The sequence below is a fragment of the Zingiber officinale genome, chromosome 2A, assembly GCF_018446385.1.
Source record: "Zingiber officinale cultivar Zhangliang chromosome 2A, Zo_v1.1, whole genome shotgun sequence".
Classification (NCBI taxonomy): Eukaryota; Viridiplantae; Streptophyta; class Magnoliopsida; order Zingiberales; family Zingiberaceae; genus Zingiber; species Zingiber officinale.
The window spans coordinates 2,810,589-2,882,677 of record NC_055988.1 but is presented as its reverse complement, the minus strand read 5'-3'; the positions used below and the strand labels follow the sequence as shown (position 1 = coordinate 2,882,677).

At 40.2% G+C, this 72,089-nt stretch overlaps 3 protein-coding genes across 3 annotated transcripts; 2 read left to right on the top strand and 1 right to left on the bottom strand.

Moving 5' to 3' along the window:
* The first annotated feature begins 15,336 nt into the window (after positions 1–15,336).
* On the top strand, positions 15,337–18,208 carry LOC122040384 (beta-glucosidase 26-like). Its single transcript, XM_042599699.1, has 11 exons — positions 15,337–15,568; positions 15,690–15,748; positions 16,153–16,228; positions 16,318–16,389; positions 16,469–16,556; positions 16,652–16,895; positions 16,990–17,105; positions 17,224–17,441; positions 17,535–17,566; positions 17,757–17,859; positions 17,931–18,208. Exons 1-11 carry the CDS (start codon positions 15,337–15,339, stop codon positions 18,206–18,208), a joined length of 1,518 nt encoding a protein of 505 aa, XP_042455633.1.
* A 44,608-nt stretch (positions 18,209–62,816) lies between these two features.
* On the bottom strand, positions 62,817–64,536 carry LOC122040383 (zinc finger MYM-type protein 1-like). Its single transcript, XM_042599698.1, has 2 exons — positions 63,826–64,536; positions 62,817–63,335 (listed from the first exon to the last, which is right to left on the bottom strand). The coding sequence occupies exons 1-2, from the start codon at positions 64,534–64,536 to the stop codon at positions 62,817–62,819; spliced, it is 1,230 nt and encodes a 409-aa protein (XP_042455632.1).
* A 3,484-nt stretch (positions 64,537–68,020) lies between these two features.
* LOC122040382 (brassinosteroid-responsive RING protein 1-like) lies at positions 68,021–68,470 on the top strand. Its single transcript, XM_042599696.1, has one exon. It carries the CDS (start codon positions 68,021–68,023, stop codon positions 68,468–68,470), a length of 450 nt encoding a protein of 149 aa, XP_042455630.1.
* The last annotated feature ends 3,619 nt before the right edge of the window (positions 68,471–72,089 follow it).

Genomic DNA, 72,089 nt, shown 5'->3' with positions numbered 1-72,089 from the left:
GCGATACTGGGTTTCCATGGAGTGCAGGGCAGCCAGCTGACGAGCTCGATCCCTGGACATGCGCTCTAGTTCACGTTCTTTCTCGGCAAGTTGCGAGGTGAGTTGATCTATCCACATTTGCGAGGATGGTTGATCAACCTCATCAGAAGAAGAAGAATACATCGCGTGGGGAAGAAGCCGGTGGAACGCGGGTTAGCAAAAAAAGTAGGAAGGTGTGAAAGAAGAAGGATAGAATAAAGAAGTGGTCGTGAGACTCTTTATAAAGAGGGTGGGTAGCCAAGTCAGAGCAACTACGTGCACACAGTACCCCAAGCGACTGGCAAAGCAATTAAGGAGGCATGGTATCCCAGGAGATGCGACACAAAGGTTGGCGCATGAGGCAGGAAGCAGAGCGCGCGGAGGTATGGTGAGACACAGAGATAGGCAGAAGACACAGAGATAGGCTGAAGACACAGAGATAGGTTGAGGTCACAGAGATATGCTGAGGTCACAAAGATATGCTGAGATCTTAGGGGTGTGCTGAGGTCTAGTCAGTCAGACTGTCGTCCTCCTTCGATTAGACTTGTGGGGGAGGCTTGTGATACGGTTGGCAATGGAGGGGCCCCAAAAGGAAAGGGTGAGAAAGGTCAAGGCCGCATAGCGGTCAAAAGTCAAAAAGATGTGGCAGTCAATAGTCAAGGTGACATGGCAGTCAATAGTCAAGCTGACGGGGCAGTCAGAGTCAAGCATATGGGATAGTCAGAGGCCAGGTAGACTTGTCGATCGAAGGGGCAAAGCAGTAGAAAGACGAAGGGGGACACAGGCGAAATACAAATCACAGGTCGGGATCGGCAAAGCTGGGTAGAGGCAGCTCGATCTACAAGCCTACGGTCGAGGGTCAGGAAATACTTACAGGTCAGGATCGGCAGAATTGGGTGGAGGCAGCTCGATCTACAGGCCTGCGATTCGAAGGCCCGGAAGTACGAGCCACCGCTCATAGACCGGGATCGACAGAGCTGTTCAGAGGCCGCGCGACTGGCAGGTGACGCTTAGAGGCTGGATCTGATCGGAGGATGCAAAGCAGAGGCAGACTACAAGAGGTCGGATGAACTGAGCCGCGCGGAGGTCGGAGAATCACAATTGTCCGTCAAGGGGTAATCATTACATACCAGCGATATATGCGAAGGCGGAGGTTCCTAAAACAAGAAGATGCTTCCAAAAACAATAGCAACTTGATAGATGTCCTTCAATACAAGACAAAACCCATGTGCAAAGGTGGAGGTTCCTAAACAAGAAGATGCTTTCACATCCAATAGCAGCACGACAGGTGTCCGGGACTACACGATAAAGCCCAGCGCCTAACGCTTTCTGACATAGTTGCAGGTTCTAGAAGCGAGGCGGGGGTATAAAAAGGGGAGGATTCTTCGTACGCGGGTACACTCTCTCGTCACTTTTTTCCACAACTTTTCACTTTCAGTCAGTTTTTCCTTCTCTTTGCGTTTTCTGGGGAAAAAGGACCTGACTTGAGCGTCGAAGGGCCTGACCCAGGGACTTTTTCCCTGGGTTTTGGTCTCTAACGTGAGGGGGGGATCGTCTGAGTGTGTGCAGGGTCCTGCAGCATCGTCAGCCGCCCGTGGAAGCCAGATCACCCACGACTTTCCATCAACAACCAGGTCACCACGACCAGCCTTCGTCCGACTCAGCCTTCGGACAGGATCAGAAACAATATCAAAGTGTTGTCAGAAGTAAGGATATGATTGTCCAAGAAATTCGATATGAAGGACTTGGGAGAATGTGCACATATTCTAGGGATCAAAGTAATAAGGGATCACAAGAAAAGAATGTTGTGCTTATCCCAAGCTTCATATATCAATATGATCCTAGCTCGTTTTAGCATACAAGACTCCATGAAAGGTTTTCTAGCTTTTGAGCATGGAGTATCTTTATCTAAAGAGATGTCTCCGAAGACATCAAAAGAGATAGAAGAAATGAAGGCAGTTCCTTATGCTTCAATTGTAGGAAGCCTAATGTATGCTATGTGTTGGTGCAGCGGAGGCCGGCAAGAGGGGGATGAATTGCCTGAAAAATAAAAAACTATACCCTCCTCGTGCTTTCAATTCAAAGATGCAATAGCAATAATAAAATAACTGAAATAAAGAAATAGAAATAAAACAGAGACTCAGCAGTTAACTTGGTTACAACCAAGAAGGTTATTAATCCAGGGCAATGAAAAGCGCACTAGAAAAAGTCTCCTTTACTAAAGGCGGAGAAGCCTTTTATACTCTAACAGCTCAGAACTATTGCTAGGAAATGATTATAGAGTTGATTGAACAATTGATGAATAATTTCTAGGTCCAGGGGTCCTTTTATAGTCCCTGGAAATTCTATCTCGGATGTCCAAGGCGCCTCCAACAGAGGTCTAAGGCTCCTCTATCGAGTAGGCGGATAAAACTTTATCCGAAACGTAAACGGTCACATTTGACCTGTTGAAGGCGCCTTCATCAAGTCATGAAGGCGCCTTCATGTTGAGGGCACCTTCATGCTTTATGAAGGCGCCTTCAAGCTAGTTTTCCAGCTTTTGCTTCTTTTCCAGTTCCTTTACTTTGGCTTCTGATGCTCCGATAGCTTGGGTGATTCGGCCAACCGAAGTAGGGCTCACCCGAACCCAATTTTTGGCCTTCTCCTCGAGCAGCCTTCCTCCCCGACTTAACGTCCCTCGAACGCCGCGCACGTTCTTCTCACCCACCGGTGTACTCTTCCGCAGCTCTCTTATCCTTCGGACGCACTGAGCCCGTCGGCTCCCTTCTCGTGTCGTCCTTCTCGCCAACTGCGTCTTCTGCTCGACTTCCTGCGGTCCTAAGCTCCTACACACTCAGACACAGGGATCAAACACAAAGCAGGACCTAACCAACTTAGTTGATCACATCAAAACAACCACGGGTCTAACACTATGTTATGCACGAGACCGGATATCTATTTTACCGTGGGCATGGTTAGCAGATATTAAAGTAATCCAGGACTGGGACACTAGACTGCGGTAAAGCATATATTAAAGTACCTGAGAGGGACTAGAGATTATATGCTAGCTTACAAGGCAGATGATTCGCTCCCTGTGGGTTACATGGATTCAGATTTCCAATCTGATAGAGACAATAGTATGTAAACCTCGGGGTTTTTGTGTTTACTTTAGGAGGTGAAGCCATAACTATGGAGGAGTGTTAAGCATAGGTATTTTTCGGACTCCACTATGGAAGCTGAGTATATGACAGCTTTTGAGGCAGCCATAGAACCTATATGGCTCAGAAACTTCATGATGGACTTAGATGTGATTCCTGGTTTGCCCAAAATTATTACAGTTTATTGTAATGATAAATGATGCAGTAGCAAACTCGAAGGAACCACGAGCCCATAAGGCAAGTAAACACATAGAGCGCAAGTACCACCCAATACGAGACATCGTATAATGAGGAAAAGTTGTTGTCGCCTAGATTGCATCAAATGATAACCTGGAAGATGGGCATGTTGAGAGGTTGGGAATCAGATGTATGGCATGGTATGTGGCAGCATAGTCTTTTAGTATAAGTGGGAGATTGTTGGAATGTATACTAAAAGCCTAGCTTTTTGTATAAATATTTATTTAAAAATAAGAATCACATTGGTCAAATGTCTACATTTATCATAAGTGCATTTGTCCGTTTAATTTATATTGTAGATAACCTGGTGTGAGGAGACACACAGAAGTTCATATTATCAGTTTCTTATAAATTATAAACAGTTGCTCACAACCATGATGGAATGGGACAAACCATTAGAGTGGTTGTAGTGTAATTAGGTATTAGTTTATCTTGACTAATAAATTACACTAGTACACTATGAGTGTATTGAGCAGGACCATTTGAGGTAGTTTCTTTTTATACTGATTATATAAAAGAATAAAACCTCTGTTATTATGAAAGTGTGTACTCTTAATCATGATATAATAACAAGCACGTATATTTAATATTTATTTCTTTAATTTATCAAAGGGTGTGATTTAGCTCGTTAAATCAATAGGCCCGATAATTTGGGAAATGATATTATTTATATGGTGTGTTGTTGATTATAGAATGAAACTGTGTCCTAGTAATCTAGGTTGATGATGTCCACTCATAATAAGAAGGAGCCCATATTGTAATATGGGGTTGGTGTGATAGTGCAATAATAATTTTTTAGTGGTGTGAGTTATTATTGATGAACTTGAGTTGAGTGTTCGGGGCGAACACGGGAAGCTCAAGCTCATCAGGAGACCAAAGTCAATTCCTCCTCTAGGTCCCTATTATAGCCTCTTATATAAAGCCTTATATCCACCCAAAGCCTAGCTTCTTAAGGTCCAAGTTAGGGCTGACCAAGCCTTGCTTGGAGACTAAGCAAGGGGCCGGCCAAGCTAAGCTTGGAGCCCAAGCTAGGGCCGGCCAAGCCTTGCTTGGTGCCCAAGCAAGTGGCTGGCCACATCATGAAGAGAAGGAGTTTTATTTTGTAAAATATTTCCTTTTATAGAGATCCATAAAAAGGATTTAAAAGGATAATTTTAATATAAAACTTTCCTTTTTTTAGATTGGTCATAAAAGGAAATAAAAGGAAGTTTTTATTTTGTTAAAAACTTTCCTTTTATGTTGGTTTTAAAAGAGAGTTTTAAATTTTAAAATCATTCCTTTTATAAATTTCGACAAAGGAATAAAAGAGATATTTGAAATCTTTCCTTATTTGTAGTTATCTATAATGTGAAAGAAAGATTTTAATTTTTGTTAACAATTTCCTTTTGTAACCATGTTTTATTTTAAATCTTATCTTTTATAGATATCCATAAAAGGATTTAAAAGAGAGATATTTTAATTTATAAAACATTCCTTTTATAACTATTCACAAAAGGGATTTTAAAAGAAAGATTTTAATTTTGTTTAAAATCTTTCCTTGCTTGGAGAATAAGCAAATGACCGGCCATGTCATGGGAGAAAAGGAAGTTTTATTTTTTGTTATAAAACTTTCCTTTTTTGACAAGACCAAGGAATATAAAAGAGAAGGGGGGGTGCCTCACCTAATAACACATCTTCTATTCCTCTCCTCTCTTCCTTGGTGGTGGCCGACCCTTTGCTCTTCCTCTTCTCTTCATCTTTGTGGCCGGCGGCATCAAGACTTGAAGGTTGGATTGGTGGTCGGTTCATGCTTGGAGAAGAAGGAGAAGAAGGAGACATTGTTTCTTAGCATCCCTTGGAGCTTGGTTGGTGGTCGAACTTCATCATCTCTTGGAGAAAGTTGGTGGCCGAAACTTGGAAGGAAGAAGAAGGCTTGGGTGGATTATCGTCTTGGTAGATCGTCGCCCACATGACGTCCGAGATAAGAAGAGGAATACAATAGAAGATCAAGAGTTCTATAATTTACAAGAGGTATAACTAGTTATTAGTTTCCGCATCATAACTAGTTCATCTTTTGTATAGATCTTGAAAAACCAAGCACAAGAGGTTATCAGTTTTAGTTATCATTTTTGTTATCGATTTCATGTTTTGATATTGTGCTTCTATTGAGGTCTCTATAGTTAAACCTAGTTTACTGTAAGAAGTTAAATATCCAATTTCTCTGTGAGGCTTTGTCTAGGAAGTGGTGGATGATCTCATACCCAAGAAGGCCTAGTGCCTCACCATGTTTAACTTGGAAGTCGATCTTAGAAATAGATATTTGATAACTTCTGTAATATGGTTTAACTTAGGAAGATCTCATCGGTTGAACTTGGAGTAAGAATGTTAAGTTTCATTCCCAATCCAAGTTTAACTTCTAAAGAAAAATTTTAGATTAATAATGTTAAGCATTATTTGCAATCCAAATTTAACTTTAGTAGAGCACATGGGTAGCTAGGATAGTTTTATGTTTGTATAAATTTTTGTACAGGGGAACTAGGATGGTATCCCGAGTAGCAACCAACAAATGCTAGGCATGTGGGAGTCCCAACAAGTCAAGATTGACCAAATGTTGGACGTGGGAACCATAGACTTGAGTGGAGTAAGTTTAGATTGGTCAATCAATCAGGTGATCAATTGAGCTAGAGGTAAATCAATAAGTGGATTGACTGGGCAATGCTTTTTGACGTGATTCCTCTCAATCGATCAGGTGATAGATTGAGAGGAAATCGCGTGAGAACAGAATGTCTCCCAACTGATTGATTGGGCTACTCTAATCGATCAACCGATCAATTAGACTTGGTTTTTTCGTAATAACACAAGGCAGCCGGAATTGATTCATCAATGGATTCCGGGGTCTTCTACAAGAGCACAGAAGTCATCTGGATCGATCAATTGATCGATCCAGCTGTCCCAATCGATCAGTCGATCGATTGGGATATGACTGTTACATAGGTTGCGAGCCTTGGATGGCTGGGATCGGTTGGATCTAACATGGCAATCGATTGGTGAGTAAGCTCAATCAATTGGAAGCCCTAAATCATGAAGTATAAAAGTGACGATGAGGTTCAAACGCAAAAATGCTTACACGATACTTCTCCACTACTATTCGTTGGACTTTGAGCTTGGAAAACAAGTGATGTTGCACTTCCCAACTGGTCCTCTACAAGATACAAGAGATCAAGCAAGAAGGTTTTCATTTGTATTCTTGTGCATTTACTTCTTGTTTTGAGTTGTATGCTTGTGTGAGTTTATATGAGGTTTCTTCACCTCCGGATTATCTCGAGAGGAAGTGTTTTTGATAGTGGAGAGTGTGCTCGTGTGTGGATCCTTGGATTAGTCACCTCATCTTGAGGTGGATACCAAGTAATTCCTTTGTAACGCATTGTGGGGTTCGGAGTGCATCATAAGGCATATAATAAATCATGGATCTTTCGTGGTACATATAGTTTTACAAATAATAACATAAAAACTGTACCTCAAGTCCTCGATAGGCGTGAATGATATCATAGACAAATAAGAGCTCTACATGTAACTCCTCTAGCGGTATCCACAAGCACTAGATCATGAACTTGATACGATCCGTTAGGTGCTAGCCTCTTAGATCTACAAAGCCTTCGAAGAACTACGATCTCTTCTGAGCGAAGAAGAAGTTGACGAAGGAGAAATGGAGAGAAGGAATTCCCTTTGAATCTTTCCAAGGATGGCTACTTATAGCCTCCAAGGAATAGGAAGAGTTAAAGTCATAATTAATTCATTATTTATGATCTTCATTAATTAGGAAAATGAAGAGTTATAGCCTCCATAAATTCTTTATTTATGACCTTCATTATGATGACTCTTCACATTCTCCATTAATCATCATTATGATGACTCTTTGAATTCTTCATTAATCATGATGATTATGGCTATTCGAATTCTCTCTTCTTTGTATCAAATAAATCCATATTTGATCTTGATCTCGACTAGCTTTCGATACCACTGTTTATGTCTATGTGCTATGCGTGCGACCCTCTAGGTTTTATACACGAAAGTAGTGTAAATCCATACATAGACTAAGGTAACCATCTAACAACAGTTTTTAGTCACCCAACGCGATAAAATTAATATCAGTCATAAACTGTAAACCACTATGAACCGATTACTGTGTCATTCAATCTCTTCATCTAAGTCTACATCCCAATTAATTTGATACATTATGCATCATTATCAAATTAATTATTTTACTTGATTTTCAAGATATAATACTCCTCTTGAATGATAAATCATTTCTCCCATGGCCATGGATTTCGAGTCACTAATATCTCTATCAAACGGTCAGGATGTCAACTCCTAATCCAAGAGAGCGATGAATCCTCTATTAACTCAATACTATTCTCTCTACGCTTTGTCATATACCCAACTATCGTATTAATCACAATCCGATTAAAGACTGCTTTTAACGGTGTCAAAGCACATAACTCCACGCATAGAATAAATGAAGGTCTCAAGTCAAAAGATCAGTTACACTTGTTCATAAGAGGAATGACCAATAATGCTTAATATGTGATTTCCTCTTAAGTGGGTCGTGCCCAGTGTACTTCTAAACTCAAAGAACCCTTAAGTACAACTTAGATATCCATCCCTCGGTCTATGTCGACCTAGTCATACTCGGCGTTGATCTAGATATCCATATCCCCTCTAGATATCTATCCGATCAAGGACTGTTTTCAGATTAAAAAAAGAAAATTTTGTTAGAGAAGTTTTAAATTTTAAAACATGATTTTAATTTTTAGAACTTTCCTTTTTTAACTCTTACTTTAGGAAAAAGAGCTTGTAAATTTTATAAAAGGATTTCTTCTTGTAAAATTTTTAAAAATTATATTTCCTTTATTCCCTTGATGAGGTGGCCGACCACCTTGCTTGGTGCCCAAGCAATGGGCCGGCCATAATAAAATAAATTTTTAAAATAATTTTTAAATAATTTTTAAAATGATTTGGGGGCCGAGCAGCTCACGACGACTGACCGGAGCAGTATTCTATTTGGGGACAAAATAGACTGTCGACCGAAACGCATGGAGAAGCTCCAGCCGTGCCTATTCCATTCCACCAGGCTCTGTTCCAAACACCCTCATAGATTGCGCAAGCAAATCAAGAGAGGGGATCTTCTTCAAATGAAGCGCCCGTTCGGGACGCAAGGAAAGGCAAGGCGCCCCGAGCTGACACGTCTCCCGAGCGGATCAACCGCCAGTTCTCCGATGCAATACTTCAAGACTCATTGCCGAGGCACTACGCTCCATTGGCAATCGGAGAATACAACGGATCGACCTATCCGGATGATCATCTGGGAAAGTTTGACAATGCTGCTACACTTCACCAATACACAAATGAGGTAAAGTGTCAAGTCTTTCTCACAACGTTGTTCGGCTCGGCCCAACGATGGCTCAGGAGGCTGCCGGACGGATCAATACAAAGCTTCAAGGATTTCCGAACGACCTTCCTCCATCATTTTGCAAGCAGCAGGCGCTACCAAAAGACGAGGGTTAGTCTATTCTCTTTGAAGCAAGGGCCAAGAGAAACCCGCCGAGTATACATCCAATGCTTCAACCAGGTAACTATGGATCCTCGATCTCATCTGAGACCATGATGAATGTCTTCACCCAAGGGCTCGTAGAGGGAGACTTCTTTCCGTCACTCATCAAGAAGCCGCCCCGCGACTAATACCATATGCTCAAGAAGGCTAATGTGTATATAAACGTAGAGGAGGCCCAGACAGCCAGAAGGAAGGAGGCACCATCCGAGCCCTCGGCGCCAACTGAACGACGACCGTCGAGCAGCCACCAATAGCCAAGGGAGCCGAGAGCTGAAGGTCGATCGCACCAAGAAACGAGGGCACAGGCCATGCAGCATGTGGCTTCCCATCGGCCAAAAACATCTAAGGGTAAGGTATGGACACCTATGTTCTGTTTCTTCCACCAATCGGTGTCCCATAACACCCGCGACTATTGTGGGTTGACGTCGGTCGCCCAACTGACACCTAGGGGTTATTGTCGCCGATCGCCTCCACCCGATCGATGACGCAGGCATCAAACCACCGGGCGACGAGAAGACGCTAGGCGGTCACCCGAGCGGCAGCACCACCATCAACAGAGGAGCAATGACCATCCCTGAGCTTTACACGAGCAACACAGGCCATCCGCTCGGGAGGAAGAAAACAAAAGCAATACCGCTCGGGGAAAAATAAGCATCATCACTAACGGGCCAACCAGTGGTGACTCTAACCGAGCCCGGAAGTCATACGCTCGACGCTTAGAAATTCACGCCGTGGGTTGTAGTCAGGAGAAGGCAAGCGAGCCCGAAACAGCTTCGGACCCCGGGACCTTGAAGGAGTGGAAGTCCCTCACGATGATGCCCTCATCATCCGAGCGGTAATCGCCAACTATACAATTCACCGAATTTTTGTTGACACAGAGAGCTCGGTGAATATAATTTTCAAGAAGGCTTTCGATTAGCTCCAGATCGACCGAGGAGAGCTACTACCGATGACGACCCCACTATATGGGTTCACCGACAATGAAGTTCTGCCGATTGGCCAAGCCAAGTTGGTCATATCGCTCGGAGAGGAGCCGCTCAGAAGGACAAGGACCACAAACTTCATTATGGTGGATGCCCCCTTAGCTTAAAACGTCATTCTAGGTCAACCGGCCTTCAACGAATTCCGAGCGGTAGTCTCAACGTACTGCCAGAAGATCAAGTTCCCGGTAGAAGACCGGGTAGGAGAGGTCAAAGGCGACCAATTGGCTGCTCGGCGTTGTTATTTCGAGATGGTCAAAACCGAAGCCAAGTCCGCTCGGAAGACGCCCCGACTATAGGTAAGTGCCATCACCGAAAAGACTCCTACCCTAGTCTATGAAGAAAAGGAAGAAGCACAGATCCACCCTTACCGAGCGGAGGCAACAACTTTCATCGCGTCCGACCTGGGAGCTGAGCAGAAGGCGGAGCTGGTCGCCTGTCTCCAACAAAACCATGATGTAATCGCATGGTCGACGCACGAGCTCCCCGGGATCTAGCCAAATGTCGCGCAGCATGAGCTTCACGTCGAACCAGACGCTCAGCCGGTGAAACAGAGAAAAAGGGACTTCAGCGTCGAACAAAATTTGATCATCTGAGCAGAAATAGAGAAGCTCTTGGAAGCCAGCCACATCCGTGAGGTTCAATTCCCGAGCTGGCTCGCGAATGTAGTGCTGGTCTCAAAGTCGGGTAACAAGTGGCGAGTCTGCATTGATTTCCTGGACGTCAACAAGGCATGCCCGAAGGACTTCTACCCGCTACCTCGGATCGATCAGATGGTAGACTCCACTGCCAGGTGCGAGCTAATATGCATGTTGGATGCGTATCAAGGGTACCACCAAATGTCGCTCGCCTGAGAAGATCAAGAGAATGTCAGTTTCATCATGACCGATGGAACCTACTGCTACAATGTCATGCCGTTTGAGCTAAAGAACATTGGCGCTACTTATCAAAGGTTGATGAATAAGGTGTTCCGGCGGCAGATCGACCGCAACCTGGAGGTATATGTCAACGACATACTAATTAAATCCCTTCGAGCCGCTGACCTAGTTGCAGATATCAAGGAGACCTGCTACACACTCAAGACGTACGAAATCAAGCTGAATCCAAGCAAGTGTCTATTCGGCGCAAAGAGCGGGTGATTCTTGAGTTACATTGTCACCGAGCGGGGCATCGAGGCGAATCCTAGCAAAGTGAAAGCACTACAAGATATGCCACTGCCAAGGAATCTTAAGGAAGCCCAACGTCTCACCGGACGGATAACTGCACTATCTCAGTTCATCTCCAAGTCAGCCGACCGAAGCTTGTCATTCTTCAAGATACTACACCGAGCCACCAAATTTCAATGGGATGAAGAGTGTGACCGGGCGTTTGAAGAATTGAAGGAGTACCTCAATTCATTGCCAGTATTGGCTAAGCCAACTATCGGCGAGTCACTCAAAATTTATTTATCCTCGACCGAGTATGCGGTTGGCTCGGCACTAGTTAGGTCGAACTGTGAGGAACAACCGGTGTACTTCCTGAGTCATATATTGAAAGATGTTGAATCCCGCTACACCGGTCTCGAGAAATTGGCTTTTGCATTGGTGCTCGCCGCTCGGAGGCTTCGCCCCTACTTCCTCGCGCATTCCATCATCGTGATGACCAACGGTCCTTTGGGGAAGGTTCTTCTCAATCCAGAAGCGTCTGGGCGGCTGATCAAATGGACGACGGAGCTCAGCAAATTCGATGTAATGCCCTGACCTTCTAACCTTAACTTACAAGGCAGACGTTACTCTTTTCATATCTAAATTTTGACATTCTTACTTATTATATACTGCTCAGTCTAGAGATCTACTTTAAACTTGTTCCGACAGATAGGACGTGACTTGGAGCCAAGCAGAGCTAGAAGGGAGTCTAGAGCTTCGAGCGGGTCTGGGCCGTGTGGCTCTGACCGACCGTGCAGCCTTGCCCGAGAAGGAGCAAGACCTGGTCGTGTGGCGATGTTCGGCCGTGTCACCTTAGCAATGCACAGCCGTGTGAGGGTCACATGGCTGTGCCACCTTGGTCTAGAGGGAGGGGTGCACAGCCGTGTGAATCTACACGGCCGTGTCACCTTGGCCAAGAGAAAGAGGTGCACGGCCGTGTGAATCCACATGGCCGTGTCACCTTGGCCGAGAGGGAGAGATGCACAGCCGTGTGAATCCACACGGCCATGTCACCTTGGCCGAGAGAGAGAGGTGCACGGTCGTGTGAATCCACACGGTCGTGTCACCCCGGCCGAGAGGGAGAGGTGCATGGCCGTGTGAATCCACACGGCCGTGTCACCTTGGCCGAGAGGGAGAGGTATGAGGCTGTGTGAATCCACACGACCGTGTCACGAGTCGTGTGAGGGTCACACCCTGCCCTATAAAAAGGGTTGTTCTCCCCTTTGTACTTATCTTTGCCACTCTAATTACTTCCAAATTGATAAATTCATCCTAAGCAACTAGTGATAGTATTTAATGTAGAGCGGAGAAAAGAAAATACTTTAGCATCAAGTTCTAATATATTCCAAACAGTAACAAGTTCCTAGATCTCCTTCCACTGTTCCGTCACACATACACAAAACACCGCTCCTGCTGCCTCCTCCTACTCGAGCTTTTCTTTACCTTTATCTGTAGTATAAGGAAATGTAAATCTATAAGTGAATGCTTAGTAAGTACCATCTACTCACAAAACAAGCATAAAAGAAGGAATATGCTTTCAAAACTGCTTGGGTAAAACACAAAACTCGCACTTGACCATAATTCACGCTAAAACGCATAATTCGGAAATCTGTACATGACATGCATTTTTAAATAGGTTTATCATGCAAAACATCAACTTAAAACCATTCTAGCAATGGAAACATAAATCTTGCCTTACTATAGAGTTCATACATGCTACACTTCATAACTCAAGTTCTCAAACTTAAGAAGGCTTCTACTGAGGCAAACAACGAAGTTTGAAAACTTTATTACATAACTAATGAAAATAATAATAAACTTACTTGGGCCCGGCATTGTACCACTTTGCGCACATTCTTAATAAGATCCGAGGTAGCTAATCCCGTACATATTAAGGTACTACTAGGCGATCTAGGGGCCCAGGGGCGATCTAGGAGTCCACCCATGGACCTTGTGCCCAGTACATGTCACTTTAAAGTAAAATACTTTCTTTTACATATTGCTTTCGTATACTTGCACTTACTTGTCATTTAAACAAGCACCTTATGTGCGCTAAATCCCCCACAACTTATAGGAAAGCACTCTAGGACACTTAAATATGCTTCTTAGCCCCAAAACTAAATGGGAAGCAATTCAAGATACTCTAAACATGCCCTTAATCCCAAAACTTCAGAGGCATCTTACATATCATAACATGTATCTTCTTAATATGCATAAAAACATATTAACAACTTGTATCTTCTTTAATATGCATAAAAACATTTCACAACATGTATCAACGAAGCAACTCAAACTGCAGGTGAGTAATACTTACCTCCTTTCGCTAGATCTTACTATTATAGGATGTCGGGAAGACAATCCTCTCTTGTACGCCTTAATCTCCAAGTCACCCTTCCTGCTCGTACTAATCCTTGTGAAAATTCTCCTCTTGAAGAACTTAGAATCTCGGAACCCTAGGGTTCTTGGCCGAAAACTAAGAAGAGGGAAGAGGAAATTTCGGCTAGGGAAGAGAAGAGGAAATGAAAAGTTAGGTTTTTTTCTCTTCCCTTGCCCTTTTTATACTAAGTGGAAGTTGAAGCATCTCTTCACCCATAATCAACATATAATGAATAGTTTCCTATTTCCAATGTGATTCTTTACCACCACCCTAATGGCTACTTAAATTAATCTTAAGTCAAGGGTCTAGGGTTCAAATCCTAGCCCAGGTTAGTTCTCGAACTTAGAACAATTGTGGATACTTCCGTCTCATATCATCCTTGCGTTCCCATATTGCCTCTTCATTCTGTTGACTTTGCCACAGCACTTTCAATAACGATATCCCTTTGTTCCTCGGCTTCTTAATTTCTCGATCTATTATCTGTATACTCCGAGCACCCAGACCTCCCTATAAAAGAGGGGGGGCCTACTCTTGCACATCACCTTTTCATCTCTTGCAAAAGGCCTTTTTCGAGCCTTAACAAGAGAGGAATTGCTAATTAAAACTTTTCTTCGTTTCTTCGATTATTACGCTACTGCGAGTCAATCGAGGTCGTCATTTCTAAAAATCTTATTCACGATGCCTCGGTAAAATTCTTCTTCCCCCCTAAGTTTTCAAATATTTCATAATTTATGCTTAGTATGTTTTTTTTATAATTTAGGAAACGTTCTAGATCTGGTGCTGGGCCCTCTACTGCTAGTGCTGACCCTAGGTTTCCTACTGACGAACTTAGGATTAGGTTTGAGTCTACCATCTATATGTCTATCAGGACTAGGTGCTTAGATAGACAATTTTTCTTGCGCTTATGTATCCCAGCTGTATAGGTTATTAACCACTATAATTTACAAAACCTTGTTTACTGTACCAGTTCAATAAACATAAGTTTATGTATTGAATTTTATAATAACTTAGTTAGAATAGATGGTCTTACTTATACTACTAGGGTAGCTGGTACTGATATCACGCTATCCCCTACCATTATTCAGACTTTTTTAGAGCTACGACCATCTACGTGCACTTTTCAGTGCTACCCTCCTAGGGATCTACCATTTGGTGATCTTTATTGACATATTACTCTGGATACGATTTACTTGATCCGTTGGATCTATTTATTTGATTAATCCATCATTATCCAACCTAATTGTAGCCTTAGGTCTATGAGAAATAGATAAGTGGGAAATTTTTATGAAATTAAATCGGTCGTTATAGGTTTAATATTACCTGACCCGGTTAATCATTTTTCTTTTTAGATATGCAAGAAATAGATTTTATATTTTTCATCCTGGTGGCCTCTACGGCTGTCTCATACCATTTTTTTATCTAAAATTTTTATAAAAACCCAAAATAAATCAGTTTTAAAATTAATTATTTTTAAATGATTTTTATGATAAATCTTTATAACTTTTTATTTTTTTTAACTTTTTAGCGTTAAAATTAATTATTTTTTTCTCGTTAATTAATTCAAATCTTTGTGATTCAAAACAAGTTTAGCGTATGACACTAATATTTTTTCATTAGATAAAAATATCAAAAAATTTTATCCTATGATTCTTATCTTTACCATAGGCGACTTATTTTATCTATAACTTCTTTTTACTAATGAATTTTTTTTATGATTTAATTATAATCCTTATCTCTACTTACTCACGCTCCACTATATAAACGCACTCCCACCTCCTCTTTGTTCCATTGTCTCTTCATCCGCCTCTTAGAGATGGATTTTCAGAGATCCTCATTACTCTTCCGCTTCTCTTCCTTCATCGTCTTCTTCCTTTTACTCACTTTCGAGCCAAGTCAGGCCTCCAATGCTAGCCATAGTCTCAGCCGCGAAGCCTTCCCAGAGGGATTCGTGTTTGGGACAGCAGCATCTGCTTACCAAGTGGAAGGGATGGCGCTCAAAGGAGGAAGAGGACCCAGTATTTGGGACGCATTCGTTAGTATCCCAAGTAATATTTTTCGATCGTGATCTGTTTCTGTTTCTATGCTTCGTATCCTCTTCAGATTATGTGGGTTAATGTTGAGGTATTGCGTAATGTTTAAAGAGGGCTTTTTCTCGAGTGAATGCAGATACAATCGCCGGCAATGCTACTGCTGATGTTACAGTTGATGAGTACCATCATTATAAGGTTATCCTTTCTCTAACATTTTGTTCATATTCCCTCTTTGTTTTTTCTGTCAATTGTAATTACAAGAACAAAATAGAAACTGATTTAGTGCAGGTCGAATTTGAAAACAGCATCAAACCATAAATCTGCTTTAATTACATTATGTATCCATTATAAAAAAGCATGACATTAGAGAAAAGATCATAAAAAGGATTGCAAGGCTTGGTTGCATTATAAAAAAGCATACACGTTCTATCTTTACTTGTGTCCCTTTTTATTGTCTGATATGTCATAATTGAGCTGAAGCTTGTAAGATATATGCATTTTTAATATATTGACATCGTGAAGGAATTCAATTTGTACGATATATGCATTTTAAAGTTGTTTTTTTTTTCTCTTCAATTTATGACCAAATGATCATGCAGGAAGATGTTGATATCATGAAAGATTTCAATTTTGATGCGTATCGATTCTCAATTTCTTGGAGTCGAATATTTCCAAGTAATGAATATATCTGTGTTTTTTATTTTGTTATATTCAATTTGAACTTTCAGTTTAAGTACATTTTTCATAAAAAATTTCTCATCTAGATGGAACGGGTAAAGTCAATTGGGAAGGTGTAGATTATTACGATAGACTAATTGATTATTTGATACAACAAGGTATGTTAAATTTTCAATTTAGCAATGAGCAATATATTTCTCATATATATATGTTTTAAAAAATTTTGGTTTGAAATAGGCATTACTCCATATGCAAATCTTTATCACTACGATCTTCCTTTGGCTCTTAACGAGGAGTACTTGGGTTGGTTAAGCCCAAAGATAGTGTAAGTTTTAAAGGTTATGAACCATGTTTTTTTTATATTCATTAGTAGTTGAACCTATTTGATAATTTTTTTATATTATTTGATATGTGTTTTAGGGATGCATTTGCGAACTATGCTGATTTTTGTTTTGAGAGATTTGGTGATAGAGTCAAGAATTGGTTCACCTTTAATGAACCTAGGTGTATAGCAGCTCTTGGGTATGATGATGGTCTTCATGCCCCAGGGAGATGTACTGGTTGTACAGCTGGGGGAAACTCGACCATTGAGCCTTATATTGCAGCACATAATCTTATCCTATCTCATGCAGCTGCAGTGAAAAGATATCGTGAAAAATATCAAGTAAGTGGTACTTTGTTCATTGAGTTATATTTGGTGAATCAAATGAAATATGATTCCTCATCCAAGATGTGTTTCTTGTATATACTCGATTCAGAAAGAACAACAAGGCATGATTGGAATCCTTTTGGATTTTGTATGGTATGAACCTTATACTTACACAGTGCAAGACAAAGCCGCAGCTCAAAGAGCTAGGGATTTCCACATTGGATGGTGAGACCGTATTGCAGTTCATTTGAGATTTTTTTATTTTAAACTTAATGAGAAATTAAATTTAAATTACAGTAAACGATGATTTATTCATTCAATTATTTGTTTCTTTTTTTTGTAGGTTCCTTCACCCTCTAACATATGGACACTATCCAGAATCAATGCAAGTCATTGTCAAAGAAAGACTTCCTAAATTCACTGAAGAACAAGCAAAAATGGTGAAAGGTTCATACGATTATGTAGGGGTCAATCAATATACATCTTACTATATGAAGGATGTCGGAGTGGTTGATCTGAAACCAGTTAGCTATCAAGCTGACTGGCATGTCGAATTCAAATGTTAGATTTTCTCAAACTTTTTCGATAATGACTCAATCAATGATACTTTATGTTAGTTATACTAATATTATATATTTTTTGATTATCTTTTAGACGACCGAGATGGTGTGCCTATTGGTCCCCTGGTAAATTTATTTTGTTTTTTTTCAAAGATTGTCATTTCTTCAATTTTTTTTCTATAATACTCAACTAGAGCTTCGCACAAAAAGAGTAGCATTTCATGGATATTGTTCTATAGATTTGTCTTTTGGTGATAAAATTTGTGCATTCTAGTATGATCGATCAAACTAACATTGAATTTAAATGTTCTTTTAGGCTAATTCGTATTGGCTCTACATAGTTCCATGGGGACTCTACAAAGCCGTAACCTATGTGAAGGAAACTTATCGCAATCCCGTCATCATTTTAGCCGAGAATGGTAAACCTTATTCAATTTGTTTGCCAAAATATCCAAACATTCATCCATCTTAACAAAGTTGTTCATCACAGGAATGGATCAACCAGGAAATGCCACTCTTCCAGAAGTCTTGCAAGATACAACGAGAGTTAACTACTTCAAGAGCTACATTACTAACTTAAAGAGGGCTATGGATGACGGCGCTACGGTGATAGGATATTTTGCATGGTCTCTTCTTGACAACTTTGAATGGAGGTTGGGTTACACAGCGAGATTTGGTATAGTATATGTAGATTTCAAAAATGAGAAGCGATTCCCCAAGAATTCAGCTTATTGGTTCAAAAAAATTCTACAAAGGAAGTCAAATTGAGCGATCAAGTTAGATTTAGATTAAGTTGTTTGGACTTTCTTGTTAGGGTTTGTTTAATAAAAGCACAATTTAAGTGAAATCTTTGAGTGCATATTAATTCAATTTTTGGTCTTTCGCAATCTTTGTACTATCCTATCGAGTAAACATCGAAGAGCATCGAGTAAGGCAAGTTGTTGGATGAGCATCAAGTAAGGCAAGTCGTTGGATGAGCATCGAACGTGAGCGATTATCTAGCCGGCATTGGCGATCCGCCTCCATTTAATATCCTTTGAGGTAAACTCATGCTAAAATTATGTGGCACACCAAATCAAATGACAATTTCAACTGAATTGTACAAGTTAAAAAATCCTTACAAAATTTTAAGTTTTTTAAAAATACATATCAAAATATTACGATATGAAAATTTTGTTAAGGAAATCATTTTTCAGTTTTATTTTTTTTAAAAAATTGTTATTTAAAAAAGTGAAAACATTTTCCCCCTCAAACTTGAACTCCTGTAAATATGGCGGCACCTTTCTTCCACCACCTCTATCCTCTACCTAACTGAGAGATCGAGAGAAAGAGGAATTGGTTCATATTAGAGCACCCTATGCTATTCTTAGGCTGCGGCCAAGAGAGTTGCTTCTGCTGCCTCCGCCATCGGCACCCCTTCCCTAGCCGGCTGCACATGGGACATGGAAAAAGGTGAAGCACTCACCCTTGCCGAATTCCGTCTCCTCTCCAGTACCACCTCCTAGCTCCCCGTCCCTCGTTTCAAGGGCAAGGCAAAGGCCAATAAGAAGGCAAAGCTCCACCTGATGGATTTCACTAATGAAATCACTCTGTGCGAAGATCCCCATATGTGTACATCCTACGCATTGGATATATGGGAGTATTTGAGATCTATGGAGGTTTGTGGTTCAATGTTACTTTTTTGTTGGATCAACCTCATCATCTGGTTGATTTTTAGGCGGTTGTTTTTTTTTCACTGACTAAAGAAATAATGAAAATCATCGGCTACAAAAATGATATAAACAAATACACGGTTCACTCTTCGGAACAAAGCTATTCACATACCTACGCTATCAATAAGTTCATAATATTCCTTTGAACTCTAGAAAAAAAAACACTTAAGAAAAGGATGGATCTCACTTGGGGCATTGAAAAAGGTGAAGTGCTTACCCCCAGCTGTCACGCTATCTCACTCTAGGACTAGTACAGAGGAGATAAATCACGATGAATGAAGAGGTAAGCAAATGAGAGGGTATTACATGAGGTGCAGAGATTTACGCCCTGACAACCCCTAGATTCGACCCTAAGATCTCATATGGTAAACAATCATCCACTTATCACCTCAATTATGCATGTGGGAGTAGAATGGATTTCACCTTCGTTGACACGGGTGGTGGACAATGTTAGCAAAAAAAGAAAGACACAGCTCAATAGTTCCCAAGGGTCTGAGATTCAAAATTACCTAGCGTGAATTAATACAATAAATTAATTAATTTAAAAATATAAATAAAAAATATGTAAATATTAATTTTTAAAAAATATAGAATAAAAGTATTTAATAGTTAACACATTCAAAAGTATAGAAATAAAATAATATTAAAATGGTGTTTTTTCAAAATTATTAATTATTATATCATTATCAATTATTTAACCAATTCATTCGATCAGCCAGGGTGTTTACACTTCTCTCCTCCTGCACGGTATTTCGTCAGTTCTACATTACCTTTTGTCAGTATAGCATGCTACTTAAAGGAGAGTAGCATTATTTGGTGGATAACCAAGTCTAATTTGACAAAAGACTCAATCAATTATTTACCAAACATTGCTACTTTTCCTTAGGCAGCGTACTATACCGAGATAATTGAAGGCGCTAGAATTCTGTTCTGTTTCAATTTCCCTGTACAAAAATTGTACAAGTACAGAACTTTTCCTAACAACCTGCATGTTCGACCGGACATGTGTTTGATCAATCAAGCAAGTTCTTGACGGATCAAAGCAAACCTTGATCGACGTATAAGATCGCTGGCCTCTTGTGTTGGTATTCAAAATCGATACAAAGAAAACTAAACTAATTACGCAACGGAATTAAATAACTAGTTGTACCTTTCCTTTGTAGCTAAAGACCTCTTGATCTTCTGCTATTTTCCTCTCCTCTTCTTGGACGTCGTGTGGGTAACGATCTACCAAGACAACAACCACCCTTCCCCTCTTTAGATCCAAACCGCCGGCCACCAAGGAAGCTCTAGGATGGGGTGTCTTCTAATCTTCTTCCTTCTCCTCTTCTTCCTTTTCTCCAATCCGCCGCCCACCAAGAGATCCTAGCAAGGAGGGGCCCCGGCCCTAGCAAGGAGGGGCCCCGGCCCTAGCAAGGAGGAGGGGGCGTCGTCCCTTGGCAATGAGGAAGGAGCGCCAGCCCTAAGCAAGGAAGAGGGGAAGGGCGTCGGCCCTAGCAAGGGAAGAAGGGGCGCCGACCACAAGGAGAAGAAGGGAATTGTGGAAAATTAGGTTTTAGGAGGCACCACCTACTCCTTTTATAACCTTGCCACTGGCCCTAGGTAAGGAAGAGAAAACCAAAATGGATGGGTGGATTCGAAGCTTTATATAGAGGCTACAACAGGGACCTAGAGGAAGAATTGGTTTAGGCCTCTTGATGGGCTTGGGCTTCCTGTGTTCGGCCAGAACACCCAACTCAAGTCCATCAATAATAACTCATACCACTAAAGGGCTATTATTGAACTACCACACCAATCTCATATTACAATATGGGCTCCTTCTTATCATGAGTGTGTTAATCTCCCCGTGTTTAAGATATCGTATGTCCATTAATTAATTGAGTTACTGACAATCCAATTAATTAACATCTGATTCCAAGAGTAGTACCACTCAACTTTATTATCATGTCGGACTAAGTCCACCTACAGAATTTACAAGATAATCCTTATGAGCTCCTCAAGGGGACATCATCAGCCTAAATAATTAGGACGCAGATTCCTTCTATAATTAACAATACACCATATAAATAGTACTATTTTTCAACTCATCGGGCCTCTTGATTTAACGAATAAATCTTACCTATTGATAATTTAAAGAAATAAATACTAAGTATGCGTGCTTGTTATTATATAGGGATTAAGAGGACGCACATCCATAATAACAGAGATTCTGTTCTTTTATGCAGTCAGTATAAATCAAACAACCTCAAACGGTCCTGCTCAATACACACATAGTGTACTAGTGTAATTTTATAGTCAAGACAGACTAATACCAAATTACACTACAACCGTTCCAATGGTTTGTCCCAATCCATCTTGGTTGTGAGCTACTATTTATAATTTATAAGGAACCGATAACATGATCTTCTATGTGGCACCACATACCATGTTATCTACAATATAAATTAAATGGGCAACTGCATTGACATATATATAAATATAAAATGAAAACATTTGACCATGGTGATTCTCATTTCAGAATATTTCAAAACAGATGTTCATACTAAAGCTAGGCTTATAGTATACATCCAAATAATCTCCCACTTATACTAAAAGACTATATTGCCATAAAGGTTGTCATACATCTGATTCTCATCCCCTCAACATGCCTATCAAAAGCTCTCGTCTGAAGGGCCTTAGTGAAAGGATCTGCTAGGCTATTTGCTGATGTAATCTTGGCGACATAACCTCTCCTTATTTTACGATGTCTTGTATCAGGTGGTAATTACGCTCAATGTGTTTACTTGCCTTATGGGCTCGTGGTTCCTTCAAGTTGGTGTAACACCCCACCCTCCTCACTACTGGTCTGTGAGGGCGGGGCGCTACTGTCACGCCCCGAGAGTAAGGTTGTCCGACAAAAATCGGACAGCACCTCCCCTGTAGCAGTGACAAATGGAACCGGTATACATCACCAACAGATAATACATATGCAAATAAAATCACAACCACGCAGATAACATGCAGCCTACACGGCTGTAAAATCAAACACAGCGGAAAGCAAGAATAACAAGTATAAAGTAACGAAAACTCACCGCGGGCCGGCCCGGCTTGACTCCTCGACAAAACAACCAAATACAAAACAACAAGTCCACAACCCAATTATTACAATGCTAAATTCAAAGGTTTAACTCAGAATAAAATGAAAATCAAAATCATAAAACCGTCCTCGAAAGCGATGTGGGACCAACAGTCGAGAACCTCCTCCGGTGTACTGGTATCATCTATCGACTACCTGGTGAAATTACCAAAATACGGGGTGGTGAGTATAAAGACTCAGCGGGTAATGGAATAGACAGTGCATGAGTATCATAAACAGCTAAGAGTACAACAAGATACAGTCTCGGGAAAGATAAATAGCAGATACTACTGGGTAAACAAAGTATATATTCATACCTGAAACCATATCCTAGGCTAACAGTGTAAGGTCTGAGATAACATAACTGCTACAGTACTGCTCATAACTACATGATATCGTGTGAGGTATATACATGTCAACAGTAAGTAAGTCAGTGTCTAAACACATATCACAGGTATAAATCTCAACCTATGTAAGCATAACAGCATAAATAAACGACAGCGGAATAATCTAGTAACAGCAGCATAGATAAGCAACAACAACATAAGTAAACAACCAACAGATATAAACAACAGCGTATGTACGGATGGTCGCCCCGCCCACCTCTCTGCACCACGACCCATGTATGGTCGAGAGGCCGGATCGATGACAAACTGTACCACCCAAAGGCCGCCACTACTCTCAAGTGACCGGATGGACAGGTGTATAGTAGCTGAATAGCTACGTCTGCGACGGGGGTCCCTGCTGCCGCAACTCTAGCCGCCACTACCCATGAGTGGCCGAGTGTGGTACGACAGGACAAGCAGCACGCTCCAGCTACCACTACCCATGAGCGGCCGAGCGTGCGGCTCTAGCCAACGACCCTCTCAACCACAAGGGAGACATGGTCGACGGCATGCATGCAATGACATGATGCGAATAATGCAACTGTCATCATATATATATAAACAGAAACAGGTATGCTACATGAAGCCAGCATGCTCAACAAGGTGTGTAAATAAACAGCAATCAAAGCAGGTAAACATGGTATCAGGTGTCCATATATCCAATACCTTCTATCTAATGTCTGGTATCTGGTATCCAATACCTAGTACTATAGTATCTGCTAAATATCATCGATAACAACAAGAGACTGTATAGAAACTGACATGAGTAGCTCAAAGATTGAGTGGAAGTGTCAAGCGCAGGAAAAATAAGAGTGGAGTCAAGATAGATACAGCAACTATCTGAACATAAAGCTCATGCACTAGGATCAAAATACTAAAGAGATAAAGCAAGAAGTACCCGCCTCTAAGTGTAGACTGAATCCAACGCCAATCTCGTCGCAACGCTCGTCCTGATCAATGTCCTGCATCAACGTATCGATTTTAACCATATACGTATAGAACCAAATAGTTAAACCAATACTCAAAACTGGCATGCTAATCTGGGCTCCTTCATTATCTAAATAAACCCTATACTGATCTACTCCAAAACAATTCCCAAACCCTAATTTATGTCTTCACACCACAAGGATTCTAGCAGGACCTTAACACTAAACCCAAACCTCAATCTGTCTGTGCCCTCAGATCCCACAATTCTAGCTGAGACCAATCAACAAGAGGAATTCTAAACATGCATAGATTCCATATGAACTGATACAGTACAAGAAATGGTCACATTCTTTAACCACATCTACCGCTATCAATCTTCTGAGAACAATACTAACATAATTCCAAACTTCTAATAGGATCACTATAATTATTACCTGAACAAAACATACCTTAATCACCTCCCACAATCTCAGATCTGATCCCCACTCTCAACGTAGGATTCGTTATCAAACCTGCAATCCAACGTTTCCACAAGGCTACAATTGATACAATCACATTAATCAACACCCAATTCTCACCGAATTCATCACCTAGATCTACAAATCGAACTTCTAGAGTGGTGCAGACCTTACCTGATGTTTACCGGGTGAAGAACAGCTGTTGAGAGTTGTGGCCGAGCCCCTCACAGCAAGCCACTGCCCAAAACCAACCCACAAAATCCGTTCACCCTCTCATCTGGCAACAAATCGCAACTTCTATAGCTAATATAAAAACCCTAATCAAACAAACCATACCTCAATACCTTGCTGCCGAAAACCTCCACAATCGACGGAGAGAAACCCGACCCGATCCACTCGGCTCCAGCCTCGGGAAGATGAGGAAACTGCCTGAGGTATACATTCTCGTCCCTATCAAGCTCTGGAACAGGCGTTACCACCCTCGGAGTCACCGGAGCTCAGATTTGCTCCTCTCGACTGAAGATTCCCCGTGTGCAGCTGAAATCCGAGGAGAGGAAGAAACTCTGGTGACGCTGTCGTCGAGGGTTAGAGGCCTAGGAGGTTTTGCCGACCGCCGGATTCATCGTCGCCACGAGCTCGGGTGTGGAGGCGTCGTCGCGAAGCTGGGTCGGCGGTTTCGGGAGAAGAAGATACGAAGAAAAGAGGGTCGGCGTTTTTAGGGCTTTGGTAGGGGGTACTGTAGCTTCGTATAAATGTAGGGTTTAAGTTCTTCCCAACCCTTAATTAGCCCTCCTCTAATGATGATTTCCAATACCATCTTAAGCCCAATAATTTATCCCCTTAAATACAGTCATACGTCCTCCAAATAAATGCAAAAAAATATCTAAATATTCCCAATAATCATTATAGGCTATTTTATTTTGCCGTATCTCACATTCTCCCCCTCTAATAAAAATTTGGTCCCCAAATTTACAACCTAAATGCGTTAAACACAAATGACACGTTTCCCGGCCATCCATTCAAAGCCCAAGGAAATGTCAAGTCCCACCACTTCCAACACTTATAGATCCACCACCAGTGTCTAACCATCGAAATCCACATAACAACCTCTGACTTCTTGACGTACAACAAGTACCTCTCCAGACAGTAAAGATACCACTATGTCACGTGTCTAGCGTATAGATAACACCCCTCGAAAAGATGCTTGAGAGATGAACAAATGGGTTCCACTAGCATTTATTAATAGTCCTATAATAAATGTATAAAGTAAAATAATACCTCGGAAGACCGATCTCTCAGCTCCCTGTGCCTCCTCTCGTGTGACAGCATAAACGCGACCCTCCTCTAAGCTCAGCTGAGGCATGCCTGGGGTGGTCTGTGCTGGAATCGAAGGTGCAGGAACCGACTGCTGATACTGAGACTGAGGTTGCTGCTGGAACGCTTAGTAGGGCTGAGGTGGATGAAAATCCTGATGTACAGGAAATGCCTGATGAGAAGCTACCGCGGCAGAATACGGTGTAGTCGCTGGTTCCTGACCCTGCACATGATATATCTGTCCCTGAGAAGGCTGGGGTCTCTGCTGACGTGACACACCCTGAGTCGTTTGAGATCCCCTCTGCTGCCATGGCTGAGTGGGTCGATCTTCCTGAACGATAACTTTAGTAGTCTCCAACTGAGCCTTCAGGGAACATTCCCGACTCTCATGGCCCGGAAGCTTACAGTAGAAACATATCGAATGATCCAACGGACAATCGGGTTTGAGGTGACTTTTCGAACCGCACTGGAAACACCTAATTCCACCACTGTCCTTCTTCCGATCTCTCTTAGGGAAACCAGTAGACTCGTCCGTGGTTCGCCCTGATTTCTGTGGCCGTGAAGATCCTTCGGAGGTAACTTGCAAGTCTTGACTCTTATTCCCTCTCTTCTGTGACAGCTGCTTGTCCTTACTTTTCTCCTGATTTACCTGCTGCTGAGTCATCTCGATAAATAATGCACGATCCAAAACTTCTCGGTAGGAGCTACCTGGAAATCCTGACATTCTGAGCCGAATATATGCTGCTAAACCCTGGGCGAACTGTTGCATCCGGTCATAATCCTGTGCCACCAAATGAGGGCAAAACTCAGCCAATCTACAGAATTCAGCGTTGTACTCCATCACCGATCAATCGCCCTGCTTGAGATTCAGAAATTCCTGGCGTCGAGCTAAACAGAATGTGGCTGGAAAATACTGGTGCTCAAAAGCATCCCGGAACATCACCCATGTGATGCGTTGTTCCCCAAAGATTGTCTTCTGCATCTCCCACCATGTGACTGCCTGATCCCGGAGATGATACGCAGCCAATTCCACTTTCTCTTCATCCGAACAACTCATGTATCCGAAAGTGCTTTCCAAATTCTTCAACCAGCTACGAGCAGCCCAAGGATCTGTTCCACCCTGGTATAGAGTAACCCTGTCCTTGACGGACTTTGCCAACAGTGGTATACGCGCTCTATCCCTCATCCAGTCAGTAGTAGCAGGAGTAGGAACTGTTGATGGTATCCCGGAGGGAATCCCCTGAGGCTGAAATTCCCGATTTCTACCAGATGGTATGACTGAAGGGATCTCCTGAGGCTGACGTCCCTGATCTCTAGGAGTCTGATGGGTCTGTCCTCGACTAACCGTCTCAACATCAGTTGGATCCCTAGAAGAATCTGCCTCCGGAGTCACTGGTTCTGGTTCCTCAGCCTCAATGGGTTGTTTCCGTGGTCGTCCCGGACCACGACGAGAACCGACTGCTGACCGACCTCGTCTCATACCTTATGGCAAACACTAATAAGTACTACAAACAATATAAATTCATACTTATAAAACTTACAGCCTATAACTTGGAGGTGTCCTGCCGCCGCCTGGTCCCAAATCCCAAAAAGTCACCTCGAGGAATAAAACCACGAAAAATCCAAAATGTACGAATCTCGCATCGTAAACCTGTAGCTCTGATACCAATAAATTGTCACGCCCCGAGAGTAAGGTTGTCCGACAAAAATCGGACAGCACCTCCCCTGTAGTAGTGACAAATGGAACCGGTATACATCACCAACAGATAATACATATGCAAATAAAATCACAACCACGCAGATAATATGCAGCCTACACGGCTGTAAAATCAAACACAGCGGAAAGCAAGAATAACAAGTATAAAGTAACGAAAACTCACCGCGGGCCGGCCCGGCTTGACTCCTCGACAAAACAACCAAATACAAAACAACAAGTCCACAACCCAATTATTACAATGCTAAATTCAAAGGTTTAACTCAGAATAAAATGAAAATCAAAATCATAAAACCGTCCTCGAAAGCGACGTGGGACCGGCAGTCGAGAACCTCCTCCGGTGTACTGGTATCATCTATCGACTACCTGGTGAAATTACCAAAATACGGGGTGGTGAGTATAAAGACTCAGCGGGTAATGGAATAGACAGTGCATGAGTATCATAAACAGCTAAGAGTACAACAAGATACAGTCTCGGGAAAGATAAATAGCAGATACTACTGGGTAAACAAAGTATATATTCATACCTGAAACCATATCCTAGGCTAACAGTGTAAGGTCTGAGATAACATAACTGCTGCAGTACTGCTCATAACTACATGATATCGTGTGAGGTATATACATGTCAACAGTAAGTAAGTCAGTGTCTAAACACATATCACAGGTATAAATCTCAACCTATGTAAGCATAACAGCATAAATAAACGACAGCGGAATAATCTAGTAACAGCAGCATAGATAAGCAACAACAACATAAGTAAACAACCAGCAGATATAAACAACAGTGTATGTACGGATGGTCACCCCGCCCACCTCTCTGCACCACGACCCCTGTATGGTCGAGAGGCCGGATCGATGACAAACTGTACCACCCAAAGGCCGCCATTACTCTCAAGTGACCGGATGGACAGGTGCATAGTAGCTGAATAGCTACGTCTGCGACGGGGGTCCCTGCTGCCGCAACTCCAGCCGCCACTACCCATGAGTGGCCGAGTGTGGCACGACAGGACAAGCGGCACGCTCCAGCTACCACTACCCATGAGCGGCCGAGCGTGCGACTCTAGCCATCGACCCTCTCAACCACAAGGGAGACATGGTCGACGGCATGCATGCAATGACATGATGCGAATAATGCAACAGTCATCATATATATATAAACAGAAACAGGTATGCTACATGAAGCCAGCATGCTCAGCAAGGTGTGTAAATAAACAGCAATCAAAGCAGGTAAACATGGTATCAGGTGTCCATATATCCAATACCTTCTATCTAATGTCTGGTATCTAGTATCCAATACCTAGTACTATAGTATCTGCTAAATATCATCGATAGCAACAAGTGACTGTATAGAAACCGACATGAGTAGCTCAAAGATTGAGTGGAAGTGTCAAGCGCAGGAAAAATAAGAGTGGAGTCAAGATAGATACAGCAACTATCTGAACATAAAGCTCATGCACTAGGATCAAAATACTAAAGAGATAAAGCAAGAAGTACCCGCCTCTAAGTATAGACTGAATCCAACGCCAATCTCGTCGCAACGCTCGTCCTGATCAATGTCCTGCATCAACATATCGATTTTAACCATATACGTATAGAACCAAATAGTTAAACCAATACTCAAAACCGGCATGCTAATCTGGGCTCCTTCATTATCTAAATAAACCCTATACTGATCTACTCCAAAACAATTCCCAAACCCTAATTTATGTCTTCACACCACAAGGATTCCAGCAGGACCTTAACACTAAACCCAAACCTCAATCTGTCTGTGCCCTCAGATCCCACAATTCTAGCTGAGACCGATCAACAAGAGGAATTCTAAACATGCATGGATTCCATATGAACTGATACAGTACAAGAAATGGTCACATTCTTTAACCACATCTACCGCTATCAATCTTCTGAGAACAATACTAACATAATTCCAAACTTCTAATAGGATCACTATAATTATTACCTGAACAAAACATACCTTAATCACCTCCCACAATCTCAGATCTGATCCCCACTCTCAATGTAGGATTCGTTATCAAACCTGCAATCCAACGTTTCCACAAGGCTACAATTGATACAATCACATTAATCAACACCCAATTCTCACCGAATTCATCACCTAGATCTACAAATCGAACTTCTGGAGTGGTGCAGACCTTACCTGATGTTTACCGGGTGAAGAACTGTTGGTTGCTACTCGGAAAACCTAGAGGTTCCACTGTACAAAAATTTTGTACAAAGGTCTGAACCTTTTCCTAGCTATCATGTGTTCTTTTAAATTAAATTTTGGATCGCCTGCGGAACTTAACACGTTTGATCCAAAACTTAATCTATTCGTTCTTTTAGGTTTTGACTTGGGTCTCCTGCGGAACTTAACACGTTCAACCCAAATCACCTTAAGTTATTAATTCCATTAAATATTAATTTCCATAATTGGTTCCCAGTACTGACGTGGCGAGGCACATGGTTTTCTTGGATATGGGAGCAACCACCACCGACTAGACAAAACCTTTTATGGAAAGCTAATATTTAATTTCCTCAAATAACTTTAGGTTAACCGAAAAGAACAATCAAATCACAAAGGGAAAAAAAACAAAAGAACACTATATCGAAAACAAATTCGAAACTCTAGAATCGTATGCCTCTTGTATTTAGTATTATTTCCAAAAATAACTAGTATGATGCGGAAACAAAAATTACTAGTTATACCTTTTAGAAAGACCTCTTGATCTTCTACCGTATTCCTCTTCTAACCTCGGACGTTGTGTGGGCAACGATCTTCCGAGATGAGAACCACCAAGCACCTTCTTCTTCCTTACAAGTTTCGGCCATCAAAACTTCTCATAGGATGAAGAGGTTCGGCCACCACCACCATGCTCCAAGGGATGCTAGAAAAGAGGCTTCTTTTCTCTCCTTCTTCTCCTTCTTAGATCCGGCCACCAAAGCTATCTCCACCATGAGAAGGTTTCGGCCACACAAAGGAGAGGAGAGGAAAGAAAGGGCCGGCCACACCCAAGGAGAAAAGAAAGGAAAAATAGAATAGAGTCGTTAGCATTGAAGCCTCCTCTACCCCCTCTTTTATAATCCTTGATCTTGGCAAATAAGGAAATTTTAATAAAAACTTCCTTAATTCTTTTGCCATTGAAAAGGAAAATTTATTTAATTTAAAATAATTTTCTCTTTTCAAATTTTAATGGCCGGGCACTCTTCTCCCCAAAACAAGGAGAGTTTTAATTAAAACAAAAATTAAAACTTCCTAATTTGTTTCTAGAAGTTTATAAAAATTTCTCCAATAATTTTAATCCCTTCATGATTGGTTAATAAAAAGAAATTTTATAAATTAAAATCTTTCTTTTAAACATGTGGATAATTTCCAAAAAGGAAAGTTATCTCTAAAAATTAAAATCTCCTTTCAATCTACAAATAAGAAAAGATATTAAATCTTTTCTTAATCTTTTGTAGAAACTAATAAAAGAGAATTTTTAATTTTTAAACTTTCTTTTAAATCATGAATATAATTAAAAGGAAAGTTTTTACCAAAATTAAAATCAACCTTTTAATCTACAAATAAGGAAAGAGATTTTAACTCTTCTCTTAATCTTTTGTAGAATCTTATAAAAGGAAGGATTTAAATTTTTAAACTCTCTTTTAAATTATATTATCCACATAAGAAAAATTTTAAAATTAAAATTCCTTTTTATTTTAATAGGGACAGCCACATGAATTCACCCATGAACATACCCATGGCCGGCCCTAGCTTGGTCTCCAAGCTAGCCTGGCCGACCCCTATAGGATGGGTAAGAAGGTGGGTATAGGTGGGTATAGTACTCTATAATTAAGAGGCTACGATAGGGACCGAGAGGAGGAATTGGTTTTGGTCTCCCGATAAAATTAAGCATCCCGTGTTCGCCCCGAACACACAACTTAATTTCATCAATAATAATTCATTCCACTAAAGAACTATTATTGAACTACCGCACCAATCCCAAATTACATTTTGGGCTCCTTCTTATTATGAGTGTGTTAGTCTCCCTGTGTTTAAGATAACAAATGTCCACTAATTAAGTAAGTTACTGACAACTCACTTAATTAATATCTAGCTCCAAGAGTAGTACCACTCAACTTCATCGTCATGTCGGACTAAGTCCACCTGCAGGGTTTAACATGACAATCCTTATGAGCTCCTCTTGGGGACATTCTCAACCTAAATCACTAGGTCACAGTTTCCTTCTATAATCAACAACACACACTATAAGTGATATCATTTCCCAACTTATCGGGCTTATTGATTCATCGAACTAAATCTCACCCATTGATAAATTAAAGAAATAAATATCAAATATATGTGCTTGTTATTATATTAGAATTAAGAGCACACACTTCCATAATAACTGAGGTCTTTGTTCCTTCATAAAGTCAGTATAAAAGGAACGACCTCAAATGGTCCTACTCAATACACTCTAAGTGTACTAGTGTAATTATATAGTTAAGATAAACTAATACCTAATTACATTACGACCTTCCAATGGTTTGTTCCTTTCCATCTTGGTCGTGAGCTACTGTTTATAATTTATAAGGAACCGATAACATGATCTTCTGTGTGTGACACCACACACCATATTATCTACAATATAAATTAATTGAACAACTACATTTATCATAAATGTAGACATTTGACCAATGTGATTCTTATTTCTAGATAAATGTTTATACCAAAAGCTAGGCTTTTAGTATACATCCTAACAAGAACAGCTGTTGAGAGTTGTGGCCGAGCCCCTCACAGCAAGCCACTGCCCAAAACCAACCCACAAAATCCGTTCACCCTCTCATCTGGCAACAAATCGCAGCTTCTATAGCTAATAGAAAAACCCTAATCAAACAAACCATACCTCAATACCTTGCTGCCGAAAACCTCCACAATCGACGGAGAGAAACCCGACCCGATCCACTCGGCTCCAGCCTCGGGAAGATGAGGAAACTGCCTGAGGTATACATTCTCGTCCCTATCAAGCTCTGGAACAGGCGTTACCACCCTCGGAGTCACCGGAGCTCAGATTTGCTCCTCTCGACTGAAGATTCCCCGTGTGCAGCTGAAATCCGAGGAGAGGAAGAAACTCTGGTGACGCTGTCGTCGAGGGTTAGAGGCCTAGGAGGTTTTGCCGACCGCCGGATTCATCGTCGCCACGAGCTCGGGTGTGGAGGCGTCGTCGCGAAGCTGGGTCGGCGGTTTCGGGAGAAGAAGATACGAAGAAAAGAGGGTCGGCGTTTTTAGGGCTTCGGTAGGGGGTACTGTAGCTTCGTATAAATGTAGGGTTTAAGTTCTTCCCAACCCTTAATTAGCCCTCCTCTAATGATGATTTCCAATACCATCTTAAGCCCAATAATTTATCCCCTTAAATACAGTCATACGTCCTCCAAATAAATCCAAAAAAATATCTAAATATTCCCAATAATCATTATAGGCTATTTTATTTTTCCGTATCTCACAGCTATTGGACTACTAACTTTACTTAACTAACATTGCACACATGTTGATAGTAATTTCTAAAACTCTCGGATAACTCAAAACATATAATTAACTAGCAGCGGAAGACTAAATTACTCATCTAATACATTCTACTCAACTCTTTGTTAATAAATTCTTATGCTAAATCCCAAGGCTTCTATAGTCCAGGCATCACACATCCATCCGCACCTCCTTGTCGCCTTCCTTTACTATAGTTTTTCCTTTCCTTTATCTGCAGTAAGAGGAAATGCATCTATAAGCAAAATTGCTTAGTAAGCGCTATCTAACTCACAAAACTCGAGTATGCATGTAAGCTGAAAGAAATCTAGAAACTAAATGCTCATCTAATAGCAAACGAAACATAGCATACTGAAATACTAAACATGTAAGCAAATCTAAACAACATGTCAGTATATAAGAAAGCTAAACTTGCTGAATTTTAAACTTATGTGAAACTTGTTTTACTTGTTCAAAAACTTATACTTATAATACTTCAAAATAATAATCAACTTTCTTCTTGGGCCCGGCAATTGTACTTGCTATGCGAGCATCCCTAACTAGACCCGAGATAGCTGGTCCCGAATCTAGTAGGGTTTACTAGGTTATCTAAACCTAGGGACCGACAATGGGAGCCCAGCCCAAGGACTACTGAGAGTCCTGCATACTAGGTTATCTAAACCTAGGGACGACTATGGGAGCCCAACCCAAGGACAACTGAGAGTCCAGTACAGTGCCACTGATAAAAGTAAAATACTTGTTATCTTTTAATACTTCTAATATATAATGCCTCGGCATTTTAATAAGCACCTTGTGTGCCAAAATCCCTAAAGTCTTGACTTTGGGATCTACTTAAAACCTTGGCCTTTTTCTTTCTTTTCTTTATCTTTCTTATACTTGTTAATACCTCTAATAAAAGAATGCTTCTTTAAAAACTGAAATGTTTAAACAAATTCTAACTTCGAAATGCATAAACAAAAATCTGCATACTATGCTAATCAAAATTCTGCATACTATTTTAATCAAGATTCTGCATTCTATGCTACACTATTTCTGCATACTATGCAAACATAAAAACTGCACTATAAGCTTAATTAAAAATCTGCACTATAAGGCTTAATTAAAATCTGCAATATAATCTCTACATAAAAATCTGCATTATAAGCTTAATTAAAATCTGCACTAATTAAAAATCTGCACTATAAGGCTTAATTAAAATCTACAATATAAGCTCTACATAAAAATCTGCATTATAAGCTTAATTAAAATCTGCACTATAGGCTTAATTAAAAATCTGCACTATAAGGCTTAATTAAAATCTGCAATATAGGCTCTACATAAAAATCTGCATTATAAGGTTAATTAAAATCTGCACTATAGGTTTAATTAAAAATCTGCACTATAAGGCTTAATTAAAATCTGCAATATAAGCTCTACATAAAAATCTGCATTATAAGCTTAATTAAAATCTGCACTACAGACTTAATTAAAAATCTGCACTATAAGCGCTTCTTATGCTTCGAATTCAAGAAGAACAAAGGTCCGAAACTACTCCTACTACAGGTGAGAAGCACTTACTTTCCTTCTTGGACTCACAACCGAACAAAAAGGGCTTCTAGGACCTTGGTCGGCCGCCGGAGACGATGCCCTAACTCCCTTTCGTTTTCTGCCCGAGCTCCGCCATCGTACGCAGAAGAGAAGGAGAGAATGGTTTAAGTCACGGGAAAACAGAGCATCAACTTATCCCTTTTTATAACTTAATATTTCTGTTAACTCCTTAAATAAATTCGCTACCTTTTCTAAACAAACAAATCCAACATCAACTTATCCCTTGTATAATCCAATATTCTATTAACTTATCTTAAATAAATTTGCTACCTTTTCTAAACAAACAAATCCAACATCAACTTATCCATTTTTTAATATTCTGTTAACTATCTTAAATAAATTCGCTACCTTTTCTAAACAAACAAATCCAAGATCAACTTATCCCTTTTATAATCCAATATTCTGTTAACTATCTTAAATAAATTTGCTATCTTTTCTAAACAGAAAAATCCGTTTGCCCACCTGGTCAGTCGGGTTTTGACCGAGTCAAAGGTCGTGGGTTCAATTCTTGGCTTGGACATTTTTTTGTCGAAACTTACTTTGTTTAGTAAAAATATCAAACGACCTCCAAAAATTACATAAAAATACTCTAAAAATTTCTAAAAATCTCTAGAATATTTCTAAATATTTTTAAGAACTTTTAGAACTCCTAATGAGGAAAATTGGGTCGTTACAGTTTGCTACTACACCACTGTTGTCACAATAAATTGTGATAATTTTGGGCAAACCAGGAATCACATCTAAGCTCATCAAGAAATTTCTGAGCCATACAACTTCTTTAGCTGCCTCAGAGGCTGGCAGCTTCCACGGTAGAGTCTGAAACGTATTTCTGCTTAACACTCCTCCATGCTATGGCTCCACCTCCCAAAGTAAACACATACCCCGAGGTTGATTTACTACAGTCCCTATTGTTGGTTGCTACTCGGAAAGCCTAAAGGTTCCACTGTACAAAAATTTTGTACAAAGGTCTGAACCTTTTCCTAGCTACCATGTGTTCTTTTAAATTAAATTTTGGATCGCCTGTAGAACTTAACACGTTTGATCCAAAACTTAATCTATTTGTTCTTTTAGGTTTTGACTTGGATCTCCTGCGGAACTTAACACGTTCGACCCAAGTCACCTTAAGTTATTAATTCCATTAAATATTAATTTCCATAATCGGTTCCCAGTACTGACGTGGCGAGGCACATGGCCTTCTTGGATATGGGAGCAACCACCACCGACTCGACAAAACCTTTTATAGAAAGCTAATATTTAATTTCCTAAAATAACTTTAGGTTAACCGAAAAGAACAATCAAATCACAAGGAAAAGAAAAACAAAAGAACACTATATCGAAAACAAATTCGAAACTCTAGAATCGTATGCCTCTTGTATTTAGTATTATTTCCAAAAATAACTAGTATGATGCGGAAAGAAAAATTACTAGTTATACCTTTAAGAAAAACCTCTTGATCTTCTACCGTATTCCTCTTCTAACCTCGGACGTTGTGTGGGCAACGATCTTCCAAGATGAGAAACCACCAACCACCTTCTTCTCCTCCTAGCTAGGTTCGGCCACAAAAGAAAAAGCTTCACCAAGGAAGAAAATCAAAATACTAACCAAGCTCCAAGAGATGCTCGCTTCCTCTCCTTCTTCTTCTTCTTCTCCAAGTAGTATCCGGCCACCACAAGAGCTCCAAAGAAATAGAAGGGTTCGGCCACCACAAGAAGAAGAGAGGGAAAGGATGGCCGGCCACACCAAGGAACCAAAAGAGGGAGAGAAAATAATAGAGGTTGTGTCTTGTGAAGGCACCCTCACCTCTTCTTTTATATTCCTTGGCCTAGGCAAATTAGGAAATTTAATTACAATAAAATTTCCTTAATTCCCTTGACATTATTTAATTGAGAAAAATAAAATAATATTTTCCCAATTAATCTCTAATGACCGGCCACATCAAGAGGAAATAAATTAGACAAGTTTTAATCAACAAATTAAAACTTCCTAATTTGTTTCCGGAAATTTTAAAAATAAAATTTCTCTTTAAAAATCTCTTCATGGTTGATAAAAGGAAATTTCTATAATTTTAATTTTATCAACATGTGGATAATTTTAAAGAGAAAATAAAATATCTCACCAATCTACAAATAAGGAAAGAGATTTAATTTCTTTCTTTAATCTTTTGTAGATCTTTACAAGAGAGATATTTTAATTTTAATTCTCTTTAATAAATTATTTCTTCCACATAATAAAAATTAAAATTAAAATCCCTTTTTAATTTAATTTGGCCGGCCCCCACTAGCTTGGGTTCAAGCTAGGACCGGCCACCCAATTTTATACCTAGGCCGGCCCTAGCTTGGTTCCCAAGCTAGCTTGGCCGGCCCCTTATTGGTGGGTATAGAAGGTGGGTATAGGTGGGTATAGAACTCTATAAATAAGAGGCTACGATAGGAACCGAGAGGAGGAATTGGTTTTGGTCTCCCGATAAAATTAATCATCCCGTGTTCGCCCCGAATACACAACTTAATTTTATCAATAATAATTCATTCCACTAGAGAATTATTATTGAACTACCGCACCAATCCCAAATTACATTTTTGGGCTCCTTCTTATTATGAGTGTGTTAGTCTCCCTGTGTTTAAGATAACAAATGTCCACTAATTAAGTAAGTTACTGACAACTCACTTAATTAATATCTAGCTTCAAGAGTAGTACCACTCAACTTCATCGTCATGTCGGACTAAGTCCACCTGCAGGGTTTAACATGACAATCCTTATGAGCTCCTCTTGGGGACATTCTCAACCTAGATCACTAGGACACAGTTTCCTTCTATAATCAACAACACATACTATAAGTGATATCATTTCTCAATTTATCGGGCTTATTGATTTATCGAACTAAATCTCACCCATTGATAAATTAAAGAAATAAATATCAAATATATGTGCTTGTTATTATATTAGGATTAAGAGCACACGCTTCCATAATAACTGAGGTCTTTATTCCTTTATTAAGTCAGTATAAAAGGAACGACCTCAAATGGTCCTACTCAATACACTTTAAGTGTACTAGTGTAATTATATAGTTAAGATAAACTAATACCTAATTACACTACGACCTTCCAATGGTTTGTTCCTTTCCATCTTGGTCATGAGCTACTGTTTATAATTTATAAGATACTGATAACATGATCTTCTGTGTGTGACACCACACACCATGTTATCTACAATATAAATTAATTGAACAACTACATTTATCATAAATGTAGTCATTTAACCAATGTGATTCTTATTTCTAGATAAATGTTTATACCAAAAGCTAGGCTTTTAGTATACACTCTAACAATCTCCCACTTATACTAAAAGACTAAGCTGCCATATCTGCTGCCATACATCTGATTCCCATCCCTTCAACATGCTCATCAAAAGCTCTTGCCTTAAGGACCTTAGTGAAAGGATCTATAGGTCATCACCTGATGCAATCTAGGCGGCAACAACTTCTCCTCATTTATACGATTCCTCGTATTGGGTGGTACTTGCACTCTATTGTGTTTACTTGCCTTATAGACTTATGGTTTCTTCGAGTTTGCTACTGCACCAACATTATTACAATAAATTGTAATAATTTTTGGACAAACCAGAAATCATATCTAAGTCTATCTTGAGGTTATTGAGTCATTCAGCTTTTATGGTTACCTCAGAGGCTTGCCATATACTAAGCTTCTATGGTGGAGTCCAGAAAAACACCTATGCTTATCACTCTTCCATAGTTATGACTTTACCTCTCTAAAGTAAACACAAAACCCCGAGGTTGACTTATTATTGTCCCTATCTGATTGGAAGTCAAAATTCATGCAACCCACAAGGACTAAATTAACTGCCTTGTAAGCTAGCATATAATCTCTAGTGCCTCTAAGGTACTACAATATATGCTTTACTGCAGTCCTTGTCCAGGGTTACTGATATCTGCTAACTATGCCCTTGGCAAAACAGATTTCTAATCTCGTGCATAGCATACATTAGGCTTCCAACAGCCGTAGCATAAAGAACTGCCTTTATTTCCTTTATCTCCTTTGATGTCTACAGAGACATATCTTTAGATAAAGTTACTCCATCCTGAAAAGGTAAGAAACCTTTCTTGGAGTTTTGTATGCTTAAAACGAGCAAGGATTTTTCCGATGTATGAAGCTTGGGATAAGTAAAATATTCTTTTCTTGCGATCCCTTATTACTTTGATCTTAAGAATATATACATTCTCCCAAGTCCTTTATATCGAATTGTTTGGACAACCATACCCTTACTTCTGACAACATTTTGATATTGTTTCCAACTACCAAAAATGTTATCTAAGTATAGTACAAGAAATATCACCACGTTTCCATCACATCTTTTGTATACACAAGACTTATCCGGTTACTAAATCCATAGATCTGGATTACTTTGATAAACCGGATGTTCCAAGACCTTGAAGCTTTGCCTCAGTCCATAGACTGATTGAGCTTGCACACAAGATGCTCTTAGCCCTTTACAATGAACCCTTCTGGTTGCTTTATATGGATGTTTTCTTCAAGACTTCCATTAAGGAATGTTGTCTTAACATCCACTTGCCAAATAGATAAAAGAATCCGGATTGACTTAAGCATGGCTACCAGTGAAAAAGTTTCCTTTTTCATCTAGCCTTGCTTTGAAAGTTTCTACCTTCCTGTCTATCCCTCTTTTCCTAATATAGACCTTTTTACACCCAAAGGTTTTTATATCATTTGGTGGTTCTATAAGCTTCCAGATTTTATTAGAATACATATATTCTAATTCTGTTATTCATTACTCTTTGCCAAGATATTGCATCTTTATCTTGGAGTGCTTCGTCATATGTCCGGAGATCAGGTTCATGTCCTCCAGGGATCGAGTCCAAAAACTCTCCCAAAACATAAATCTTTTTAGGTTGCCTAACAACCCTCCCACTACGATGAGACACTTTCTACAATTGTGTATCATTTGTGATACGTGTTGCAGTTTCCTTGTGGTATCTCATCTTGTACAGTTGGTACTAGATTAGACATGTCTTTTATTATTTCCTTAAGAACAAATTTTACTTATGGGCATGAAGTTTATTACATAGTCCTTTTCTAAAAATCGGTCATTGATGCTAACAATAACCTTCTGATTTTTAAGACTATAAACCTACTTTCATTTCTCTAGGATAACCCACAAACAAGTGAATTCCTGTCCAACTTATCATTGTCTCTCTTCAGCATATGTGCTGGACTACCCGAATCCGAATATGCTTCAAAATAGGTTTACACCTATTCAGCAATTCTATATGAGTAGAGAGTTCTGACTTTGGAAGGTACTATGTTCACTTCCGTTTCCAGAGTATATCCTTAAAATGAATTTGGTAATTTTCTAAATAACTCATCATCAATCTACTTATTTCCATAAGAGTCCTATACCTTCCTTTTTCTACACCATTCTGTTGGGATATACCTAGGTGTAGTTAGTTGGGATTGAATCCCTACTTCTGATAAGTGACTCCTAAATTCTCCCAAGAGGTACTTGCCACTACGATCTCACCGTAGTGTCTTGATACTTTTACCTTGACATTTCTCCACATCAGCCTCATACTCTTTGAACTAATCAAAGCACTTAGACTTGCGGCACATCAAGTAAATATATCTGTATCTCAAATAGTTGCCTAGATGAAATATTTGAAACAACCTCTTGCCTGGATGCTCATAGGATCACACAAATCAGAATGAACCAATTCCAATATATCTTTGACTTCATACCCCTTAGACTTAAAAGCTTCTTGGTTATTTTTCCTTCTAAGTAAGACTCGTAGGTTGGAAAGATTTCCACTACTAATGAACCCAAAAGTTCATCAGCTACCAATGAATCATACTCAAGTTAATATAACCTAGCCAAAGATATAATTGGTTCATTTCCGAAGGTTACTTTCTCTTAAAGTTAGAAGATGTGTTACTAATTTCCATTTGTTGCATCGTGAGAGTTATTGGATTTATAAATTGCCAACCAACGTATCAGAACAGATAACTTCCCTCTTTTTCTTAATAACAACTTTGTTATTAAAAGAGGCAGAATATCATGTTCTTTGAATAGTTTAGAAACTGAAAACTAGTTCTTTCTAAACTTGGTGCGTAAAGACAATTACTTAAAAAATCCATGTTTTATTTTTATCAAAAGATAAACATCTCCCACTGCAATAGCTGTCACTTTTACAGCAGTGCCCATGTGGACGGTGTTTTTATTTTCATTTAGTTGTCGGGTTTCTTGGAACCTTGCAATGAATTACGGACATGATTAATGGCATCTGTATCTACACTCCAGGTTCTGGTAGATAACACCACTAAACATGTTTCAACTAATGAATAAAATACACCTATATTGTTCTTAGTTCTAAGAGAACAGTCTACCTTAATGTCCAAATCCTATTTCCAATCAATTATAATTGGGACCACTAAGTCTATCCTAAAGTATATCAGCTAGGGATTGACCATCATCCTAAGAATCACAAAAATATTTGGTTAAGACCAACTCCTTAAAAATCCCCATGAATTTTGTATGTCACGTTAGTGTGGACGTATACAAATTCAAAGAGGAAATTTTATCATTTAATTTTATTATCTCGTCAACCTTACTTTATGACGAATAAAATTAATAGTTGGTCTATCTTTAATCAAATATTTGGTCAAGACTTCTAAATTTAAAATAATATTGATTCCTCTAACAATACTATTTAAATTTACCAACACCTCAAAACACCGTGAATTTTGCATGCCACGTTAGTGTGGACGTATACAAAATCAACATTTGTAAGAGGAGGGTTTTACCCATTAACTATATTGTCAACGTAACTTTATGACAAATAAAATTATCTCAAACACCGTTAATTTTGTATGCCACGTTAGTGTGGACGTATACAAAATCAATCATTTGTAAGAGGGGTTTTAACCCTTTAATTTTATTATCTTGTCAACCTAGTTTTATGACAAATTAATAGATGGTTTCATTTGGTCACACAAATAATAACAGTGACTCCGATTGGGAGGATACTATTAGATGTGTCTAAGTGTATACCATTACTTGACACTAAGTCCATTAATAAGATTATGCCCCTTCCGTTGGGGAAGATCACACGCTCTTAATTAACTTCCTATAGTCATCCAAAAATGGAAGTCTGTTCTAGTGATCTACAAACTAGCTCATCCGTTATGGAGGAAGGCACTCAGAGCCAACGCGCAAGCTTGTTTGCATCACTTACAAACCAGTAATGGAGACCATGGGATTTACTTAAAAATCCCTCTCCCACTTAGTTATTTATTAATGAGGAATTTTAACTATGCTAGCCTACTAAACTTGTAAACTAACATGCACACACAGCACAATATAAAAGCAATAAATAGAAAATCTAATTTTCAACTATTGTGGCTTTTATCTCTAGTTGTCCTCCATGTGTTGTCATCCCAAGCTGCTGCCACCGGGTCTAGCTATCGCATCCATCTTGCTCCTTGTTCCGCTGCGCCTCTGGTCCTTAGAAGGTTCCACGCTTTGCAAGATTCGATCCGCAACATAAATAGAATTTTACAATTTTGATCCTATATTCCATAAAAGGAATGTACATGTATCTAGACCAAAAATAAAATCCTAATAAAACTAAATACAGCACCTGCTGTATTTTATAATACAATCATGCACACACATATAAATGCCCTTGACATGTCCAAGGGTCCAACCACACACATAAAACTATAAGCCATAATAGTTGGATCCTGTATCCACAAAGTTAGCACATCCTACTATTATCCTGCCTAAATTATGTATGACATGTGCATAATTAAACTAATACCAAATACACAGAGGCAAAACCCTAGCTCTGATACCTATTGTTGGTTGCTACTCGGAAAGCCTAAAGGTTCCACTGTACAAAAATTTTGTACAAAGGTCTGAACCTTTTCCTAGCTACCATGTGTTCTTTTAAATTAAATTTTGGATTGCCTGCGGAACTTAACACGTTTGATCCAAAACTTAATCTATTTGTTCTTTTAGGTTTTGACTTGAATCTCCTGCGGAACTTAACACGTTCGACCCAAGTCACCTTAAGTTATTAATTCCATTAAATATTAATTTCCATAATCGGTTCCCAGTACTGACGTGGCGAGGCACATGGCCTTCTTGGATATGGGAGCAACCACCACCGACTCGACAAAACCTTTTATAGAAAGCTAATATTTAATTTCCTAAAATAACTTTAGGTTAACCGAAAAGAACAATCAAATCACAAGAAAAAGAAAAACAAAAGAACACTATATCGAAAACAAATTCGAAACTCTAGAATCGTATGCCTCTTGTATTTAGTATTATTTCCAAAAATAACTAGTATGATGCGGAAAGAAAAATTACTAGTTATACCTTTAAGAAAAACCTCTTGATCTTCTACCGTATTCCTCTTCTAACCTCGGACGTTGTGTGGGCAACGATCTTCCGAGATGAGAAACCACCAACCACCTTCTTCTCCTCCTAGCTAGGTTCGGCCACAAAAGAAAAAGCTTCACCAAGGAAGAAAATCAAAATACTAACCAAGCTCCAAGAGATGCTCGCTTCCTCTCCTTCTTCTTCTTCTTCTCCAAGTAGTATCCGGCCACCACAAGAGCTCCAAGAAAGAAGGGTTCGGCCACCACAAGAAGAAGAGAGGGAAAGGATGGCCGGCCACACCAAGGAACAAAAGAGGGAGAATAATAGAGGTTGTGTCTTGTGAAGGCACCCTCACCCCTTCTTTTATATTCCTTGGCCTAGGCAAATTAGGAAATTTAATTACAATAAAATTTCCTTAATTCCCTTGACATTATTTAATTGAGAAAAATAAAATAATATTTTCCCAATTAATCTCTAATGACCGGCCACATCAAGAGGAAATAAATTAGACAAGTTTTAATCAACAAATTAAAACTTCCTAATTTGTTTTCAGAAATTTTAAAAATAAAATTTCTCTTTAAAAATCTCTTCATGGTTGATAAAAGGAAATTTCTATAATTTTAATTTTATCAACATGTGGATAATTTTAAAGAGAAAATAAAATATCTCACCAATCTACAAATAAGGAATGAGATTTAATTTCTTTCTTTAATCTTTTGTAGATCTTTTACAAGAGAGATATTTTAATTTTAATTCTCTTTAATAAATTATTTCTTCCACATAATAAAAATTAAAATTAAAATCCCTTTTTAATTTAATTTGGCCGGCCCCACTAGCTTGGGTTCAAGCTAGGACCGGCCACCCAATTTTATACCTAGGCCGGCCCTAGCTTGGTTCCCAAGCTAGCTTGGTCGGCCCCTTATTGGTGGGTATAGAAGGTGGGTATAGGTGGGTATAGAACTCTATAAATAAGAGGCTACGATAGGGACCGAGAGGAGGAATTGGTTTTGGTCTCCCGATAAAATTAAGCATCCCGTGTTCGCCCCGAACACACAACTTAATTTTATCAATAATAATTCATTCCACTAGAGAATTATTATTGAACTACCGCACCAATCCCAAATTACATTTTTGGGCTCCTTCTTATTATGAGTGTGTTAGTCTCCCTGTGTTTAAGATAACAAATGTCCACTAATTAAGTAAGTTACTGACAACTCACTTAATTAATATCTAGCTCCAAGAGTAGTACCACTCAACTTCATCGTCATGTCGGACTAAGTCCACCTGCAGGGTTTAACATGACAATCCTTATGAGCTCCTCTTGGGGACATTCTCAACCTAGATCACTAGGACACAGTTTCCTTCTATAATCAACAACACACACTATAAGTGATATCATTTCCCAACTTATCGGGCTTATTGATTTATCGAACTAAATCTCACCCATTGATAAATTAAAGAAATAAATATCAAATATATGTGCTTGTTATTATATTAGGATTAAGAGCACACGCTTCCATAATAACTGAGGTCTTTGTTCCTTTATTAAGTCAGTATAAAAGGAACGACCTCAAATGGTCCTACTCAATACACTTTAAGTGTACTAGTGTAATTATATAGTTAAGATAAACTAATACCTAATTACACTACGACCTTCCAATGGTTTGTTCCTTTCCATCTTGGTCGTGAGCTACTGTTTATAATTTATAAGGTACTGATAACATGATCTTCTGTGTGTGACACCACACACCATGTTATCTACAATATAAATTAATTGAACAACTACATTTATCATAAATATAGTCATTTGACCAATGTGATTCTTATTTCTAGATAAATGTTTATACCAAAAGCTAGGCTTTTAGTATACACTCTAACACCTATCTAATTAGAAGTTCGAATCCGTGTAACCCACAGTGAGCAAATCATCTGCCTGGTAAACCAGCATATAATCTCTAGTCCTTTTCAGGTACTTCAATATATGCTTTACGATAATCCAATGTCCCGGTCCTGGTTACCTTGATATCTGCTAACCATGCCCACGGTAAAATAGATATCCGGTCTCGTACAAAGCATCGCATACATTAGGCTTCCTACATCCGAAGCATAAGGAATTGCCTTCATCTCGTCTATCTCCTTTGGTGTCTTAGGACACATGTATTTAGATAAAGGTACTCCATGCCGAAAAGATAGAAAACCTTTCTAGGAGTTTTGCATGCTAAAACGAGCTAGGATAATATCGATGTATGAAGCTTGGGATAAGCACAACATCCTTTTCTTGTAATTCCTTCTTACTTTGATCCCAAGAATATGTCCACATTCTCCCAAGTCCTTCATATCAAATTGCTTGGACATCCATACTATTACATCTAACAACACTTTGGCATTGTTGCCAATGAGCAAAATGTCATCTACGTATAGTACAAGATGTGGGACCGTTAGAGTCGATAGAGGGGGGGTGAATATCGATTCGAAAAAGACGAGTATAAACGCAGCGGAAAAATAAAATAGACACAGATGTTTTTACTTCGTTCGGAGCCTGTGACGACTCCTACTCGAAGGCCCGTGGTCCTTGACCACTTTCGTTGGGCAATCACTAACAAGTCGAAATATGATTACAGAATGAGTACAGGAAATGCAAGTGAAAATAAAGCAATACCGACAAGGAAATTAAATAAAAACTGAAGTAGCACTTTGTCGGAACTTTGTTGGCGTCGCACTGAACGTCGAGCAGCAAGACCAGCAGTAGAAGAGTTCTCAGCTTAAAATTCCATTCCTCTGAAGCTCCTGTCTGGGGCTTCTTTTATATGCTGTTCCAGGCGCCTGGATCCCTTCCGGGCGCCTGGAATGTGACGTAGCTGCACAAACCATGATGCTCCACGTGGCGACGACTCGGCTGGATAGAATTCGCCTTCCAGGCGCCCGGATCCCTTCCGGGCACCCGGACCTCCGGGCGCCCGGATCCCCTCTGGGCGCCCGGACCACCTTGTTTCAGAAAACTCCCTTTTCCTGCAAAACAAAGTTAGTCCGAGGCAAATATGTATCCTGTAAAACAGATTGTTAGCACAGTTAAAGTTCAACAGATGGATAAACAGAGTATGACTTAGATTCCGTCTTTCCGAGACCGGAATCTAGTCACGATCTTGACTTAGACATCCGAAATGGATCTAAGCCGGATCGACGCCTAATGTCCCCTTTCCGGGAACGCGTCCTCACAGTCACTCCCCTCCAGTGACTTACCTCACTTACCTGCCAGACGTCCGGTCAGCCCGTCGACCCGTCTGGACTTCTCGCCAAGCGTCCGGTCAGCCCGTCGACCCGCTTGGACTTCTCACCAACTATCCGGTCAGCCCGTCGACCTAGCTGGACTTCTCGCCAAGCGTCCGGTCAGCCCGTCGACCCGCTTGGACTTCGTGCCAGACATCCGGTCAGCCAGTCGACCTGTCTGGACTTCTCCTGCACACTCGATCAAAGTGTCAGACAACAACAAAACTAACTTAACCTATTTGTCATTCATCAAAACCTGGGTTAAATCGTTAGTGCTAACTGCACCAACACAAGAAATATCACCACATTTTCGACACTTTTCTTATATACACAAGACTCATCCGGACACTAAATGAATCCATAAGACTGGATCACTTCATCAAACCGAATGTTCCAAGATCTCGAAGCTTGCTTTAGTCTATAAATGGACCGATTGAGCTTACATACAAGATGTTCTTTGCCCTTCGCAATGAATCCCTCTGGTTTCTTCATATAGATGTTTTCTTCAAGACTTTCGTTAAGGAAAGTTGTCTTGACATCCATTTGCCAAACCTTATAATCCATATAAGCAGCAATAGATAAAAGAATCCGGATAAACTTAAGCATGGCTACTGGCGAAAAAGTTTCCTCATAATCGATTCTCTCTTTCTGAGTATACCCCTTCGCAACAAGCCTCGCTTTAAAGGTTTCCACCTTCCCATCTATTCGTCTTTTCCTTTTGTCGACCCATTTACATCCAATGGTTTTTACACAATTTGGTGGTTCTACAAGCTCCCGGACCTGATTAGAATGCAGATTCTATTTTAGAGTTCATTGCACTTTGCCAAGATGCTGGATCTTTATCTTGGAGTGCTTCATCATATGTCCAGGGATCAATCTCATGTTCACCAGGGATCAAGTCCGAAGACTCTCCCAAAAACATGAATCTTTCAAGTTGCCTAATAACTCTCCCACTACGACGAGGCACTACTTGTAATTGTGCATCATTTGTAACACGTGTTGCAATTACTTGTGGTATCTCGTCTTGTACCATTGGTACTAAGATAGAAATGTCCTCTCTTATTTTTTTCAAGAATAATTTTACTCATGGGCTTGTGGTTCATTACATAGTCCTCTTCTAAAAATTGGACATTGGTGCTAACAATGACTTTTTGATCTTTAAGACTATAAAACAAATCACCTTTCGTTCCTCTAGGATATCGCATGAACAAGCGAACTTCTGTACGTGATTCCAACTTATCAGCGTCTCCCTTCAGCAAATGTGCTAGACTACCCCAAATCCGAATGTGTTTCAAACTAGGCTTACACCTATTCCACAATTCTGTGGGAGTAGAGGGTACTGACTTAGAAGGTACCAAGTTCAGAATGTACGTCGCCGTTTCCAGAGCATATCCCTAAAATGAATTTGGTAATTCTGAATAACTCATCATTGATCCAACCATTTCCATAAGGGTCATATTCTTTCGTTCCGCCACACCATTCTGTTGGGGTGTATCAAGTGCAAACAATTGGGATTGAATCTTGGCCTCTGATAAGTAACTCCTAAACTCTCCTAAGAGGTACTCTCCTCCACGATCAAACTGTAGTGTCTTGATACTTTTACCATGACGTTTCTCCACATCAGCCTTGTACTCTTTGAACTTATCAAAGTACTCAGACTTGCGATGCATCAAGTAAATGCACCCATATCTCGAATAATCATCTATAAAAGAGACAAAATATTCGAAACCACATCTTGCCTGGATAGTCATAGGCCCACATAAATCAGAATGAACCAATTCCAATATTTCTTTGGCTCTATATCCCTTTACCTTAAAAGGCCTCTTGGTCATTTTTCCTTCCAAGCAAGACTCGGAAGTCGGAAAGTTTTCCACTACCAATGAACCCAAAGGTCCATTGGCTATTAACCTTTGAATCCTACTCAAGTTAATATAACCCAACCTTAGACGCCAAAAATATGTTTGGTTCATTTCCGAAGGTTGCTTTCTCTTATTAGAATTAGAAGATGTGTTATTAATTTTCATTTGTTACATCGTGAGAGTTATTGGATTAAGAGTATATAAATTTCCAACCAACGCACCAAAACAGATAACCATCCTATTTTTCTTGACAACCACTTTGTCATCAAAAGAAATAGAATATCCATCCATAAATAATTTAGAAACTAAAATCAAGTTCTTTCTAAAACATGGTACGTAAAGATAATTTTTTAAAATCAAAGTTTTATTCCTATCAAAAGATAAATAAACATCTCCCACTGCAACAGCCGCCACTCTCGTAGCATTGCCTATGTAGACGGTGATCTCCCCTTCATGTAGTCATTTGGTTTCCTGGAACCCCTGCAATGAATTGTAGACATGATCAGTGGCTCCCGTATCTACACACCAGGTACCGGTAGATAAAACCGCTAAACATGTTTCAACAACTAATGAATAAGATATACCTTTATTGTTCTCCTTTCTACGAGGGTAGTCCACCTTCCAATGTCCAGACTACTTGCATGTGAAGCACTTGCCCTTCGGCTTCTACACATCTGCCTACGGCCCAATCCCTTAAGGTCGAATCACTTTCTTTGCCGAACCAACTTGTTTCTTTTTCTTCTTTCCGCCTTTCGGCTTAGAGGCAGAAACGTTTTCAGCAATGTGAACTTGAGAACTTTGACGAAATAGCCCTTCTACCGCTTAGAGTTCTGTCAGAAGTTCCGCCAACAAATAAACCCTTTTGTTCATATTTTAGTTCAGGTGGAACTGCTCAAAACTCTTGGGCAGTGTTTGGAGAATAATATCAACCTGGGTTTCCCCATTGATTTCAGCTCCAAGGACTTCCATCTCATTCAAATGAGCTATCATCTTGAGGATGTGATCCCTCATAGGTGTCCCCTCAGTCATGGTGGTCGTCATTAAGTTTCTCATGGCCTCATGCCTGGTAGCCCAATTCTAGTGTCCGAAGAGTTCCTTGAGATTGAGCATTATGTCATAGGCAGTGGGTAGGACCTAATGCTGATGTTGCAGCACATTTGACATAGAAGCCAAAATGTAACACCGTATCATCTCATCTGCCTTGACCCATTTCCTATGTCTCTCTATCTCCTCTTCACTAGAATCCTTATCAGGCATGCTAGGGCAGACCTCGAAAAGTACGAACTTGTATTCTTCAGCAGTTAAGACAATGTCCAAGTTCTGTTTCCAATCTATATAATTTGGATCAATAAGTTTGTTTTCTTTTAAAATAACAACAAGAGGATTGAAAGCCATTTTGAAATCCTGAGAATCATGAAATAAAATATTTGGTTAAAACTTTAGAATTTAAAATAATATTGATTTCTCAAACAATATAATTTAAATTCACCAACACCTCAAAACACCGTGAATTTCGTATGTCACGATAGTGTGGACGTATACTAATTCAAACATTTGTAAGAGGAGGTTTTACTCATTAATTTTATTATCTTGTCAACCTAACTTTATGACAAATAAAATTAATAGTTGGCTCATCTTCGGTCACACAAATAATAGCAGTGACTTCGATGGGGAGGATACTATTAAATGTGCTTAAGTGTATATCATTACTTGATACTTAGTCCATTAATTAGGATTGTGCCCCTTCAGATAGAGAAGATCACATATACCTAAATAATTTCCTATAATCATCCATAGAGGAAGTTTGATCTAGTGATCTGCAAACAAACTCATTTGATACGGAGGAAGGCACTTAAAGCCAACGCGCAAGTTTGAATGCATCAATTACAAACCAGTAATGGAGACCGTGGAATTTATTTAAATAATCTCTCTCCCACTTATTTAAATTGAAGAATTTTAATATGCACACACATCATAGCACATAAACACAGCATCACAACACATAAAAACAACATATAAAGGCAATAAATATGAAAATAAAATTTCAAACTATTATGACCTCATCCATCGCTGTCCTCCAATATGCTGCCAATGGATCAAGCCGTCGCGTCTATCTCGCTTCCTTCTTCGTCGTGCCTCCGGTCCTCAAAATAGCACCACGCATAGCAAGGATACAAGTTGTAACAAAAAATAAAAATTTACATTTATCGATCATATATTCCACAAAGGAATTTACATGTAATCTAGATCGAACAGAATGTAAAAAATAATATAGCAACTGCCCGTATTTAATTATTACAATCATGCACACAAAACAACCTCAACATGCCCGAGGGTTCAAATCATACACAAACACACAAAGCCATAATAGTTGGACTTAGGACGCCTGCAACAACAGAGTTAATCTTTCTTGCACATCCTACTATTATCCGACCTAAACTTATATATGAGCAGTGCATAATTTAATCGAAAATCAATCACACAGAACCAGAAAACATGCTCTGATACTACTTGAAGGCGCTGGAATTCCGTTCTGCTTTAATTTCCCTGTACAAAAATTGTACAAGTACAGAACTTTTCCTATCTGTTGGTTGCTACTCGGAAAACCTAATGGTTCCACTGTACAAAAATTTTATACAAAGGTCTGAACCTTTTCCTAGCTATCATGTGTTCTTTTAAATTAAACTTGGATCGCCTGCGGAACTTAACACGTTTGATCCAAAGTTTAATCTATTTGTTCTTTTAGGTTTAGACTTGGATATCCTGCGGAACTTAACACTTTCGATCCAAATCACCTAGGTTATTAATTCTATTAAATATTAATTTTCAAAATTGGCTTCCAGTACTAACGTGGCGAGGCACATGGCCTTCTTGGATATGGGAGCAACCACCAACGACTAGACAAAGTCTTTTAAGGAAAGTTAATATTTAATTTCCTTAAATAACTTTAGGTCAACCGAAAAGAACAATCAAATCACAAGGAAAAGAAAAGAAACAAAAGAACACAATCTCGAAAACAAATTCGAAATACTAGAATCGCATGCCTCTTGTATTTGGTATTATTTTCAAAAATAACTAGTATGATGCGGAAAGGAAAAATACTAGTTATACCTTTTAGAAAGACCTCTTGATCTTCTACCGTATTCCTCTTCTAACCTCGGACGTTGTGTGGGCAACGATCTTCCGAGATGAGAACCACCAAGCACCTTCTTCTTCCTTACAAGTTTCGGCCATCAAAAACTTCTCCTAGGATGAAGAGGTTCGGCCACCACCACCATGCTCCAAGGGATGCTAGAAACAAAACTTTCTTTCTCTCCTTCTTCTTCTTCTCTAAACTTGATCCAGCCACCATATGAGTCTCCACAAGAAGGATGAGGTTCGGCCATCAAAGAGAAGAGAGGAGGAGAGGATGGTCGACCACACCAAGGAAGAAAAAGAGGGAGAAAATAGAATAGAGTTGTTCACAATGAAGCCTTCTCTACCCCCTCTTTTATAATCCTTGGTCTTGGCAAATAAGGAAAATTTAATAAAAACTTCCTTAATTCTTTTGCCATTGAAAAGGAAAATTTATTTAATTAAACACAATTTTTCTTTTCAATTTACAATGGCCGGCCACACCATAAAATTTCCAAGCAAATAAAATTTTAAACACAAATTAAAACTTCCTTATTTGCTTCCGGAAATTTATAAAAAATTTCTCCAATAATTTTTCCCTTCATGATTGGTTAATAAAAAGGAAATTTTATAAATTAAAATCTTTCTTTTAACATGTGGATAAAAAGAAAGTTATCTCTAAAAATTAAAATCTCTTTTAATCTACAAATAAAGAAAGATATTAAATCTTTTCTTAATCTTTTGAAGAAACTAATAAAAGAGAATTTTTTAATTTTTAAACTTTCTTTTAAATAATAAACATGATTAATAGGAAAATTTTTACCAAAATTAAAATCAACCTTTTAATCTACAAATAAGGAAAGAGATTTAGCTCTTCTCTTAATCTTTTGTAGAATCTTATAAAAGGAAAGATTTAAATTTTTAAACTCTCTTTTAAATCATGTTATCCACATAAGAAAATTTTAAAAATAAAAATCCTTTTATTTAAATTTGGGCCAAAGCTTGAACCCAAGCTAGGGCCGGCCACCTTGAAGCACCCATGAACCAAACTTTGGCCGGCCCTAGCTTGGTCTCCAAGCTAGCTTGGCCGGCCCCTATGGGATGGGTAAGAAGGTGAGTATAGGTGGGTATAGTACTCTATAATTAAGAGGCTATGATAGGGACCGAGAGGAGGAATTGGTTTTGGTCTCCCGATAAAATTAAGCATCCCGTGTTCGCCCCGAACACACAACTTAATTTTATCAATAATAATTCATTCCACTAGAGAACTATTATTGAACTACCGCACCAATCCCAAATTACATTTTGGGCTCCTTCTTATTATGAGTGTGTTAGTCTCCCTGTGTTTAAGATGTCGAATGTCCACTAATTAAGTAAGTTACTGACAACTCACTTAATTAATACCTAGCTCCAAGAGTAGTACCACTCAACTTCATCGTCATGTCGGACTAAGTCCACCTGCAGGGTTTAACATGACAATTCTTATGAGCTCCTCTTGGGGGCATTCTCAACCTAGATCACTAGGACACAGTTTCCTTCTATAATCAACAACACACACTATAAGTGATATCATTTCCCAACTTATCGGGCTTATTGATTTATCGAACTAAATCTCACCCATTGATAAATTAAAGAAATAAATATCAAATATATGTGCTTGTTATTACATTAGGATTAAGAGTACACACTTCCATAATAACTGAGGTCTTTGTTCCTTTATAAAGTCAGTATAAAAGAAACGACCTCAAATGGTCCTACTCAATACACTCTAAGTGTACTAGTGTAATTATATAGTTAAGATAAACTAATACCTAATTACACTACGACCTTCCAATGATTTGTTCCTTTCCATCTTGGTCATGAGCTACTGTTTATAATTTATAAGGAACCGATAACATGATCTTCTGTGTGTGATACCACACACCATGTTATCTACAATATAAATTAATTGAACAATTACATTTATCATAAATATAGACATTTGACCAATGTGATTCTTATTTCTAGATAAATGTTTATACCAAAAGCTAGGCTTTTAGTATACATCCTAACACTATCAACCTGCTTGTTTCACCAGACATGTGTTTGATCAATCAAGCAAGTTCTTGACGGATCAAAGCACACCTTGATCAAAATACAAGATCGCTAGCCTCTTGTGTCAGTATTCAAATCGATACAAAGAAAACTAAACTAATTACACAGCGAAATTAAAGAACTAGTTGTATCTTTCCTTTGTAGCTAAAGATCTCTTGATTTTCTGTTGTATTCCTCTCCTCTTCTTGGACGTCGTGTGGGTGACGATCTACCAAGATAATAACCACCCTTCCCCTCTTTGGATTCAAACTGCTGGCCACCAAGGAAGCTCTAGGATGGGGCATCTTCTAATCTTCTTCCTTCTCTTTTTCTTCCTCTTCTCCAATCCGCCACCCACCAAGAGATCCTAGCAAGGAGGGGCCCCGACCCTAGCAAGGAGGGGTGCCGGCCCTAGCAAGGAGGAGGGGGCGCCGACCCTTGGAAATGAGGAAGGAGCGCCGGCCCTAAGCAAGGAGGAGGGGAGGGGTGCCGGCCCTAGCAAGGGAAGAAGGGGCGCCTTGAAGGTGCTAGAATTCTGTTCTGTTTCAATTTCCCTGTACAAAAATTGTACAAGTACAGAACTTTTCCTAGCAACCTGCATGTTTGACCAGACATATGTTTGATCAATCAAGCAAGTTCTTGACGAATCAAAGCACACCTTGATCGAAGTACAAGATCGCCGGCCTCTTGTGTTGGTATTCAAAATCGATACAAAGAAAACTAAACTAATTACGCAACGAAATTAAAGAACTAGTTGTACCTTTCTTTTATAGCTAAAGACCTCTTGATCTTCTGCTGTATTCCTCTCTTCTTCTTGGACGTCGTGTGAGTGACGATCTACCAAGACAACAAACACCCTTCCTTTCGTTGTTTCCAAACCGTCGACCACCAAGAGAGGCTCTAGGATGGGGTGCCTCCTCCTCTTCTTCCTTCTCCTCTTCTTCCTCTTCTCCAAACTGCCGGCCACCAAGGGATCTAAGCAAGAGGTGTCGACCCCTAGCAAGCAAGAGGAAACCGTCGGCCCTAGCAAGGGATGGAGGTGCTGCCACCGGCCCTAGAAAGGGATGGAGGTGTTGTCGCCGACCCTAGCAAGGGATGGAGGTGTTGCCATCGTCCCTAGCAAGGGATGAGGAGGTGTCGCCAGCCCTAGGAAGGAAGAGATGTGCCGCTGGTCCTAAGAGGAAGAGATGTGCCTCCGACCCTAGGAGGAAGAGATGTGTCGCCGACCCTAGGAGGAGAAGAGATGTGTCGCCGGCCTTAGGAGGAGAAAAGGTGGCTCCGAACAACAACTACTTGACTGGATGGATGCGAGGCTTTATATAAAGGCTACAACAGGGACCTAGAGGAGGAATTGGTTTAGGTCTCCTAATGGGCTTGGGCTTCCTGTGTTCGGCCCGAACACTCAACTCAAGTCAATCAATAATAACTCATACCACTAAAGGGTTATTATTGAACTACCGCACCAATCCTATATTACAATATGGGCTTCTTCTTATTATGAAGGAGGCCTAAACCAATTCCTCCTCTAGGTCCCTGTTGTAGCCTCTATATAAAGCCTTGCATCCACCCATCCATTTTGGTTTTGTTTTGGTTCCCTATGGCTTGCTAGGGTCGGTGGCAACACCTCCATCCCTTGCTAGGGCTGGAGGCACCACCTACTCCTTTTATAACCTTGTCGTCGGCCCTAGGTAAGGAAGAGAAAATCAAAACAGATGGGTGGATGCGAGACTTTATATAGAGGCTACAACAGGGACCTAGATGAGGAATTGGTTTAGGCCTCCTGATAGGCTTGGGGTTCCTGTGTTCGGCCCGAACACCCAACTCAAGTCCATCAATAATAACTCATACCACTAAAGGGTTATTATTGAACTACCGCACCAATCACATATTACAATATGGGCTCCTTATTATCATGAAAGCGTTAATCTCCCCGTGTTTAAGATATCGTATGTCCGTTAATTAATTGAGTTATTGACAACCCAATTAATTAACATCTAATTCCAAGAGTAGTACCACTCAACTTTATTATCATACTGGACTAAGTCCTCATGAGTTACTACCAGATTTACATAATAATCCTTATGAACTCCTCAAGGGGACATCATCAGCCTAAATAATTAGGGCACAAATATCTTCTATAATTAACAACACACCATATAAATAGTGCTATTTCCCAACTCATCGGACCTATTGATTTAACGAATAAATCTCACCCATTGATAAGTTAAAGAAATAAATACTAAATATACGTGCTTGTTATTATATAAGGATTAAGAGGACGCACATCCATAATAATAGAGGTTCTGTTCTCAGTACAAATCAAACAACCTCAAACGGTCCTGCTCAATACACACATAGTGTACTAGTGTAATTTTATAGTTAAGACAGACTAATGTCAAATTACACTACAACTGTTCCAATGATTTGTCCCAATCCATCTTGGTTGTGAGCTACTATTTATAATTTATAAGGAACCGATAACATGATCTTCTATATGATATCACACACCATGTTATCTACAATATAAATTAAATGGACAACTACATTGACATATATATAAATATAAAATGTAAACATTTGACCAAGGTGATTTTTATTTTCAGAATATTTCAAAACAGATGTTCATACAAAAGTTAAGCTTATAATATACATCCCAAGAATAATGAGATACAAAACTGATGGAGTATGACACAGAAGGAGAGAAGGGTTGAAACACCCTACCTGATCAAAAGAACTAGTGCCCATCTTGCTACTCTAATCTAGAGGTTGTTGAAGATGATTGCAGATATTGCGTTGACTTGCACATCAATCTTATTTTCAGTACGCTTTGCCGCTCTCTATAATAACGACTAGACTCTTCTACAATTGCGATTATAGTCAAAATTAGTCACGTCATATACAACACCATACCTATACTACTGTAGCAACTTGTTGGATTCTATCTTTTTTTTCAATTTCTAAATATTGACACACCTCTACCCCGTCGCACCAAAAAAAAAAAAAAAAAAAAAAAAAAAAAAAAGAGGATTCCGACAATTTGAATTGTGTTGTTTGTTTTCATGTTCCATGGGAGCTTAGCATGTAAACATTGGAGCAACGATGTTTTCTTTTTCCCTGAAACTCTCTCATATGTATATATCTCAATTAAGAAGTTAGTGTCACTAAACAACCTAAAATGTGGTGATTATGGTTACTTGTTATACCAGTCAATTTAGTTGTCAATTTACCTGTAAATTAGCATAGTAACATTGGTGCATTTTTGTACTTTGGCAACTCAAGGTGGCAACACCTCATAGTTTGGAAACTCAAGTGGTTATAATGTATCGCATTGTGGCAGGTAATTATTTTTGCTCCTCATTTTGATGAGAGCACAAGAAACGAGGTCATCCTGTGATGAATTAGGTTGGCATACTTATTTAATCCCTTGCAGATTTAGTTGATTGTCGACCAAAATATAAAACATGCTATTTACTCTGACTCATAAGGTGTGATCGGTATTTTAATTCTGGTATTCTGTTTGCTGTATGATTGTCATTCTTGTTCATTTGTCTTGTATTCCTTCTCATGTCATGTTTTTTTTTTTTTTTTTGAAGTTTGTTCTTTTGTTTACTTTAATTTCTCCCATTCAAATGTAATTACCAAAGCTTTCATTTATAAGTAAATGAGGACTGTCTTAGATGCTTACATGTATAAGGTCCTACTATCTGTGTCTTAGCTCACTTGACTGTTAATCGTCGAAGGGTTCAGATTACTCTTTCCCCGGAGAGTAGCCTCACTAGCTATCTGAAGACCCACTACCATGTGAGAAAACAAAAAAGTTTGTTTTTTTTTCCTAAAGAGTGTAAACTATTCATATATAAGCGAGGACTGCCTGGGTCCTCATTTCATGATTAATCAATGCTTTTATGTCTATCTAAAGACTAGGCTCCCTACTTGTTCACCAAGTTTATCTACCACCATGTAAGATGATAAAAAGCTTTGCTTTTTAAGACTTTCAAATATTCTAAAGCAATAGTGTAGATGAGTAGTACCTTTCCCAGAGCTTGTTGGCATATCTTTATGATGTCTAACAAGTTGATTACATTTTCAGGTGGAGATGATGAAAGCTGTGAGTTTAATGTATGTGATGCCACCTGGTTATGACCCTGAAAGTGCCAGAGCTGCAGAAATTGCAGATGAGCAGAAGAGGTTGGGTACACATGGTCGCACGGACCATTGGGATTGCTCTAACAGGCTTGGCTATGTCACATTCAGGGCGCCTTGAAGGTATCCAGACGTCCCGAACCTCCTATACAAGGAGGGTGAAGACTGAAGCAAAGAGAGAACTCACGATCTACGCTTCTATGCTTCTGCGACGCTGCGAAAGCTTTCCGACAAGTTTCTTTTCTGTCTTATTCTCTTATTGTCGATTTTTCTTTTACTAAATAATTCTTGTACTGCATTTGTAAAAATCTTTCGAATTATTAGTGATTGTCCAACGAAAGCACTCAACGAGTGCGGACCTTGGAGTAGGAGTTGACAAAGGCTCCGAACCAAGTAAAACGACTTGGTTAGCATTGTGTTTTTTATTTTTCCACTACCTACTCTATACGCCGATATTTTTAAATCTCTATTCACCCCCTCTCTAGCGAATTCTCGATCCAACACTCTTAAGTTAAGAGAGCGGTATACCTTCACTCTCATGACTTTAACTTACAGCTCGACTCCTATGTTAATATGCTATTTCTTTACAGAGCTGAGGGAGCCATCAAACAACTCTGGAGGCTGGCTATCTTGCATCCAAACCCCCGACCCGCTTCTTGAACTAACAAAGGCTTCTGGATAAGTTCTCTGAAAGTGTTGTTCCAGATTTTAAATAGTGCATCTTGATCTGCCACATCCTGTATTTTGAACTTGATGTAAATCAAAGATTTTCTAATTGAGTTCTTTTATTTGCTCATGTTCCATGCTATTACTTTTCCAAACATTTGTCAAATACTCTCGTGTCTACGCGGAGGAGTGGCCTAGTCCGTCCCTCTGTGTGTCGGGCAGATAATAAGCCTGGGCTTACCCTCGCGAGTGTCAATGTTCCCTAAACAAACGACCCTTTTCCTAGTTAGCGAAAGATGATTTATATATGTTGAGTGATGAATCATTATTGCCAAGCGGACGATCAATAGTACAAGTGTCGATCAAGTGATGAGCCAACCACCGATCAGATCCGATCGAATGAATAGATTGACGAATGATGAACCTGTTTACCAAGTGGATGAAAACCAAGCAGCGAAGCAACCGATTAAGTAGCCCCTATCCCGTTAGCATGAGAAATGGGGAGCTAAGCCCTGAAGGTCTAGTCGAATGTTGGGTTGGGTGGATGCATGTTGCGAGTCATGCCCAGATGGTGGGGAGTTGTGCCCTATTGAGATCCGATCAACTCTGGAGCCCGGCGGGTTTAAATTAGGAGTTATGCCCGTGTAGGATTCTGATCGGCTTGGGTCGGTCGGATTTAGATCATCATGCTCCATAAATTTGAGAAATTTTTGTTGATATATGTGCTAGCATATCAAGATAATAATTTACTTGTTATATGTGTCATAAAGGTCCTCCTTCTGGTACTCTATGTGTCCTTCCAGCTCACTTTCCTAGGTGTGAAAGCAAACGCACAACACGGATGACTTTTTGTATGAATGACAACCCCTCTCTCTTCTTATCAGACAACCATGATAATTGGCCCCCTCTTTACCCAAACGATCTAACAGTTCATTTTAAATAGGCTTGTAGGGACTCTCTTTAAAAAGCCCTAGTGATTCTCATGCCCCCATTACTTTCTTCTTTCCAGGAAACCCACTAACTCCTAGTCCCCGTAAGCTTTTGTAACTCCTCTCTCATTTCTTTGCTTTTCTCCAAATCTCCTCATGAATATTCCTAGTGTGTGGCATACCTTGATCGCCTCAAAGTTTAACAAGGTAGATCTGGACCACGTTTGTTTCACCTATGAGGTTCTTGATTTCATGCACATAGGCATGCCCAATGATCAGTACTGTCCCCATTCTCCCCCTACCAATTACATGACCTTTTTCAAGGACCAAGCCCTTGATGGCCTTTGTTTCCCCATTCCCACTTTCTTTTCTTAAATAAGCCGATATTTTGGCCTCCTCCTTCAACAATTAGTCTTGAACTTTATCCGCCTTCTCTGTGGAGTAGCAATTTTGTTTCATTTATGTGAAATCCCGCTAACTCCCTAAGTATTTCATTACTTCTACTATCCCAAACAAATAACCAACAGGATTTTTTGCTTCTAATCCCAACAAAAGATTACCTTTTTGGATAAGCAACCTTCTCAGAATAAGGTATGGAGGGACAAATACTTCTTTATTTGACTCCCGACATTAGCATCTTGGCCAACCGGGTGGCAGCCAAATCTCCCTCCTTTGCCTAAGCTAGGCAATTTTTGCATAGGCCTAACCTTTAGTGAAGTCTCAAAGCAGTTGGTGGGTCTGAAATTTGACATTCCTAGAGTGCTTTAGGAGGGGCTTCTTTATATTTTTAGACTGAGTCCAATCCGAGTGGAGCTACAATTTTCCTTTGTTAAGCAACTTCAACTCAATTTTTGTGTTATTTCTAACTAAAATGATCTCTTTCTCTTTGTAGCGGAGACTCCGTCTAAAGCTTTAGTGTTAGAAACCTTATAAATGAATAAGGCCAAGCTGACTCAGCGAGGAAAGGCCATCTTGGCCAAGCGGGAAGATTCACTACCTGATCATTCTCAAGTGTCAGTAGAAGACCCCTGAGTCCCTTGAGTCGGATGAGCCGCTCAGGATTCGCTGCAAAAGATGCCAACTCGCCACTCTGACTCTAGTCCAATAAGTACAGACCGAGCAAATGCCCCTGCCTCTGGCTCGTTCTGTGTGGGGGGAAACCCTGATTGGAACTGATCATCCTACTTCGGAAGTTCACTTCTTCAGGACCGACCGAGCCTGTTCATGCATTGTATGTTCAAGCACCATCATTTTCCATGCATCCATCCTCCGGAACAAGGGAACACTTCCAAAGACGTCGGACTTCAAGGATAGGCCTCTTTTCTCTCTATTTCTATATATTGAGTTGTAGTTTGCTACTTTCTTCATTCTTTGATTGTATTTTCTTATAATGGAGTAGATCCTCCCCTTTTTTAGATGTAGGGAGTAGTTTTGAATATATTTTGATTGATGCATGAACTATGTGTATATCATTTCCTTATTCAATGAAGTGTTTGTGTTATGTTTTATGTGTCTTATACATTATAAATGTTTGATGAAATGTGTAAATGGTGTAAACATGTTGATATGAGGGATTAGTTACCATGTAGAGGATGTACTTAGATTGTATGATCAGGAGACCTAATGATAGAGGGTGACCCTTTAATTGGACTTTTCGGAGTATCACGTGAATGGGGAGCTAATCCTTTAAGGGATTAGCTAATTAGAGCTTCATGAGTTTTCACCAATTTTGTACTAGAAAGTGATTTGTGTAATCTAGATCATACGATTGGAGAGCCCTTGGTGACAAAGGGTAACCCTTTAACCAGACCTTTTATATTACCTTTTTTACTTAGTAGTGTTGAATGTCAATGGGGAGAGCACTTCGGTGAGACCGTCGTAGGGTTGCACTCGTAATTTTACTATATTCCTTATAAGAATGTAAGCATGGAGGTAAGGAGATGAACTGTTGGTGCAATTTGCACTAATGGTCTAACTCAAATTTGATGAATGACAAGTGAGTTAAGTTAGGTGTTATCGTAATCTAATACATTTACCGAGTGTGCAAGGTTGATTAACCTGAAGGGTCAAGAGGACTTGACACCAAATAGGAAGTCCAGTCGAGATGTGTCAATCCCGATTGGCAAAGTCCAGATGTGGGATTATGACAGGAGGTCTGGATGTTTGATTCCCGATGGGAGAAAGTTCGGGTGTGCAATTTCGGTAGGAAGACCTGGTGGGTCAGATTGGACGTCGAGGAGACAACTCCACACTTGGTAAGTAAAGATAAGTCACTAGAGGAAAGTGACTCAGTGAGGATGCATTCCGATTGAGGGGACAGTAGGTGTCAGTCCAATTTAGGTCTATTTCCGAAATCTAAATTGAGACCCTGACTAGATCCTTATCTGGAGGACAGTGCCTAAGTCATAATTAAATTAATCATATTAATATTATGCTAACTTTGTTTTGCAAGTTAAATATTTTTATGTTGAACTAACACATTTTACAAAACAAAGGAAGTAAAAAAGAAGTTGGGTGAACAGTACCCGAGGCTTCTTCCAGGCGACGGAAGGCGCCTTCCTTACTATTCATGGAAAGCTCCTTCGAAGGCATGGAAAGCATCTTCGAAGACTTGGAAGGTGTCTTCCAACGGATAAAAATAGACTTCGTCGACGATAAGGAGCAAAGTATTCGAGATCAAATTTTGCACATTGGGCATGCATTCAAGGCTATGGAAGGCGCCTTCAACACCTTATAAAAGTGCTGCTCAACCACACCAATTCTTCTATGAGATTCTACATGTCAGTTTGAAGTTTCAACTACTCCAGCTTTATGCTATCGCTCCGCTATGATGTTGCTGCATCCGACTACTGCTAAGGAGCCATCCAACACTGAGCCTAAGCCGATCATCTTCGAAAGTGTTGGGTAACGAAATTAAATTTTGTATTTACTTTCTACAAAAGGAAAAGTGTAGTGTGTTACACTTGTTCTTATTTAATTTTATACTCGATCCTCTTTTCTTGCGATTTCAGAGGAGGTTATTAGTGGATTACCCATCAATAAGTCTGCGGGACCTGGGTATTAGAGTATGAGTCACCGAAGGCTCCGAACCAAGTAAAACCGCTTGTGTTCTTGTCCTTTTTTATTTGTATTCTTATTTCCATTGCACTTACTTACTTTGATTTTAAAATTAAAAGAAAACTTTTTTTCAAAACCATGTGATTCACCCCTTCTCACATGCGTCTCGATCCAACAAATGGTATCAGAGCAGGTTCTGCTCTGAATTGGTGCAATCACCAATCCAGCCGGACCATGGAAGCTTCTATAAAGTAAGGCACGACCTTGATGAAGTAAGACTCATACCCTAGTGAAGTAAGACACGACCCTAGTGAAGTAAGGCATGATCCTGGCTTTGCCGAAGTCTCTCCAAGCTTGCTCTAATATCCAATATGTTTCATTTTTGCTCCAAAAATACGTCCTATCATACAAAATATGAAAAGCGTAGATATCTGAACTAAAAGATTAAAAGTAAGAAAATCACATAAAAATAGGATGTGCGAAAGTAAATCCTGCTTATGAAATACAACAAGATATATGCTAAACGATGCTTAAAAACATATATAATCTATACACATCACACTTGTAATGGTATTTATATACTGCATATTATCATTAATAAAGTTTGTGTATTCGACTCTCAACCTTATATCAGAGCACTAAGTTTAATAGCAAAATCTTTTTTTTTTCTCTTCTCTGTAAAGCCACTGCCCGAATGCTCCTAATTCGCCTTCCGACCTTATGGTTCTCAATGTCAATGCTTAGGCACCGTTGAAACTCACCACCTTCAATTATTCTGTCTAGCGCTTGCAGTTCACGCCTCTTTTATTCGGATATGATTTACTGAGACTTGTTGATGACTCGCCCCCCCCCCCCCCCCCCCCCCCCCCGCCGCAAATAACGCCTACAAGATCCATGCTCCCTTAGGTGAATCCCAATCAGTGGCGGATCCAGGAATTCAATCATGGAGGGGCGACCGCGATCTAAGCGCGGCGAATTTTTTTTGAACAGTTAATAACTTCTATGTAATTAAAAAAATTAAATAACTTGCATACAGGAGAAAAAGGTACAATATTATGAAAAGAAACTAGTACAATAATATTAAAATATTAAAGTAGCCTACTAACGAATACGTGACAATTGCATTCTTCAAGACTCCATGTTCTGAAAACGCTGTAAAATTGACTCATTGTCGGTCGTATTAAAAACATCTTTCTCGATATATACTACCAAACTATCATTCATCCATTCATCTTCAATCTTGTTTCGCAAATCTGTTTTGACAATATTCGTTGCCGAAAACACTCTTTCAACAGTTGCAGTAGCAACTGGAAGAAGTAAGGCTAGCTCAATCATCGGATAAACCAAAGGAAACACACGGTTCTTCATTGTTTCAATCATTTTCTTTGCAAGAGCTCCCAAATCTGAAATGTCTTCAAACCGTTCATCTGATCTGACGTCATCAATATATGTTTCAAGCTCTTGTTCAACCAACATACGCTCATTCCAAGAAAAATCATCCTCATAAAAATGAGCCAGACGCACTAACTTCTGTACATCAAATCTAGAGAACGAGTTCCTAGGATCAAGACATGACATATAAATCAACAAATCTGTAGTTGTTTCAGAGAAACGACTATCCATCTCCTGTAGAATAATATCGATAACCTACAATTTAAAAATCAAACAACAAAAGTAAAAATTAATAAATATGTTAATGTTTAAAAGAATTTAATTGACGGTAAACAAAAAAGAATTATGAAGTTACCTCACAAAAGATTTCAACATGGTAGTAGTGATAAAAATTAATATTTTTTCCATCTCTCTTCAAACGACTACGGCTGTTGATGTTATCTGTCATATTAATTATTTCAATGGAATGAGTGTTACAAAACTTCTTCACATCCTCAAGTAAAATATCCCATCCAGAATCTCTCAACTTTTGCAATTTACATTTCACATTATTGATCAAACGCATCGCATTCACAATATTTTGATATTTCTCTTGTAGAACGGTTGACAAATGATTTGTGATTGCCAATATACGTTTCATCAATAGTAGAATAAACACAAATTCATACCTCTCCATTCTTTCAACCAAAGTTCTACTTAAACCCTTAGAAGAACGATCACCATCATCAATCAAATTTTAAAGAACCTCTATAACAGATGGCCACATTTGTTCAATACGACATAAAGTTGAATGATGAGACCCCCATCGTGTATCTCCAGGTCTAGCTAGACTAGTTTCTTGGTTTAGTCCTCTACCAGAACTAATCTCTCCTCTTTCAAGAAGTTTAACTTTTCTATCATGTTCAAGTTGTCGAAGTTTGTCGGCCCTTTTGCAAGATGATGCAGATGTGTTCACAATCGAACCAACAATCCACATGAAATCACAAACATATTGATTTGCTTGAGCAACCGCTACAACCACTAGCTGGAGTTGATGAGCAAAACAATGAACATACAACGCATACGGATTTTCTTTCATTATCAGTGACTTTAAGCCATTAAATTCTCCAGACATATTTGAAGCACCATCATATCCTTGACCCCTCAATCTCGCCACTGATAAACCATACTTAGCAAATAAAGAGTCGATTGCCTCCTTCAAACAAGCAACTGTAGTTGTTGCAACATGAACTACAGCCATAAATCGTTCAATCACCTCTCCATGCTTGTTCACATATCTAATAACAACTGCCATTTGCTCTTTCACTGAACAGTCACGAGCCTCATCAAGTAGTAAAGTGAACCATCTATCTCCAAGATCAGCTAGAATAATATTTGTGGTTTCAACTGCACAAGCATTCACCAATTGCTTTTGAATTTTTGGGGCAATCATTTGATTATTTCCAGGTGCATTCATTCCAACAACTGCCGCAACTTCTGGACACTCTGAACTATACCATTTGAGCCATTCTAAAAAATTTCCTCTATTGGATGATGTCGAAGACTCATCATGTCCTCGAAAAGGTAATCCTTGTAACAACAAAAATCGAATTACTTTTAAAATGGAAGTCAAGCGTTTGCGATAAGCAACTTCAAGCTCATGTTTCCCCGATGAAAATGAATACTCCACACTTTGTCTTTGATTCTTGAAACCCTCAAACTGTATCCTTGCCTCATTGTGCGCACTACCAACTCCACCTACATGCTCATTGAATTTTTCAATTGCTTGTTTCCAATTAATGAAACCAGATCTCGTAAACACATCATCTCCTCCAAACCCTATATTACTAGGTCTAAAAAGATAACACTAGAAACAAAAGGCTGCATCCTTTGAAACACTATACTCCAACCAATCACGGTCTTTAAACCAAACCTCTCTGAAACATCTATTGTCTTTACCCATTTTTTTTCTTGGAAATTATGGCCTCGAGGTTGACAAGGGCCTATAGCAACATATTCTTTTCGAATACGATCTCTAGCACCAACATCATACTCTTCAATCAATTTTCGTAAACCAGGATCAGCAACAATTTCTATTTCACTACTCAGATTTTCAATATTTTCAAATAAAATTTGTGGAGGAGGAGGAGGTGGTGGTGGTTGTGGTGCAGGAGTAGACTCTTCATCCAGAACACTAGACGATTCAATTGAACTCCTAGGTCTCTTTACAAAATATTTCAATATTTTCTACAAATTATAATGTATGGGAAAAAATTATCAACATAAAGTAATGTGAACAATTTAACAAGAGAGGTGATAAAAAGCAACTAAACATTTAAACAATTAAAATTTTAAATTATTAATTGTATCATACATGGTAATCAAGAAATAATCAAACAATTATTAAAAAAAATAAAATAAAATTCAGGTATAAAATAAAATAAAATCCACTTACCTGAAGGCTGAAGGCTGAAGGCTGAAGCTTCACCTTTGAGCTTTGGCGCTTTGCCGCTTTGATCGGCACTCGGAACTCGGAAGAGAGGAAAAAAAGCCTTTGGCGCAGGACTTTCCGGCTTTGCCGTTTTGGTCGGTGCTCGGCAGCGAGAAGAAATAAAGGGCAAGACCAAGACCACAAGGTTAAAGTGGAATGGAAAATAAAAATATGGAGAGATAAAGGGTGAGCCGCGGCGGAAACAAAACAAACAGAGCAGAGATAAAAACAATTAAACAAATATAAAAATAAACCTTTATATAAATTATATATGGAATGGAAATATGACAAAGTGGACACGTGATTGTGTCAAAGTGGACACGTGGTCCACAATTAACCAAATGAACTGTTCTACTTTGTCTCTTCGTTTTCTCCGTCTCCTGCTGGCTGTTGCGATTGCAATTTTTTCTATGCCATTGTGAAGCACCCCGATTTTTTTTTTTGGTCTGCCGGCAAGGGGTGGCGACCGCCAACGCCGCCCCCCCCCCCGGTACATCCGCCCCTGATCCCGATAATATTCTCTAACTTCATTAGAATCAACTTCTCCTCAACACTATTGTTGGACCAATGTCTCATACTCTTATGTAGTAGTTTATTTCTACATCTGATCCACTTCATCTAGAGATGCGTAGCAGGCGTTTAAGAGAACTTACACTTCTCTCTCACATGATAGAATTATGACTCATTGTCAAAATCTTGTTAACCCTCAATAGGGTAACAGATCTATCATTGATTATTTGTAAGACAATAAAAAAAATATTGATGCTCTTACAATTATAAATGTCAAAATTGATTTTGATAAGCTCTTCATCCGCATCCTAAATGGTCTTAACTTTGATGAGGTTAACTGAATTTATCGTTTTTTATACGAAGATTAAAGGTAAGGTTTTTTATAGAGCATATTTTTTTGTTTTAATTTTAGTTGACATTAAGTCTTAATATTCTATTTTTATGGTAGAAAATTTTCCAATTTTGATCAATAAATTTAATTAAATTATTTTAAATTATAATAGCTTTGAATAAAATTAACTGATGTTATCGTACTTGTTCGAACAGATAGCTGATGTGGAATCCGAACCAGGAATGTGATTCAAGTGCTTTTTATATTGAAATAGTTGTTGATTTCTTATGAGCAGAGAAAAGTAAGATACATATTACAGTCCAAGTGAACAGGGGAAAAATACAAAATAATTTTTTCTACCTAACTACGAAAAAATAATTTATTAAATTTTAACAAAATTATTTTTGTCATGTTTTGTTTTTTTTGAATTTGTTATCTTTTTTCTTCCTAGAGAACCCCAAATCTACGGCGTTTAATAAAGAAAGAAATAAAAGAAGAAAATGTGACAAAAAAAAAACCATTAAGAGATGAGAGACAACCTTAGGGAATAAAAATAATGATAAGAATAAAAAGTAATATATTTGGATCGAATTCTGTATCTTTCATTTTCATCTTCATCCTAATTCTTATTCTCGTCCTATATTCAACTTTCATTTTTCTCCTCGAATATATTTTAGAGGATTAAATATTCATACCCTACTCAAATATTATATTATCATCTCTAGTTTTTTTTTTTCAAAATTAAATTATTTCAATGAAGGTGTGTATATTTATCAAATTTTTAAGAAAATAAAAAAAATTATTTAGGTATTCAGGTATGAATAAGATTCTCATATATCAGATTGGGAGTAAATTATTCTCCGAAACATTGGATTGTATTAAAAGTTGGAGAAAAGATGATATATATCAAAAGAAAAAGGAAAGTCTGAATTCTAGAGGAAAAATCTAACTTAAATTTATTATAATCCTAACCCCAAGATTCTAAAATCTTAAATCCTAACTACATATAATATACCACATCTAAAATTTTTAATTTTGAATACTATAATCTAAAAGGGAAGTTTGAACCCTAGAATAAAAGTCTTATTGAGTTAAACACATTATAACTCACATCCTTCATCTTAAAATTTTAAACTATAAATACATATAATATACCAAAAAAATATTAAAAAAATACTTACAATTTGAATTCAAGCAGTCTTTTATTTGTATTGATGGAATTTGATAATCTCCATCTGTTAAATAGGGGACCGGATCCCCTTGTCCTGGTCCACTCTTGGATCGGGGCAAGAGAATTGATGGAGGTAAGTGAAGGATCGGGTAATGACCCTAACCTGTTAACAAGTGAAGGATCATTATCCCCCACTAATAAAAAAATTAAATCATGAATTGATTCAATCTTTACGGATCAGAGGATCCACGCCCCGTTAAATAGATGGAACTATCAAATCTCACCCATCAACAGGCAGTCAGAGGATCCGTTCCCTAGATTATAAGTGAAATTGTTCCTGAGGATCATCTTTCGTTTAATTTTTATATTAAAAAAACACCCACCGGAGCAATTAAAAGATCGAAATAATAAAAAATATCATTTTATATGATTGGATGCGATTCATATTTTCCTCGTTCATGGGCTTCTCTCTTTCGCCGCCGACGCTCCTCATTCGCTTCCTGGATTTCGTCGTCAACCTCGTCCTCCGCTGTCTTGGCCTCCACGCGCCGCCGGTGCCAGACGCGGCGGTGCCGGACTGGTACGTCGACGAAAACCTGGCCAGCTTGCAGTTGGAGGACGTCGACGGCGGTTCCTGGTCGGAGTCGCTCAAGGAGCTGCTCAGGGTGGTGGAGTTCTCGCGGTTGGCACGGCGGAGCGGCTGCGGCAGCACGTGCGTCATATGCCTGGAGGAGGTGGAGGCGACGGCGGAGGTAAGAGAGCTCGGCAACTGCGGCCATGGGTTCCACGTGGAGTGCATCGACCCGTGGCTGGACGCCGGGAACCTGAGCTGCCCACTTTGCCGGGCGTCGATGTTGCCTCCGCCGCCGTTTTTGTTCACCGGCCAACATTCCGTCGAGTCCTCTTAGATTCCCGTCGCCATTTCCAATTTCCATAGTCACCGAGAATGAATTGGATTGACGTTGGAACAGATTTAATTTTACTCCGTTGTTTAAATTAAAAACGTCTTCGATTCAGCCCCACGGGCAGCGTTATACTCAGGATGGTAGATTATCGAGATTGAACAATAATCTTTAAGTGATAAAATCTCTTCCCGTGGCTTGGAACCGTAATTTACTTCTTTCATTTCATTTCATTATTATGGAGCCACGATGAGAGACGTTTAGGGTGAGCGAGTCATTTTTTGTCATACAAAAACATCTTCGATTCCCGATTGAAAACTTATGACATTGGATTATCCGCTAAGATCCCACTATAAAAAAAATAATAATTTAGGGACAAAAAATAATAAAATCGCAACAAGTTTGGCGACCAAAAAAAAATCGACCCAAATTAGAAATGTTCCTGTCTGGAAGCTGAGAAAACGAACCTGCCGGTGTGACGTGTCTGGAAGGTTGACCGCATCCCCATGACCCGGTTGATGATCTGTCCTCTGCGTTGACCAAGTCGTTTGAAGTCCTCCTCCGGTCAACTGTACCTGCATCCAGCGACCGGGTTCCCCCGGTCTCTGGTACCTCGGTGCTCGAGGCGAATCCCACAAATGTATGAGTATCCAGATAATAATAGAATAGTAGTAAAATAAACAGATACCGAGTACGAAAACGTACCCTGGCCCAGGGGGACGCCCTCGGATGGATCGGTGAGCTGATAGTGGTGCTGATCTAGTCGCAGCGGCCCGGAACAATACAGCGGCTCACAGGCCGGCACACGGCACGCAGGCTGGATAATACAAATGACTAACAAGCATAATAGTGGTGCGAATAATGAAATACACCGGCCCGATGGCCGAATCCACGTCGGCGGGCTGCCAAAGGCAGCTATGGCTGTGATTTGGAGGTGGTATTCGCCGTGATCGCCGGCACCCATCACGGGAAGTGCAGGCAGCAATGGCGGAGGTGTCGGCGGCTGCTGGAGACGCCGGCCACGACTGAGGCAATCGCCGGAGGCGGCCGTGGCGGCTGGAGACGCCGGCTGCTGCTGGAGGAGGCGACACCGGAGGGGGGAGGCGGCGCTGGACGCCATACGCGACGGCGGTGCTCGGTTCTCCCCCTGGCAGCGGTGAAAACGCCCTCTCCTAGGCGGCGTCGATGGTGTGAAACCGGAGGAAAGGGGTGGCGGAGAGGAGGAGGATAACTCCGGCGGCTTCGTCGGTCGCCGGCGAAGGGCGTGAGAGGGGCAAACCCCTGCTTCCCTTTGGCTGGCGGCGGGCTCCCTTTCCTCTCACGAACAGAACACCCCTTGAGCCACCGCCCCTTTTTTCTCCCCTTTCTAAGAGCACGAACCGTGCTCTTTTAAGCCCACAAAACCTAAAGGCGAAATGACAAAAAAGCCCTCCTCCTTCTCCTTAATTACTCCCATGCCATTCTCTATATCCGGATCACAAGCCTCCCCTTCAAGTCTAGTCGAAGGAGGCGTGAGTCCGACTGACTGGACAGTCTATTACAAAGAATTGAACCGCTCTCGATGTCAAAGCCAAATCGCTAAACCAATAATATAATGTCGCTCAAGCGGTCGCTATAATAGTGGTGTCGTAGGAGATGGTAACGATACCAAGCGGGCGATCGAAGTGCTATCGATTGGATGGCTAGATGCTAGATGAACGCTGTCGTGCGAGCGATCGAAATGATGTCGATCGGATGGATAGATGCTAGGCGAACGCTGTCGTGCGAGCGATCGAAATGATGCCGATCGGATGGATAGATGCTAGGCGAACGCTGTCGTGCGAGCGATCGAAATGATGCCGATCGGATGGATAAATGTCGGGCGGACGATACCGCGAGTGTGACCGGAATGATGTCGATCGGTCGGATAAATGCTGGGCGGACGATACCGCGCGTGTGATCGGAATGATGTCGATCGGTCAGATAAATGCTGGGCGGACGATACCGCGCGTGCGACCGGAATGATGTCGATCGGTCAGATAAATGCCAGGCGGACGATACCGCGCGTGCGACCTGAATGATGTCGACCGGAAGAATAGATACCTGGCCGCGACGATTGCTCGACCCCGAACGGGGGAGATAGATGATCATGAATCTGGTCCGTGACCAGTGAAGGTCGCTCAACCGCGAACGGGGAATATAGATATATGATGTGCTGGTCCGCTGAACTGGTCCGAAACCGGTGATGATCGCTTGAATATAATCCTCCCGGCCGATCGGCTCGGGGGTCTTCGCCATCGAGCCCCTGGCTCGTATATAATCCTCCCGGCTGCTCGGCTCGGGGGTCTTCGCCATCGAGCCCCCGGCGCGTATGTAATCCTCCCGGCCGATCGGCTCGGGGTGTGGCTCGTATATAATCCTCCCGGCCGAACGGCTCGGGGGTCTTCGCCATCGAGCTCTGGCTCGTATATAATCCTCCCGACCGGCTCGGGGTCTTCGCCATCGATCCCTAGCTCGTATATAATCCTCCCGCTCGGGGGTCTTCGCCATCGAGCCCGTAGCAGCTACGGGCTCGTATATAATCCTCCCGGCCGAACGGCTCGGGGGTCTTCGCCATCGAGCCCCTGGCTCGTATATAATCCTCCCGGCTGCTCGGCTCGGGGGTCTTCGCCATCGAGCCCCTGGCTCGTATATAATCCTCCCGGCTGCTCGGCTCGGGGGTCTTCGTTTTCGAGCCTGTGGCTCGGATATAAACCTCCCGGCCGAACGGCACGGGGTCCTTCGTCTTCGAGCCTGTGGCTCGGATATATACAAGGCAATAACCTCCCTCTATCATCCTGAACAGCGCAGGGTTTTGGTTTCCCATCCTGCCATAATAGTATGCAGCCCGGCCGAACAGCTCGGGGTCTTCTTGTTTGAGCCCGTGGCTCGGATATAAACCTCCCGGCCGAACGGCTCGGGGGCCTTCGGCTTCGAGCCCGTGGCTCGGATATAAACCTCCCGGCCGATCGGCTCGGGGGCCTTCGGCTTCGAGCCCGTGGCTCGGATATAAACCTCCCGGCCGATCGGCTCGGGGGCCTTCGTCTTCGAGCTCATGGCTCGGATATAAACCTCCCGGCCGATCGGCTCGGGGGCCTTCGTCTTCGAGCCCATGGCTCGGATATAAACCTCCCGGCTGCTCGGCTCGGGGGGTCTTCGCCATCGAGCCCCTGGCTCGTATATAATCCTCCCGGCCGAACGGCTCGGGGGTCTTCGCCATCGAGCCCCTAGCTCGTATATAATCCTCCCGGCTGCTCGGCGCGGGGGTCTTCGCCATCGAGCCCGTAGCAGCTACGGGCTCGTATATAATCCTCCCGGCGGCTCGGCTCGCCATCGAGCCCCGGCTCAGATATAATCCTCCCGGCCGGGGGTGTTCGCCATCGAGCCCCGGCTCGGATATAAACCTCCCCGAACGGCTCGGGGCCTTAGTCCTCGAGCCGTGGCTCGGATTATAAACCTCCGGCCGACGGCATCGAGCGCGTGGCTCGGATATAAACCTCCCGAACGGCTCGGGGCCTTCGTCGTCGAGCCGCGGGGTCTTCCCATCGAGCTCGGGGCTCGGGGCCTTCATCTTCGAGCCCTTGGCTCGGATATAAACCTCCCGACC

Coding starts and splice junctions, on each gene's coding strand:
- LOC122040382 (XM_042599696.1), top strand. CDS start 68,021: ATGGGCTTCTCTCTTTCGCCGCCGACGCTCCTCATTCGCTTCCTGGAT.
- LOC122040384 (XM_042599699.1), top strand. CDS start 15,337: ATGGATTTTCAGAGATCCTCATTACTCTTCCGCTTCTCTTCCTTCATC. Junction 16,229..16,317: donor TTGGAGTCGAATATTTCCAA/GTAATGAATATA, acceptor TTTCTCATCTAG/ATGGAACGGGTAAAGTCAAT. Junction 16,896..16,989: donor GATATCGTGAAAAATATCAA/GTAAGTGGTACT, acceptor TACTCGATTCAG/AAAGAACAACAAGGCATGAT.
- LOC122040383 (XM_042599698.1), bottom strand. CDS start 64,536: ATGAATGCACCTGGAAATAATCAAATGATTGCCCCAAAAATTCAAAAG. Junction 63,336..63,825: donor TGTGGCCATCTGTTATAGAG/GTTCTTTAAAAT, acceptor TTTAAATTGTAG/GTTATCGATATTATTCTACA.